The sequence below is a fragment of the Diplotaxodon limnothrissa genome, linkage group LG22 (genome assembly GCF_057381915.1).
Source record: "Diplotaxodon limnothrissa isolate DT_005_m linkage group LG22, D_limnothrissa_male_GT1.1, whole genome shotgun sequence".
NCBI classification, from domain to species: Eukaryota; Metazoa; Chordata; class Actinopteri; order Cichliformes; family Cichlidae; genus Diplotaxodon; species Diplotaxodon limnothrissa.
This window is the reverse complement of record NC_140616.1, coordinates 5,716,563-5,788,651: the sequence shown is the minus strand read 5'-3', so window position 1 is coordinate 5,788,651 and position 72,089 is coordinate 5,716,563. Positions and strand designations below refer to the sequence as shown.

General features: G+C 40.1%; 4 protein-coding genes across 4 annotated transcripts; 3 read left to right on the top strand and 1 right to left on the bottom strand.

The window, feature by feature from the left end:
- Nucleotides 1-13,175: 13,175 nt before the first annotated feature.
- On the top strand, nt 13,176-21,724 carry LOC146609263 (major histocompatibility complex class I-related protein 1-like). Its single transcript, XM_085346982.1, has 5 exons — nt 13,176-13,225; nt 16,362-16,633; nt 17,183-17,461; nt 20,091-20,420; nt 21,624-21,724. The coding sequence occupies exons 1-5, from the start codon at nt 13,182-13,184 to the stop codon at nt 21,722-21,724; spliced, it is 1,026 nt and encodes a 341-aa protein (XP_085203108.1). The 5' UTR covers nt 13,176-13,181.
- Nucleotides 21,725-39,839: 18,115 nt separating this feature from the next.
- LOC146609262 (uncharacterized) lies at nt 39,840-43,234 on the top strand. Its single transcript, XM_085346295.1, has 6 exons — nt 39,840-40,217; nt 40,335-40,435; nt 40,846-40,966; nt 41,662-42,209; nt 42,459-42,642; nt 42,907-43,234. The coding sequence occupies exons 1-6, from the start codon at nt 39,840-39,842 to the stop codon at nt 43,219-43,221; spliced, it is 1,647 nt and encodes a 548-aa protein (XP_085202421.1). The 3' UTR covers nt 43,222-43,234.
- A 151-nt stretch (nt 43,235-43,385) lies between these two features.
- On the bottom strand, nt 43,386-45,967 carry LOC146609261 (uncharacterized). Its single transcript, XM_085346296.1, has 3 exons — nt 45,654-45,967; nt 45,263-45,544; nt 43,386-44,770 (listed from the first exon to the last, which is right to left on the bottom strand). The coding sequence occupies exons 1-3, from the start codon at nt 45,868-45,870 to the stop codon at nt 43,740-43,742; spliced, it is 1,530 nt and encodes a 509-aa protein (XP_085202422.1). The 5' UTR covers nt 45,871-45,967; the 3' UTR covers nt 43,386-43,739.
- Nucleotides 45,968-47,046: 1,079 nt separating this feature from the next.
- On the top strand, nt 47,047-48,781 carry LOC146609260 (uncharacterized). Its single transcript, XM_085346294.1, has 2 exons — nt 47,047-47,388; nt 48,277-48,781. Exons 1-2 carry the CDS (start codon nt 47,129-47,131, stop codon nt 48,545-48,547), a joined length of 531 nt encoding a protein of 176 aa, XP_085202420.1. The 5' UTR covers nt 47,047-47,128; the 3' UTR covers nt 48,548-48,781.
- Nucleotides 48,782-72,089: the final 23,308 nt, after the last annotated feature.

The window sequence follows — 72,089 nt, the reverse complement described above, 5'->3', positions numbered from 1 at the left end:
AGACACAAGTAGGCACCAAAGTTCTTTCTGTTACTCATGCATGAGGGAAATCTGGCTGGAGCCAAGTGTCGTCCCACCACTTGGCCTCTGTCAGATTCTCGCCAGGTTCCCCACAGCACTCCTTTTATTGTGGTTACATGAATATGCATAGGTTCATTAACATATGATGTCTACATACACACAAAGAGTACCTTGCCTGTGTGTGTGTGTGTGTGTATGTGTGTGTGTGTATATGTGTGTATGTGTGTGCATGTGTGTGTAAGGTCAAGATGTGACCCTGTGAAGCCTCCCCAAAGCTGGCGCCAGGAGTCTAACGGGTCCATCTAAACAAAAGGCTCTTACACTCAAACAGATATATGTGTGTTTGCTATACCATATATCAATAAGAAAAGATAAAACCTCTCCTAGGGGGTATGTGATTTATGCCAGGACACTCTGTAGAGGAGTGAACGCACCCCCCCCCCCCCCCCCCCCTCTTCATGCACAGAGTTGTTCCAGACCGCCTGGGATGAGACATTCTTTCAATCTACAAATGATTATATACTTCTAAGCATATATGAGTAAATGTTTCTAAGCATAAATGACAATCAACAATACAAAACCTAACATTCCCCCCTTTTTGACCTTTATGCTAGAAAAGTTCCCAGTTATGAATACCTCATGTCTGACAGTTTCAATGCAAACATTTTTATACTCAGCATATGTCAAATCACCCTAAATTACTGTAAGAGTACACAGTTTGACAAATGTATTAGCAGGTATTCCATTCCTCATTGATCTCATCCAATGGCAAACTGCATCCTACAAGCAAACAAAGAAATTGTTTATTTAATAGTGAAAATAAGAAAGTAACATTTTCAAACACATCTCAGCTTGGTGGTGTTTCCTCCGATCACACGTCTCTCTGCAGAGTGTTTTAAGTTCTGCAGGGCGTCATGAATGTCTCTTCCAGTTGTTTCCATCACTCACTTCAGGCCTTCGTCTGCTGTTATGATCCCAGCAGTCTTCAGAGTGTCATCGTATGCACAGTATAGTGGCACAGCATTAGGTGATGTTCATAGGAAACTGCTGTCATCACCACCTTAGCTTCTGGTTCCTGTGCTTTCACAGAATCATGATGCCATCCTTAGATTCCCTCTGCGCTGTCGATGGAGCTTGGCACGCTCCCCTCATCCCTCGAGTTTTCATGTCCCAACGCTGCTGAAGATTTAAGGCAGAGCACGTCGTACACCTTAGTTGTCTTCCTCAGCGTCAACATTGAATCTTTCATTTTATTTAAAATCTTGCTGTGGGAAGTCTCCTCTTGATCTCCTGGAAGCTCAGTAGCACAGCTCTCTGTGTGATGTCTGCTGTGCTGAAGATGATCTCTGATCCTCCTGAAGCCTCTCTCCTGGCCTCAGCTCCCATCTTGTGGACGATCCTCTCAGGCACTCCTTCTCGTCATGGATAGTCCTGATTTTGGGCCTGCTGGATCTGTCTCTCTTAGGTGAGAGTTGTCATGTGTCCATCTCCTCTGCCTTCCTCCTGGTTCAGCTGTTTCCGGCACCAGCTGGGGTCCTATAAGGATGAGCGTCGTAGTCAAGGTAACCAAGAGGGTCCTGGTCGCACACAGGTCCGTCACGCCTCGCACTTGGTTGCCCTAGAGTTGATCAGAGGCTGGAGGTTGAAGTGCGAGCTTACCCTACGGGGGCTCAATCAGCACTCCCCCCTCACCACTGAAACAACCAAGTGTGAGATTTCTCTATTGTGCTGTCTTGAGGGTGCCGGGGTTTCCTGGGACCTCGACCTCTTTGCAGTGGCTATTTTGCAGGCAGTTGAAATGGTCCTTGCTGTGGCTCCAAGGTCTGATTTCATGATGGGCCCCAACCAGCTTGACCTTTGACCTCAACCACTGCCTGGGCTGTCAGCTATGCGCTTCTCACTGGGCCTCTGAAGATTTCTCAGGAGATTACTGCTGCACCTGTGTTTCCTTGCTAGGAAGACAAACTTCTATTTGGAGAGCATGTCAACAATCATCAAACCACATTCTTTAGTTCAGTGAACTTCACTTATAGGCCATCAAAGCCTCATCTGAACATGGATGCACCACTTGCATAGGTTTAATACCCGTAAATAAACGGTTAAATTGCTGCAACAATAATAATAGAAAACATTGTTTAATGTTAATCCTTGGACCCCACCTCTTGACGCATGGACACTCCCACGCGTCAACTCATCAAACCTACATTCCTGTCTTAAAGAAACAGGACAGCTAGAACATATCCCAGGCAACATCAGGGCATCTCCTCCCCTGGAGCAGCACCACCCTGGACCTATAATCCTGCAATAAAAATGTTTGTGAGCTTTGCATATTAAATTTGCTTAAAAACTGGCTCCACCAGGAGCCTGCATACACACCATCATGGCCTGGAAAACAAAATCTGGAAGTGAAATCAAACTTCACACTTATAAACAATATATCATAAGAGTAATAAGCATTCAACATCAGCAAGACAAGTGTCATGTGCAGGTTTTCTCAAATCAGTAACTACAACTATTACCCCTATTTGCCTCAGACATCGATCATCCCATGTGCTTATTTGTTTTTCTCATGTCACTTGTCCGCTTCTGCCGAATCCTCTACATCCAGTCATAGAAAAACAAACGTTAGCAATACACATTGACCGTGGTCAGACGGTGGTCAGACGCAGGTCAGACACAGGTCAACAGGTTCCAGAGGTGCCATAAAAACACCATAAAGTCAACCATCCATAGTCGTGGACAGAATGTTATTCACATCATCAAAGTAACCTTCACATTTTCCCAAAAACACAGTGTAACAGCATCACCACTCATGACCTATAAACACAGTTTCTTCACACACAAACCCAGAAATCCTGTAGTAGGAAAAACATCAACCAGTTGTCCTGGTATAAATCATGTGATCAAACCACATGAAGAACTGTAATGCTGTAGAAAAGAAAATGCAAATGTTAGCGCTGCGCAGACATATACACTCACAGTTTCCTCTGTGAGCAACACAAGGTAGTGAAAAACACCCCTGGTAGATGCACAGACACAGAAAATGGCATTTAAAAGGTTAAATCACCACGCAACCTCGAATGTTGCTGTCATCTTTCTGCTCCTGTAAAAGGAAACACACACAGACTCATCTGCACCCCCGCCAGGCGGGGGTCAACTTCACTTCACACACCAACAAAGCATAACTAAGTAAACTGTGTGTCGGTGTGACGTAGTGCAGAAATATATACAGGGATTTAGCTGGCAAAGAATTCAGACCTGAGCATATGTGTTCATGTGGCGGGTCTCCATTTCCAGAAATGTAAAATAATTTTTTGAGCTTGACCACTCTGAGTCCAGTCTTTCTCTGTCGCCAAAAGAATTCAAAATAACGGGATTTAATACAATATTAAAACATGCTGGAGTCAAAATGTATTATCAGAAAGTACAACGAGACATGGTAACACTTTATAATGTGGCCTGTTACTGGGGATTAAATCCCCTCTAATTAAATGTGATTCTAGTGTATTTTATTTTAAATTAAATGTAATTAACTTACAAATGCCTGAAGGTAAATACACTAGAATATGGGGTAAAAATCAGATTTTTACAGAAAACAAATAAATAATATACCATAAAATATACTAAAAGTACATTTTAATCATGTGTAAGTAATTTTAAATAATGAAGTGGTTTAGATTTAACAGTAAATGAGACACAAATTATACCGTAAATCAGGGGTGTCGAACTCCAGGCCTTGAGGGCCAGAGTCCAGCACATTTTAGAGAACAACCTGGGTCAACACACCTGAATCAAATGATTAGTTCATTACCAGGCCTCTGAAGAACTGCAAGACACGTTGAGGAGGTAATAGACTATGTGCGCCTTAGCATATGTTACTTCTGGTGGGGAAACTCCTGCAGTTTGTGCTTCGTTTCCAGTGTGATATTCGTGCCTTATTTATGGCCGGGTTTTTCAAAACAAATCAACCAAATGGACGAATCAAGTGGCAATTTACATTTCTCACGATGTCTTGGGCATTTACCAAATATATCTGTAGATGATTACCTACCGTCAATAACTCATTTATTTTTTTATATCCTGTTGCTTTTTTTCACGGTTTGTTGACATGCTGTATATGTGTGTAGTTGACTAGCTGATATTGACATAACAGGGGAAACCTTTGGCTATTGTTCACCTGTAGTTTGAATGCTGAACATTTGTTTGTTTGAATCATAAGAACTGTATACAGAGATGTGCTTCTGAATGTGGACGATGTGTCTTCTGATTTTGTAATGAGGTTCTGCTTGTGTTGAGTGATGTAAACAACAAATCAATCCACACTCTTCAAACGTTAAAATTGATCATTTGATTTTTTTATGACACAGCAATGGTGAGTGTTCCCACCCTCTGCTCTTTGTAACTTAATGCGATCTTTCCATTTTTGTATTTTGGACATGATTTTGGAGTCCATCTTTGCAGTAATAATTGACCACAAATTAAAGCTACTGGAAATGTACAACCCTACATCCACTCCTAAAACAGGAAGTTAGCATTTCAGCCATTTAAATCAGCTGTGTTGGATCAAGGACAGATCTATAACCTGCAGGACACCGGCCCACGAGGCCTGGAGTTCGACACCTCTGATGTAAATAATTTTATGTACAATATAAGTCATTTTAACTAGTGCATCATGATAATACTGGGGAAATGCAACAAATATTTCCACATATAATGCCATAAGTACTCTGTTGTTAGTTTACTTAGTTTATTAGACTGTTCTTTTAGCGTTACCACACAGAGAAATTAAACATGATTTTGATGTTTGAGTCTCTGTTGAAGAAAAACAGCAGATTGGCATTGTTACTGCTCATTCCCACCACTTCACTCTCCAGTGTGAGGTGGAGGCCATCACCCGATGAAGCCAGCAGAACCACATTATCCAACATATTGAGCGAGAGAGAGAGCGAGAGAGAGAGAGAGAGAGAGAGAGAGAGATAGCCTTTATTTGTCAGTTGCAGGTCTTTTGCCCACAACCGAGATGACAGACCTTGCCGACCGTACATACAATACAAACATCATATTGGGGAGACAGGTCAGGCCAGGTAGCGAGGAAAAGAACATCGAAATGTGCAACACAAAAGGATAATACAGGAATGCACAGGTATCAACACACCATAACACAATAAACACAGACAAGCAACATGGGAAAGTGTTCCAGTATGTACATCTGATCTGGGACCGCTGCAATCTTCGACTGCGCCTCCAGCTGACCCGATGTCCACATCATGGGGGAGGAAAGCGTTGGAGGTGGCGTTGGATAGGGAGGGTGATGCGTCAGTGAGTGCTTATCAGTATCAGTATATGTATGTGTGTGCGTGTCCATAGTTCAGCTGAGACAGTGTCCTGCTAGCTCCTTTGACCTCTTGTATCTTGTATCTGCTGGCAGGCAGACAAATCCCAGGGTCAGACCACAGACGTTAGGCACAGTAAACATCATAAGAGTAATGCTTAAAAGACATTGAATGGTAGTATTTATTACTCAAGAGCAGAAACCAGCGGATCTTCCAGAAAGCACCAGTGGACGGACCTGCCACACCAGTGACTGTCTACCATGTTGTCTAGATCAAGGACAACCTGGTCTCTGAGGCCCATCTCTCTTTATAGATGGGTCCACACCAATGAAAAGGGCAAGCCCCTTATGCTCAGCCCTCGCACCAACAAAGGGAGGGCCTTATTCCTTCAGGAGCATCAGATTCTGGTGATATATGGTCTGCTGCCTCCCAAGGTGGAGACTCAGGAAATTCAGGCCATTCAGGCCAGAAAAATCTCAAAAAGTTACATGATCCTCTGGAGAAGTAGATCTACCTGATGGGCATCCAGGAAAGGAATGAGAAGCTCTTTTATAGGGTGTTGATGGAAGACATAAACGTGCTGATGCTGATTGTTTAAACATAGACTGCTTTTCACAAAAAAGGTTTTTCAAAATTCGCACCTGTATTTATCTCCATCCCACTTATGTTTAGTGTTGACAGCCTGTGGCCTTGGAGTAATCCATGTTAGAGTCTTCAGATCCAAATATATGAAGTCTTCATCATAACCATACTGTTGATAACCAATAATATCCTCTGACTCATCATCCCATTCACAAACAACCATCTGTTGAACTACGTGGACACCTGAGAGAACAGCAGAGTAAAGCAGTAAAGCACAATGAGTTCCCAGAGCCCCCATCCATTAAAGATTAAAATTAAAGATTAGAAACTATTCATCAATGGTGCCACAGTAATATGTGAGCAGACTGTTACTTTGTGCTTCGGTAAAAACCTGTCTGGCTACATCTGTCTGACAGCAAGCCAGGAAAAACGTTTTTTCTGTGGCCTACCTCAGGTGTAGTTAAAGCACACTGAACTTGTTATTTTCAGATTTAAAGATCACTGCTGTCCCAGTGATTGCCCAATAGTGAACTCATCAAGTCTTGTTTCAGTTCAGTTTTCTTGATGCTGCTGTCATAAGCCATATCTCATTTTTAAGCAAAGCAACAGCTACAAAAACCAGGAACTTCTCTCGAAGAGATAAAGACCTTCAGAGAGTTTTTCTCTGTTTAAGACAAGAAAATAACACCATCTGTATCTTTTTTTTTTTACGGTTTGACCTGCAGTGTGTTCAGGGGTTTTTTCCCCATTTGTTTAATTTTCATTTTGTACAACCTGAATCCCAGAAAAGTTGGGACATTCTTTAAATTTGAACAAAATGGAAACTAAAAGACTTTCAAATGTGATGAGCCAATATTTATTAACAACAAAATATAAATAATATAACAAATGTTTAACTTGATACGCTTTTTAATGTCATGCACAAAATGGAAGTATTCCTGGGCACAATTAGTAATGTCAGGATCCAATCATGCCATGACCACAGGTATCTAATAAAGGTGTAAGGCTTTGTCCTTTACACAGAGACATCTCCAGTTTCTCTGAATCTTTTGATGATGTTATTGTCATGATCCTGGGCCATGTTGGCCCAGTATTCTTAGTTTTCATGTATTTTTGTCTTTTGTTCCTTATTTAGGCCATGCTTCCTGGGTTGCCCTGTTACGTTGTTCCTTATGTGTTTTCCCCTTGTGACTCTTACCCCCTGTGTGTCCCTCTATGTATCTGTGAGCCCTCGTCTCCCCTCGTGTTTTATTCCATGTTTTCCCCAGCCTGTTATGTCTGTGTTCTCCCCGTGCTCTCTCTCCTCCTGTCTGAACCTCTGTACTTCCTGTTTTACTTTGCCCGTCTCCCGTCAGTGTTGCGTTCACTCCTGCCGTGTCTTGTTATGATTATCGTGTCACCTGTGTTCCCCGTGTGCTCCCACTTCCCTCGTTAACCCTCTGTGTATTTATGTCTGCGTCTCCCTCAGTTCTGTGTCGCGTTCTCCCTCATGACTGTGTGCCCCTCCGTGTGTTTCCTCGTGAGTCAGTTTCTTAGTACTTCCCAGTTTAGTTTCATGTTATTTTGTATCGCCTTTATCCTCTGTCAGCAATAAAGCTGTATTTTGAGTTCAGTTCTGTTTTCCCGTGAGTTTGCGTTTGGGTCCTCTCCTGCCTGCACACAGCCAGCCCATGACAGTTATGCACTGTAGATGATAAGAGTTGTAGAGCCTTTGCAATATTGAGGAATATTGAGTATTCCACAATATTTTTGCGCACTCACTGAAAAGCCTCTGCCCATCTTTACTTCTGAGTGACTTTACCTCTCTAAAACATTCCTTTGATAGCTAATCATGTTACAGACCTGATATCAATTGACTTAATTATTTGCTAGAAGTTCTCCCAGCTAAATGTATGTTTAATTTTTTGTTTTTCAGCCATTTGTTACCCACTGCCAACTTTTTTTGGGAGCTGTAGCAAGCATCAAATTTGAAACAAGCTCATGTTTGTATAAAATCTTAAAATTTGTCAGTTTAAACATTTGTTATGTTATTTAGGTTCTGTTGTGAATAAAATATTGGCTCATGTGATTTGAAAGTCTTCCAATTTTATTTTGTTCAAATTTAAAGAACGTCACAACTTTCCTGGAATTCAGGAATTATCAGTGTATTTATTTCTGGTGCCTTCTCCTGTGAACAATATATGGCCAGCACACCTATATCCAATAAATTACATATCATACCACAGATTATTTGAGTGTTCCTGGCATTAAAACTCACTTACACAAAAGCACAGAGTGGACATTACATAAAAAGGTCTAAAATGAGACCTCATCTGAATGCAAAACAACAACAACAAAAAAACAGGAGTTACAGAAATATCTTCATTCTGATTGGAAAAAGAGTGGAGTTGAAGAGAAGAGTGTCGAATATTAGGCTGCTTCTTGGTTTTATGAAAAATGGTACTTAATTTTATTGGATGGTAGAAACAAAATCACCTTTTTATTGTAATGTGTACATTTATAAATACCAGGAACTTATTACCTTAACTTTCTCCCCAATGTCTGTCGATTGGGGAGAAAGTTAAGGTAATAAGTTCCTGGTATTTACGGGAAGATGCATTTTTTTTTCTTTTTCTGCCCATTCTGTTGGTTTTTGTTTTTTGCCCTTCTCCCCTGTCCCTCTTCTCAGCTCTTTCTCTTTCTTTCTCCCCTTCTTTCCCCCAGTCAAGTCTGTCCCGTATTCAGCAAGTGAAAATAAAATAAACAATAAAAGGTGAATCAAATGGACCATTACGGCAAGGCTGGGATGGTCAATTTGGTAAAGTAAATCCGTTGGGCATCTTTCTTTGCCTTTAGACAATAATTCTGATGGCAAAAGAGCCAAACGGGACAGGCAAAAAACCCCCCAAAAAAACCCAACTTTCTCCCCAATGTCACCTGCTGCTTGGTGCTTGCCTGGTTTCGTATAACCAGCTCCCATGAGCGCCGCCTCCGCTGCAGGTTTTGGAAAAATGCCAGTCTTGCTTACCAAGCAGGATAACTGGTAAAGTCCCTTTGTGCATATTTGAAGCAGATATTTATTTGCCTTTGTTTTTCTTAGCACTAAATGTGTTCAGGTTTACTTTTATTTCCTGTTCATGATGCTTACGTGTGAGGTTAAAAAAGATTCCTAGTCACTTGTCTCACTGCCTTCCTGGGTACGGTATTTGGCTTTATTGTCTGTTCTTCCTTCTGCTTCTCCATGCTATCAAACTCTGTCATCGTTACTGTAGTCCAATCATTCCTTTCAGACTCTCACACACGTGGGTGAGTAATTTTGTTATAACTTTGAGTTTCACTATGAGGTGTTGAGATTGTATTTACCTATTCTCGAGGTTGGAGGAAATGTAAGCAGCCCCAGAAAAGTCAGGTTATTGATTTAATTAGGTAATTTGAATAATTAATGACAAAAACATTCCTTAATGACATCACAAGAAAGTATGTTAGAAATACAATGTTCCTAATTTAAAGTCAAATTAATTTTGCAATTTTACAGTAAAACACTCATTGAAGTATTTCTCCTCTGAAACCTCTGCAGCCTAGAGCATCCCATCCCTGAGTTTGTGGCTGTTGCATTTGTTGATGAAGTTCAAATATGAAACTGCAATAGCAACAGAAGGGGGCCAGATCTTAAAACTGAGTGGATTGAAAAACTGATCCAAGGCACCTGCAGTGGTACACATTTCAGTTTTTGACGGGAATAGTCATCATTGATTACAAGGTCGCATTGATAGACGCAACATTTAAACCAAACTGAAGGCATGTATTTGTTCTAATTTGTTACTGCTTAAATGTTAAAAAGTGTGAACCTTCCATGTTGCTCATAAGTTGATAGATCACAGAGCAGACATTGACAGGGCAGGATTCGGTGGTTGAATCATCCGTCCCCACCAATGCCAAAACCAAATCTACACCCTTGACCTGCTTCATCTCTGGTGCCAATGGCATCTTGACTCCAGCAAGTTCATAACATTGTTAAACTCCACTCTGCTAGTGGAGGATAGATTAGTAAAAATCTGCATTTCAATAAATCATGTTCATTTCCTTCAAATTATCTCTTTATACACATTGAAAAAAGTCTAACATGCAGTCATTCATTCAATCTAATAAGTGCCATTCAAAACAGAATAAAATCATTGATTTGATTGTGAAACCCTTTCTTTTTGCATTTTAAAATACCACTTTTGATTTGGATGAAACTAAATATCTGTACAAAGGACACAACGCAAAGTTTTTGATTTCTCTCAAAACATATATTTCTTTTCATGTTGAACAGATAATATCTTTAATTCGAGTCAAAGTGATTTGCACTTAAGCACGCCCACCAGAAATAGACCGGGACCCATTTTTATTCTGCATGGCTGCTGGAAACATCGTGTCACATCTTTGATCAATTTCATCTGAAAATAAACGTAAGTAAAGCCAAGTGTGTTACAAAAGCTTTTATAACTTGTATTGCCAAAATTGCAGAAAATAACCCCATTTAAGCTGGGTCGACAGCCACCCCTAATTTTTGCATGATTGCAGCTGCTAGCTACAAGCTAGCTAGCTATCCGGCGCGACGTTAGAACTGGTTACCAGAAACCGACCATCACAGTCGGGAATGCAAGTTTGGCAAAAACCCGTTTTTTACCAGTATACTAACTAACTAGTTAGCGTTACCACGATGCATCGGTGGTGGATACAGCTAGCTAGCATAAGTTCATAGTTCATAACATTCATAGTATAACTCCGTGCTCCGCTTCATTTGAATTTTTCTGGTGAGCTCGCGGTTTCTAGACACAAGCTTGTGTTTGTGCGCGCACGTTTGTCTCTCTTCATATAAATATCTGTGTGTTATGTGTGTGTACACCGAGCGCAAAAGATAAATTATTAATGTGCATGATTTAGAGACAGAAATAACATGCCAGCATATAAGATCAATGACATAAGACTAATTCCTTCAATTGACTTTCAGGCGCGGCTCGGAAAAATGTGCATTTTCTGAAGAAATTTTAATTTTATTAACAGCAAAAAATTGACCCTATGCCAAACTTAGTCGCTAATGGCTGGTCTGTAGACTGTTTGGTAAACCTAAATCAAATTATAGTACTAGCTTTTTATAAGGATGTGTATGTCATGTTACGTATTTCTTGGTTTTTCTATGTTATGTGTTTTATAGAGAAGTAACATTATTCTTTTTTTTCCTGTATGCTTTCAGAACCACAGATCTCTCCAAACATTCCATGGCTGAAGCATACATTTTCATTTAATCTGAACAGGTATCATTTTGCATTTACACTGCACATCCTTTTTAAACATTTCATAATAATCTAGACCCTCCCTCATTATCCTCTCATTCACCTTGCTGATGTGTTGAGGACTTGATAAAAGAATACATGGTATGTCCATATCTGTTCTGTCTCTACATGAGATGCAGTCTCTTGATGTAAATTTGACAACTCTGCTATTAAATGCAGTGATTAATGTAGGACAGCAACGATTAATCAACTCATCAAGTTAATATCTTAGGGTTCTGTATTGTTTTCTTTTTTTTCTTGGGCTTTGTGGAACATTTATGAAAATGTTCCACCATTGATTTAATTTAATGATTATGCAATTCACAATCTGATTAGTCAAATAATTGTTCTAATAGTCTGTGACCAAACAACTATCAAAATAGTAGTTTATTATGGTCAAAGATTTATCAGGTGTGCCAGACTTCAGTTCTTCACTTGTACATTTTGTTCCATATTTTACCTCAAGATATCCCAGAAAGATGAAGCTGAGGAAGAGCTGCAGAGTACCAACATGGCACTCTTCGTCTTCAGGGACAACTCAAGCCTCCTACATCAGCCTCGAGACATCGGGATAATCATTGATGGTGTGGAAGTCCTGAATGAGTTGCCTTCTGTGGCAGCTGGAGTGGCAATGGTCTTTGGACTCTGTTATGCTCTTAATATGGAATATCCACGAGGATTCAGGTTCACCTTTGAGGCTCTTCAAAAGATTATGATGGAGCTTGACTTTAACAAGATGACCTCTAAGATTCGCAAACTTAATTGTGAACTTAACACTGCACAGTAGTGTGTTTGCATGCATGTGTGCATGTGTATGTGCACATGCATGTGTGCTTGGTTATTTTGCTTGGTTGGCCTGCAGTGGTATTCTACATTCAAAAATTATAAGAACACCCATTTGAAAGGGAAATTTAAGTTGATTTCATTGATACATGTGTAGATTTTTTTTTTTACATTGTACAAGCACAGTGCACATATAAACATTTTTGAGTACTTGTAAATTGGTTTAAAAAGAGTTTTATAATGGTTTTATGCCAGTTTTAGACAGGTTGCAGGTTTTATACTGGTTTTCAAAAGATTGCAGGTTTTATAAAACAAACATTTCTCTAATCATTTCTGCCGTAGCACTAAATCTGTATATTACTAATCCTCTCTATTGATTATAGTTAAAATGGTTTGGAACAATAAATAATTTTGAAATAATTGGCTGGCCAACTGTCTTGTTTTTTATAGGAAATGCAGAGCATTTTTGAACTGAAATAAAATGAAATGTAAAAAATATAGTTTGAATATATGTAAATCAATTACCTGGCTTCAACACAAAGATATTAGTTCATGTTAATTTGGTTCGATGTGAATACATTAGGTTGGTTAAATTTCAATATATTAGCTTGGTTCAATAATTAAAATATGGTTCTATGTTAAAAAAAAAAATCAATTTGGATCAATGCAAAATTTAAAGTTTCAGTCAAGTCTAATATTGTTTATATCAACATAAAAGTATCAGGTCATATCAAGTGACTCAATTTGGATTCTATGAAGCCAAATATTTTGGATGTGACAATTGGACATCATTTTTTTGTAATTTGAATAGGGTTATTCTTTTTACAGTGCAGAGGAGGTGTTCACTCTGCCGCAGGACATATAAAATGAACAAATCCCTTTTCCCCACCCATTTTACACAAATGCAGGCACACACAGGCAGGAACAGGTAACAGACATTTTACAAAAACAAGTTTTATGCCTCTGTAATAAAACAAAAGACTGAAGTCAAATTTAAATAGTATATGTAAGAGTTAGTTGTGTTTGGTTTCAGCTAAAGTTGAACATACCTGAAAACGCAACCTGAACCAGGAAATACCTTCAAACTGAACAAGCCTGTAAAACCAAATGACTCTTGTTCGTTCTTCAGTTTAACTCCAACACACTGAACATGGTGGCGAAGCTAATGATCCTGTTCCTCCTTTGTCACGCTGCATCTGCAGGTAAGATTGGGATCCACAATCAAAATATATAATAATTTACTTGGCAATGCTATTCTTAGGAAAATGCAACTAAAATGTGTCAGCAGACAGGTGAATCTAACTGTACAAGTTAAAAAGATTAAAAACGTATTTACAACAGATGTGACAAATAAATGCACTGCTCTGATAGTTGTGTGTATTAGATTTAGTGAAAGAAAGCAGTAAGAGACACTTCAATAACTACTTAAGCTAAACACACAGAACCTTTAAAACAGATATGTACATGTTAGAGCATTTATAATTACACAATATAATTATAATTAAAAGATTAAAGATACCCAAAACTGGTGAAGTTTTCACTTGTCAACCATCAAAAGAATGTGAACCGGTTGCTGGTTCAATTTCAGCTGGAGAATTACTTGAACATCTGGCATAAAACTCTGCCAACTCAGATACTGCTAGCTGCTGTGGTGATTTTTCAATAATAAATAATAATGCGCAATTGTAGACAAAGGAGATTATAGCCCTTCTCAAGGATTTACAAGAATCACAGTTTCCATGGGAGATTCAAGTACGGTCTCCTAATGATTTATAATTACTGAATTAATGTTTTTGACACTACTGTTTCTATTTAGTGCATGTGTAAAAAAAAACCAAAATAAAACAAAAACCCTTTCTCATTTTTTTTTTGCTGTTTGTGAAGCCTAATATAGACCATCCAATCACTTAAACACTGCAGTTCAAGGTGTAATCAAATCAATGTTATCCTATTGGAATGACTACTGGGATATAGTGGATCTCCATTCACTCATATCAGGAGAGAGAGATGCACACTGCGCTGTAAATTCATTAAAATATCTCAATAAAAACCGACTCTGCTCAAGGAGGAAATAAAACAGTACTTTTGTTTGGGGGAAGAGAGGTTGGAGAATATCCTGGTCTACACTTGTGTTTATCTCTGTATTCAGAGTTGATAATAATAGTCCAACAGGAAAGCAGCATCCATTGGACATTTAATCCTGGAAATCCACACCTTCTCAAAGTTATAACCCACACTGAAAACAATGGAAATCTTGGGAAGTTGCAATCCACCAGGAAAACAATGGAGTCTAAATCCTTCTGAGTTAATAATCCAATATGGCAAAGAATGAGCAGAGTAAAAGTGAAAAATAAATAATACTAAAAACAACTTGCAAGTGCACAGTTTGAGCAGTGGTTCAGGGAACTTAGTTCTCTGCTGGAATTTCCAACTGAGAGCCAATTATCTGAGCTGCTCATCTTACAGAACACAAAGGGAAGAACAAAGAATGTTCCTGGGTGCCCTCTTTTTCTATGCTGCCAAGTGGACATTTGCCTCCCCCTCTCTCTCCCCCTGTCTAGCATTTACATAAAGTCATCTGACTTTTACACATGCATTATTTAAAGTTTAACTTTAAAATCACTTCATCACATTTTCTTCTTTTCTGTGTTACTCTCAACATAGAAAAATCCATTACATATGAACATTCAGTCACATATGAATATACTTCACATAATGGTTCATTCATTACATGTAGAATACCAGTCAAAATTTTGGACACATCTTCTCATGTTTTTTCTTTATTTTCATGACTATTTACTTTGTTGATTCTCACTGAAGACATCAAAACTATGAATGAATACATATGGAATTATGTAGTAAAAAAAGTGTGAAATAACTCAAAATACATTTTATAGTTTAGACACTTCAAAATAGCCACCCTTTGCTTTGATTACTGCTTTGCATACTCATAGCATTCTCTCGAGCTTCATGAGGTTGTCACCTGAAACGGTTTTCCAGCAGTCTTGAAAGAGTTCCCAGAGATGCTGAACACTTGTTGGTTCTTTTGCCTTCACTCTATGGTCCATCTCATCCCAAATCATCTCAACTGGGTTTATTTGCTTTGTTGGTTATTATTATTATTATTATTATTATTATTATTATTATTAATAATAATCTATGTTTCTGTTTTTTCGTGTTTAGGGATTAGTTCTTAGGGTTTGTGTCTCATGTTTAGTGTAGGTTCAGTTCTGGTTCTAGTCTGCGTCTTTGTGTGGTGGTTTCTTGTTTCCTGTTTTATTGTGAAAGTCCGCGTCTTATGTGAGTGTATTCAGTTTTGCCTCCCTTGTCTCGTCTCGTCAATTACTTCCAGCTGTGTCCCCCACCTGTGTGTAATCTCCCTGTGTTCTTCTGTGTGTATTTAAGTCATGTCTTCTTATATTGTAATCTATGTGAATCTACTGCGCATCGTCCATGGGTTCTCCCGTCATGTGCCTCTGAGCACCCTCCTTGTTTGCGTTTAGTAGTTTAGTTTTCCCAGTTCAGGTTATCTTTAGTTCTGTTTGCCATTTTCAACTTCTGTTTTGTCTTACTATAAACCTCCTTCACACTTCCACGAGTGCCTGCAACTGGATCCTCCTTTATTTTTCTCCACACGTGACAATGAGAAGGAGTGTCCAAACTTTTGCCTGGCAGTGTAATTCTAGATCAGTAAGATTTGTCTTTAGCACATTCTCACAGACAAGGTCTAGACCTTTTCACTACTTAACTACATTTGTCAATTAACATATTGCTGAAATTCATATTTTGATTTGCCTGTGATTAAAAATAAAGATGATCTGATATCAGCAAAAGCATACAAACTCTGTTGTAGCACTCTATAAAAGACTGGATGTTGTTGTTGATGTACACTCTCTCTAATGTACTGAAAGGTAAGCCGGGGGGAGTTAAATCTCTGTCTATCCCCACCCTTTTCAATAGTTGACATGGTGACACCTTCCCATTGAAATGCATTATGTAAAAATTAGTTCTCACTGATACAATCGTTCCACCTTGGAAAAAGAACAGTTCAAAGAAATAATTTAGAGCTCAAAACAACCATGCTATTGATGCAATTATTATAGGCTCAAATAATCTTGTTCAAAAGCTTTTATGACTGTTTTACATTGTTGGCCCCACACATTTTTACCAAAATAAGATCAAGATGGTCTGTTGTCAAGTTTTATTGTTCATTAGACTTCATCAGCCTGCTGCAGACGCTTCTGTTGCCTTTACTGTATCCCAATGAATCAGTCATATTTCTAAACATCTTTCTTCATGTTTTATTTGGTTATTTGCTAACATCTTAAACATCTGTCTGTCCTACAGTGAGCCATATGCTGAAGTATTTTGGCACTGGAACCTCTGGAAACCCAGACATCGCAGAATTTATGTTTGTTTTAGAAGTTGATGACACAGAGGTGCTTTATTGTGACGCCAGCAAGAAGATAGTAGAACCAAGACAGGACGGTGTGAAAAAAATGCTTGATGACAACCCTGGCGCACTGGGGGAGTACACTCAACAGTGTTTTGAGCATCAGCCAGGCATTTACCAAAACTCGATTTCTAATTTAAAGCAGCTGTTAAACCAAAGTGGAGGTGCAGTACTTTCTTTGATATATTATGTCATATTATTATGGATGTATCTAAACAAAACTGATTTATGTAAAATTAATTAAAATAACTATAATTTAAAATATTTACAGCCTTAATTTTGTGCTTCTTAATTAAGACCATGAAACCTGATGTAAAACATACATATTTACTTGTTGTAATTACTTAATTGTTCTAAATCTTAGTCTTATATTTAAAATAGCTAGGTTTTGTTATTGTCTTCAAACCTTTTAACTTTTTTTCAGGTTCTTACACTTTGTAGTCTATGTATCTATCAGCTGACTTCTGTGCTGAAACAGTCTTTACCTCTAGTGTTTAATCTTTTCTTTTAATATTGAATAATCACATCCGAGCTGGTTTTAAATCATCCACAATTCGAGTCTCCACAGTAGGCTCCATTAGCGAAATCAATAAAGGTAGTCAGAATCTGACTTGAATCATGATGAAAATGCAGACCTTTGAGGATGGAAATGTGTCACATGATCTACAATTAACACACATAATTGTAATATTTGTTTCTTCTTCTCTTTTCAGGTGTTCACATTTTACAGTGTATGATTGGCTCTGAAATGAATGAAAACTCTGGAGAGGTAAAAGGCTTTTTACAGTTAGGTTACAATGGAGAAGGCTATTTGGAATTTGATCTAAAGACAATGACATGGATCCCACTGAAACCAGAGTTTAACATTGTCAAACAGACAATGGATGGTGACAGAAATCTAATTAATTACCTTGGAAACCTCTTCGGTACAATTTTTCTAGAGAGATTGAAGATGTTCTTGGATTATGGGAGCAGCTCCTTGAACAAAACAGGTAGAAGATATGTTGAAAGTCAGAGTTTTCCATGTTACAAAAGTGAGTCTCTTTTTACCTGGCCAAATCACTCTGATAACTCTCATGACACCAGAGGTTTACCCACAATGTGCAAATAACCAGAAAAAAGCTGATTTATTTACATGACATTTATATGAATGTTCATGGTTGAAAGAGATTTACATGAACACAATCCATGGTAAAATTATAGCACAATACAGCCTTATGCAGCTGCCGCAAAGCTGGTGACTCTTTGGCTCTAATTCAGAGTTTTCAATTGCATATTGATTTTCTTTAAATTTATTCTTTGATTTATTTCAAACTTTTCCAGCCACACATGTAGCCGCTAAGACTGGTGGACCTAAATCTTCACCACCACCACGTCTGGTATACATACAAGCGAAAAAGGGGAGTGGGCGAGTCAGCGCTCAGGGCACAGAAACTTAGCTGGCTTCAAACACCATTTATTTCCATAATAAAAAAAACACAGCCAGAGTCACAAATACAAGACAAAATTCCCCGTATACAATAAAAATAGTGTTGCAACCCGCTAAAAACCCTGCCGGCAGGAATGGTTAAACGCTAAAAACACAAAGCTAAAACATGTTTTCCATATACTAAAATTACTCTCCCATAGTCCCATAATCCCACAGTCCAGCCACACATGGGCGAATGGTCCTTATATGAAAGAGACAGGAGAGGAACTTCTCTTCCAGTATGGTAAAACTCGTCAGCAACAGACCAGGGAGGGGGCTCCTATCGCAGACCTGTCTCCTCCTGACAGCGCGTCGCCGCACAGTCCCGCCCCACTCCACACCTGAACACGGCCTCCCTCGTCTCACCGTCAGATGCAGGCAGAGGGGCATCCCTGCCCTGTCGTGCATTGCAGCCATCGCCACCCACTGTTGCCGTTCCTGCCGTTAGGACTAGATCGCCGAACAACTCGCGGCACCCCACAGTCAGGCAGCAGTAGGGATGGGTATTGATAAGATTTTAACGATTCCGATTCCATTTTCGATTCTGTTTAACGATTCGATTCTTTATCGATTCTCTTATCGATTCTTTTTTTTTTTTTTAAAAAGGAGAACACTAAAGTCGATTAGCTTAGAACTGTGTTTTATATCTTCTCTTTGAACAAGATAGAAATTTAGGAGTAACATGGCCTTACAAACCCAACAGTGAGATCTTAAGAGAGCCACAGCCTACGGCTCTTCAATGGGGTGTCACAGGGTCCCCAGGAAAAAAAATGTATATGTAAAATAATAAAATAAATATTCTCCTGTAGCAATAACAAAGTTTAACATAAATTATTCTGTAGCAATTACACAAGAATATCCAGTAATGTCCTGCCTACAATTAAACACATTCACTTACCAAAGTGAAATCGGGGGCATCTGCTGTGGCAAATGGGTGCAAGCCTTTGACCACAAACTTAGACACTGCTCGGTGACATTCGTCTATCCTGGCCTGAAAGGAGACGCTACCGGTAGACTGCAGCGAGAACTGCCAGCATCTGAGCCAGACTCTGTCTCTCTCATCATGGTTATCTAAATGCAACGCACAGTAATAGCAGGTTTTGTAATAAGGTAAATCTCGCTAACATTATATGCAACGCTAATTGATTAGTTACCTGCAGTATTAACGGGAGAGGACGTGGAAACGCTACCGCTGCTGCTGGGTTGAGCTTCGCTAGTCCGGAGCGGATCAAAAACACGACTTTCGTTGAAAGCAATCGCGTGTTTTTTGAGCAAATGCTTTTGCATATTCGTAGTGTTTCCTCCCTTTGACGAAATCTCTACTTTGCAAGTATTGCACGTTGCCCTGTTGTCATCCTTTCTCATAAAGTGTAACCAAACTTTTGAGCGTTTGTGCCGCTCAAGCGCCGTGTTTCCTACTGGGTAAAAGACGCTACTCAACGTGATGACGTCATTCGGGGCGACTGGAATCGATAAGGGAATCGTTTTTAAAAGTGGCAAATGATTCCAAGGAATTGAAACAGTGGGAACCGGTTCTCAACAAGAACCGGTTTTCGATACCCATCCCTAGGCAGCAGTTCGTTCCACACACGTGCGGGGTTGCACGCGTTCCTTTTTCGCCTCCTCACCCTTCGTGCGTCACTCCTCTCTCCTTTGTCTCTGCGCTCGCTATCCCCTTTAACAGGTCAACCTGGCGGCTGATAGGCCACCTTGGGGAACGTCCCCACCTCACAGGTGCCTACAATTGACTGTTTAGTCCACAGTGGGTTAAAGGAACATGGTACAACATTAACACAAATATAAATATGAGGATAAAACCATGCAGTATAAATATCAATAAACAAACATGCAATATAAATATCACTATAAAATCATGCAAATAAAATCAACACTATGTACCAATACACAGATTGATAAAACATAAAACACAAATTTCCGCTGTGTGACACACATATATCCTACTGGTACTGTGCTGTTTTTCATCAAATATGTACACTACACATGCTTTACTCTTGACAATATATATTTTTCTTAATATTGCCAAATTAAATTTCTTCATCTTTCTTCTTTTTTCCTTTCTTTCCCCATTTTTCATCTCATATTTACTTCCATCCATTATCACTCAATCTCTTTCCAATACTCCCTCTCTCCAGTTCTTCCCCCAATGTCTCTCCTCCAGAAGACTCCCTCCTCTCCAGTCAGCTGCCATGCTACAGGTTTCTACCCTGACAGAGCTGCGATTTTCTGGAGGAAAGATGGAGTGGAGATTCATGAAGGTGTGGATCCTGGAGAGATCCTCCCCAACAATGATGAGACCTTCCAGATGAGTGTTGATCTCAATATTTCATCAGTCACACCTGAAGACTGGAGGCGATACGACTGTGTGTTTCAGCTCTCTGGTGTGAGCGAGGACATCATCATCAAACTGAATAAAACAATTATCAAAACGAACTTGGTGAACAACAAAACACATATTGATGCAGGTGAGAGATAAAAAATTTGATTAGTCTTGTTCAATTATACAAATTTGTCTATCTATCTTTCTATCTATTAGGGGTGCAACAATACTCGTATCAATATGTATCGAACAATAAATTTTTTTTTATTTATTTTATCAACTTTTCTTCTGACGATGCTGTCTGTGTTGAGCGCTCAGTGGATCTGCGTTCGACTACTCCGCCTAGGCTGCACTGTCGAGTGCAGATCCACTGAGTGCAGTGCAAGCTAGCAAGACAGAAGCTAAGCTCGTTGCAACATGGCAACTGCCTCAATGCTACCCGGAATTGAACCTCCCCCACCCTCATTCAGATCAGGTGTTTGGAACTATCTTGGTTTTCATGTGAAGCATGACCCTGATGGTAAGCGCGTCATGGACAAAAGTAAAACAATTGGTGGGAACTACTGCGTTAGCGCAGTTAGCTCGTTAACGTGTTGACGCCGTCCAGCCCCACGCATGGGGCGATCCGCGGTAACTTGTAAACGGAGATTTGCCGCATTATGGCGTTAATGTCATTTTAACGAGATTAACGCTGACAGCACTAGTGGGAACACAACAAATATGACTGCACATTTACGCCGACATCATCCTAGTGCAAAGACAAGTGGAAGCAGACAAAAACAACAAGCACGCATGCTACAAACTTTACCCGAGTCATTAGACAGCCGTTAGCACATGATTCTCCTTATGGGGACCTGATATGTTTAATATGCTGCTGAGAATATAGCCCAGAAGAAGCGGATAGTATATCTTTTATTTTGGAAAGAGCCATTTCTCTGTAATAAACTCTCTTTTCCAAAGATGAGTGATTTCTCAATCAGATAGATTTATTTATTATTTTATTATTTTGTTGTTTCAGCAACATTAAATTTAAAAACTGTACTTTTGAGTTAAAATATATATTTATAATTTAAATAAATGACAAATTAAAAAGGCATGAACATTTTTTTGTATCGAAAACATATCAAACCGTGACACCAAAGCATCGAACCGAACCGTGAATTTTGTGTATTGTTGCACCCCTATTATCTATCTATGCATATATGTATATATACACATACACATACACGCACAATATGTTCACAATAAATATGTAATTATTAATACTGTAGAATGAATGTATTTCTATTTTAACTTGCTTCATCTGCCACTTTTATCATGTTTTTTTTTTTTTTTTTAAATTGTGCAGAGTTGCCCATCATTATTGCAGCCTTTGTTCTTGTTTTGATCATCATTGTTGCCATTGGAATTGTTGCTTACAAAAAAAAGAAAGGTAAGAAATTGAAATGAGCAGACTTTCCCAGTCAAATGATAGCAGCAGTGCAATACTCAGTTACATTATTTTTGAGAAATACACAAATAAAGTTTAATTGTCAGATTTTTTAAAAAGTGGCAAAAACTTAAATGATGTTTTTCCCTTTTAATTCAGAAAGCCATCCATCACCTTGTAAGTACAATGTTATTTTTCTCTGATCTGCCATGCATTCTGGGGTTTAAATAAATAATTTTACTAATACTGTTCCTTTTATTATTAAATATTTAAACTGAACAGCTCCTAGCATCATCATAGAATTGAATGGGAGATCTGGTACAGAATCACCGGACTCAGCACAGAGATCTGGTACAGAATCACCGGACTCAGCACAGAGATTGGCTACAGAATCACCAGACTCTGCACAGAAATTGGCTACAGAATCACCGGACTCTGCACAGAGATCTGGTACAGAATCACCGGACTCAGCACAGAGATTGGCTACAGAATCACCAGACTCTGCACAGAAATTGGCTACAGAATCACCGGACTCTGCACAGAGATCTGGTACAGAATCACCGGACTCAGCACAGAAATTGGCTACAGAATCACCGGACTCTGCACAGAGATCTGGTACAGAATCACCGGACTCTGCACAGTCTTAACATCTCCAGTTACACAAGAACAAGATGATTTTTATATTTACTTTAAGATTTGTTATACTTTAAAAAATATTACATACCTTTATTGTTTTACAATTAAAGTGAACATAAAATACCACATTTATAAAGGCTAACTTCCACCGTTGAGCCCTAATCTTAAAAAAGTCTAGATATAGATATAACATTGTCTGAAGCTATATTTAAGAAACAAGTGTTGATATAAGCATTAATTTCAATATTTTAGATTATATTTAATGCCAGAATGTGATATCACTAGGTTGGCTGGTTGCTGCTGATAGACTACCACTTTATACAAGTTGCCCTATTCACTCATTCATTCATATGCTTTTTCAACATAAGTGCTTTACATCTAACATTCACACACATTCACACTTTGAGCCTTGGCTCCTCCAGTCTCCTCCAGCCAAATATCCTTGGGTAAGATACTAAACCAAATTTGCTTTGTGGTGCATCCATCAAGCTACCAACCTTATGATTAGTAGATGACCCAATCCACCTCATGAACTATAACCAGTAAGCAAGGTGTTTTTCCTTGTAAGCCAAATGATGTGAGTTAATAATGAAGACCATGGCTGTGTCCCAATTCAGAGACACAGCCAAGAGACACAGCCAAGAGACACAATGTACACACACTACGCGTACTACGTAGTAGTGTGTACTATAAGTACTATAGTAGTACGTAGTACTACTATACTATAAGTACTACGTACTATAAGTACGAGAAGTGCGGAAGTGAGAGGCGTGTGAAATGGGACGGTCTAGCCTTCGTTGCGCTGTTCAGGTTGCCTAGCAACCATGATACTAACCGCGAGTAATGTTTCATACAGCTTTGTTTGACAGAAATGAAGGAGAAAAAATGTTTTGTTGGTCATTCATTTTTGTCATGACATCACTTTGATTAGTTGAGTATCTGAGGCTGAAACCACAGGACTGTAAAACATGATTGTTGGGCTTCATTTCTGTGCTGAACAGTCATATCAAGATTAGTTAGTAAATAACAATTAGCTCATGTTGGTAGTATTGTCAGATTATTATGATATATAGATATATCTATATAGATATATATATCTATATATATAGATAGATATATATATCTATATATATAGATAGATAGATAGATAGATAGATAGATAGATAGATAGTAGGGGTGCAACGATACACAAAATTCACGGTTCGGTTCGGTTCGATACTTTGGTGTCACGGTTCGATATTTTTTCGATACAAAAAAAATGTTCATGCCTTTTTAATTTGTCATTTATTAAAATTATAAATATATATTTTAACTCAAAAGTACAGTTTTTAAATTTAACCCTAACCCTTGTGCGTGTTTTTTATTTTGACAGCGAATGCGCACCTGCGGACCACTTATGTGCAGCCCTGGTTATTTAGCTCGTCATATTGCAGCCACAGAAATTATTTTGTCCATGAAACCATAAAGCTGCACTTTCTTTTTGCCTTATAGTCTGATTTGTCATAACTTCTCCGTTTTGTGGTAAGCTTTTCTTTGGCTGTCACTTCTTCACCCTGACCTGTCTTATTTGGCTCAGCAGAACTAAAATATATATCTGTCTGTGAAGGTTCTCAGTCATCCAGGTCATCGTAGTGAAATATATATCCTGCTGCTTTTACACACGGACTCACATAAGCTCAGCGATTCTCTGCGCGATCAACCTCTCACATGTTTAAGCTTGCTGCGGAGATTTCACTTGTCATGTTTGCATAGTAAGCTACCAATTAATAAGACGATGTCAGAGGAATTGGTGCACAAATTATCATCACTCACAGATCAGTGCTGTCGCTCTCTATACACAGTTCGCACGATTGCAAAGTGAAAGCAAAAAAACAGCGAAGCGAATGGATGGATGGATGGATGTGCTAACAGCTGTCTAAATGACTCGGCTAAAGTTAGTAGCATGCTTGCTTGTTTTTTTTTCTGCTTCCACTTGTCTTTGCACTAGGATGATGTCGGCGTAAATGTGCAGTCATATTCGTTGTGTTCCCACTAGTGCTTTCAGGTTAATCTCGTTGAAACAACCTTAACGCCACAACACGGCAAATCTCCATTAACGAGCTACCGCCGATCGTCCCGTGCATGGGGCTAGACGGCGCTAGCGCTAACACACTAGTTCCCACCCATGTAATTGAGCATTGCGTGGCACATCCAACATACTGTTTTACTTTAGTCCATGACTCGCTTACCTTCAGGGTCATACGTCACATGAAAACCAAAATAATTCCAAACGCCAGATCTGAATGAGGGTGGGGGAGGTCCATGTTGCAAGGAGAGCTTAACTTCTGTCTCGCTAGCTTGCCCTGCGCTCTTCCTTCTGACGATGCTGTCTGTGTTGAGCGCTCAGTGAATCTGCGTTCGACTACTCCGCCTAGGCTGCACTGACCAGCCTAGGCTGGTCTTGGTCACATAGTGACATAGTGACCAAGACCAGCAAAATCTGTATTTTTAAATGATTTTCCTGCTGTGGGGATGAACAAAAGTATTTTACCAGTACAATATAATCTGCAGTATGATCGTTGCTTTAACAATGTAACAGATAGCTTTAAGATGGCCTTAAGATGTTTATGCATACTGTTATCATATTAACCTTGTATTCCAGAAGCAGTTATAGCTATTTTATACACATTGCATATCTGTGCTTATTTTGAGTTGATGTTCGGTTCATTAAGGGTCTTAAGCTTCACTGGCGTGACTGTCCAGGTGGTACATGCTGAGGGAAACTAGAACATAGAAGGAATTGCAATACATGCTTACAAAACACTTATATCAGGTCATTTCTATTATCTTTTATATGTTCATATTCTTGTATTGAGTTTTAAGTAGTATCAGTTGGTTAAAACATTTATTCAGTTTATATTATATCTTTAGTTTTAGTAAACTGTGACACATTTGACAGTGGCCTCTGTTTGACTGTGAGCGTTAGTAGGTGAGAGGTGACACAGAGTGCCAAGTGAGATCGTGACATATCATGTTTGCTTGTAACTGTGGGCTTGCAGAAGCGCTAGCTCACTGCAAAACATTGTCTGCGGTTTTGGAGAAGCGCTAGTCAAAAAGGTTGACAGGAAACATCTGCCATGAAGACAGAGATAATGTTCTTTTCAAACTGTGTTAAAAGTCATTGTGGTTTTGATCTGACCCATGTATGAAATGTATCTGACGTTGAAGGGGCGTCATTAAATTCAAGCCCTGATGGTATAAAATATCTGCTTATGCTTTGATTAGTCGAAGATCAATTGCTGTCTGCGTACGGAGTGACCTTCCCATGCGTGTATTAAAATCATCGTTTGACTTCACCCGGCCGGATCAGTGTGGTTATTCGTCGATTACCTCTTGTACCCTTCCTCAATATTGAACCCTTAACACTGCTTATTTAACCATAATCATGACAATGTAACCACATGGTGTACTGACAGGTTACTTAATGTGTATAAAACATATAAAATAAAAAAATAAAATGCACACAAAAGCTAATACAATTCTATTTACATTTTTACTGCACTTAAGTACAATTTTCAGGTATCTCTTCTTTACTTTAGTATTTATTTTTCTGACTAAATTTTTACTTTTACTCCCTAACTTTTTAAACAATTATCTGTAGTTTCAACTTTTTACATTTTCAAAACAGGCTACTTTTGCTTTAATGCATTTGTGCCGAGTTATTATTGCATCACTGTGTGCCTCCAAACATCAAACTTATTTGATCCTAAAAAGTAACACATGAGAGGCAGGACAGGATAGGAAGAAGAGAGGTTAGATTTAAGGGTAAGGACTCCTCAGTGGGATTTGGGTTAGACCAGGGGTGTCAAACTCAAATACACAGTGGGCCAAAATTCAAAACTGAAACAAAGTAGCGGGCTAACGTTAATATTTATTGAAATATATTTATTCCTCCAGATATAAGAATGAATCTTTTCTTATGTACTCAAACACGTTTTGCTGAAAAACTGAATATGGAACAAGCAAAGCTTAATACTAAACAATATATATATATTAGCTGTATAATACCAGTAGGCCAGCTTTAATAGTAATTTGGTATGGCTTCGCGGGCCAAATGTAATTAGGCTGCGGGCCAAATTTGGCCCACGGGCCAGAGTTTGACACCTATGGGTTAGACTCTAGTATTTTCCTCCACTGAATGTCAACTGGAGTGCCACCACTGAACATTAGTTCAACATGTAAACACCACGTTTCAAAATCCACTTCTCCTGGGGGTTTTGACACATGGCCTGAGAATGAGCGTAACCATTTGGATTGGCTATGTGTTGCGACAGAGTCATTTCTGATTACATGTTCCACTACTATACGCTGTATCTCTGGTGGGTTAGTTACTTCGTCTGTCACCACTGGAAGTCTGGTTGGAGTAGTCTTTGGTTTTACAACCCTACAAGGCTGAGATTTAGCTGAATGGGTGACTGGCTGGGATGTAAGGGGTCATCTGTGGTCGTAATTTAGCTTTGCTGTCTTTCAAGGGTGTAGTACTGTGGTCAGAATAACTGTCAACGTCATTTCCATCGCTCGAGTCAGTCAAAACAGGGTCTGGCTATGATGATATAGTATGATGCAGTGCTGGCCTTTCAATGCAACTAGTCTGCCATTTTACATTCTTGTTAGTCACATTTTCAATCTCAAGGGGAAATTCGGAGTCCTTATCTATGTAACACACAATACTTTACCACTATAGCATGTAGAGAAAGTTAGGATCTTGAGCTTATGTTCTCTAGGAATCGACTAAGGAGCGAATAACACACAGCTAAAGAACATTTAAGATTTATTTAAACAAAATCATAAACGGTCATTCAACAGTTCACAACAGTTCCAATAGTCCATATTTGTCAGTCCGTGTATTCAGTTTCATAGTCCAAAGTTCAGAGTTCAAAGTTCTTTTCAGTCTTTTCAGTTCAAGTGTGTGAAGTATGTGTGTAGTGTGTTAACCCTTTAAGACCTACCATAGAACCAAGTCCATCAGAGCTTATATTATATTTTTACATGCTGTGGAGCCATTTTTTGGAGCATTTCAAGTTGCTATACATCAATACAACCATTATAGCCCAAATTTTAATAATATGTCTGCATTAAGTGCATAGTAATTACATAAATTGCAAAAAAGTGCAATAAACTACAAAAAAATTTAAAATCGTTTTTGTTTTTTTTAACATATATTTCTAGTTAGAGAAATTTAAGAGGCTTATCCCTCAAAACTGTAAATACAAAAAAGTTGCACAAACTAGTTTCCCACCAAAGGAAATTTATTTTGAGTGTTTTCATAGTTTTATTTTTGAGATACACCAATTTTCATATACTACAGGAAAAACGAAAAAATATATTATAGTGCAAATTTGCAAAATAACAGCATATGCATCAAAATAAACTATTTCCAGCAGTGCAATATGAGTCCTAAGCATCCCAGAAACGACACAGAAAGTCATGAAGTCAAACATAACTTTTAAAAACACAAGTATAAGCTCATGAGGCCACGATGGTAAAAAACTACATTTCCGCAAAATGACGTCACTTCCGGTTTCGGGCAGGTCATGCGGTCATGTGATAGTTTGTGCTAATGGACGTAGGAAGTGTTACAAACAGCTGATCGGATCGGCAAAGCGTGTTTCTGGAATATTATGTTTTTGTTGCTACAAGCGCTTTTTATGCAGTTTTTGCAAAGCTATATGTGGAAGGAAACTGTGACCGAGGACAAGCTGATGGCATAAGAAGTAAGTACAATTCCTCCGGTTTCATATGCAAAAAAAATTATTGCGCTAGCTCACGTGGTTGCAGTGCTACCAGGATTTAAAAATAGTTACGCAAAATGGAGCGTGTCTGCTCCTACCGGTTCTAAAGGGTTAATGTACTACCCAGGTAGTGTATTGTTTTGAGAGCTCATAAGCTTATCTGTCAAGAAGTAAAGCAGTTGTCACTTCTAAGTAGGCTGGAAACCTTCCTGCATTGCAGTTGGGGATCCTGAATCCTGGATTTCAGTTTCAAAAAAAAAAAAAACAACCTGCACGGGGCAGTAAACACATTTCACATGAATAGTATAAAACAAATTAATCACCACTAATGATCAAATACCTCTCACTCTTTGTATATAATGGCTTAATGCAATCAATAATAAAATTAATCAAAGAACCTTAAAACAATTTCCACATCATACAAATTTAACCGTTTAAAACCGGCATGCGTAACTATTTTTAAACCCCTGTAGAACTGCAACCCCGTAAAGTAGCACAATATTTTTTTTGCATATGAAACTGGAGGAGTTGTACTTACATCTTATGCCATCAGCTTGTTCTAGGTCACGGTTTCCTTCAACATATAGCTTTGCATGTAAGAATAAAGTTACATTGAAACCAAGCACATCATTGTTTTTCTTGTGACATTACCAATAAGTTTGATGTGTCACATGGCCCTCTTCCTATTGAAAAAACAAAAGTTGTATCTCTAAGATGGCTGACTTCTAATTGGCCACCATGGTCACCACCCATCTTGAGGAGTTTGCCCCCTCACATATACTAATTTGCCACAAACAGGACTTTAATATCACCAGCCATTCCCATGTTATTGCGGTGTATCCATATAAATGGCCCACCCTGTATATAGGTACATAAAGCCCTAACTGGACAGAGAGCATGTAGGCGCTCCTGTTCAGGGTAGGAGAAAGGAGGAGAGCAAAAAGCTTCAAGCTCCAATGGTGTGCATTGGAGATAAGGATTTTTGGGCACAAAGGCTGGATTTGGCCTGAGTGTGACTCTAAAGTTATCCCGCGTAAATCGGGTGCACTCTTTGTGTATTGACAGCGCATGAATATCACTGATACGCTTTGCAGATGCGAGAGCCAGGAGCAATGCATTCTTCAAAGACATGATTTTTATTTCCACCTGGTTTAGTGGTTCAAATGGTGGCTTTGAAACTGCCATCAGCACCAGGGATAAATCCCACGTGGTAACGAGAGGTTTAGACACCAGGTGAAGCCGTTGTTCCCCTTTCATGAAACGGCAGACTGGGTGATGGCTCACTGGACCATCCACAAAGCCCACATGACAGGCTGAAATGGCTGCTAGATATACTTTAATTGTGGAAAAGCCCTTTCTTTTATCTGGCGAAAGGAGAGAATTGTTGTCACAGAGCACTGAAAGGAGAGAGTGTGAGACTTTCCACACCATTCCTCAAATACCCTCCACTTGTTCTCATACAATGATCTTGTGGAGGGGGCTCTAGCACTCTGAATAGTGGCTATAACACCCCGGGGGAGTCCTGCCGTACTCAGATTCAACCTCTCACGTGTCATGTGTATCTGAACCTGAGATTTTGCAACCACAGGGGCAAATTCTTGGCAGCGGTTTGCAGTCTGCCATATTAAGGAAGCTTGGTGTAGCTAGCTTGGCATGGCTGGACAGCTAACGCTGATCTTTTTTTCTTCTCTCGGGTGGGTAGCTATGGTGAGCTAGTATGACCTAGCTAGTGTGACAGCTAGCGCTTGTGCTACTTGGCTTGGTGACTGTGTGTAGCAAAGACAGTTAGTTTGGTCAGCTAGCTGTTGTGCTAGGTGGCATCTAACACACTCTCCGACCTGGCTCTGTGGTGAAGAGCAGGCGACTCAAAACGTGAACCGTGCTAGCGCCCGGTGACCAAGGTGTTAGCTTGCTCGCGTGGACAGTTAAGCTACCACTCATGTTCAGAGTCAGGGGAGATGAGGTTTCTAAGAAGCGAGAAGAGGAAATTGAAATTGAATCATGGGTGACGCTGCATCACACCCTTTTATAGGGAGGAGGGTGGCCCCTCCCTGACGCAAGCGTCACGACTGCCAGCCAATGCTGGCTGGAGTAATGATATAGAGGCTTCTGAGGATAATGCTGAGAGAGCGTTCCCCATAGTGAGACGCCGAAACGAATGTTTGAAAGAGAACTCTTAGTGATTTGCTTTGACCACCATACGTAGCCTTAGCGTTGTTCTCCTTCTCTATATATATCACCTCTAGTTCACAAGTACTAAACAATCTCATAGTACCACCTAGCTGACATTCTTTGGGAACAGCAGTTAATTTTCACGAGGCAATTTTAGGTGGGTTACACCCAAAATTGTTAAAGCAAATTAAATAAGTTGAGCATTTTAACATCACTCAAGCAAATATTGTGCTATAAAGACTATGCTCTGATTTTGATGTGTTTGTAGTTTTAATAGGAAATGACATTTTATTTTTATTTATTGAAAGAAATAAAAACAGAATATAAATAAATTAAAAACATGTAAATAAATATAAATAAATAAATAAAAAAAAAGAGGGGCTGGACTGAAGAGGGGCTGGACTCTGTCTCAGTCTGGAGTTGCCCCTGGTGAGAGGGGGGTGGGCTGCTGGTATTTTAATATCCCCTCAGCTTGCTACCTGTACGTTGGGGTTCTTCCCAGTATATGAGAGGGTTTGTTCCCTTCGCCTTCAGGTTGGGGAATGGCTCCTGACTGTCATCTGCGCTCATACGCCGAGTGGCAGTTCAGAGTACCCATTCTTTTTACAGTCCCTGGGTGGGATGTTGGGAGGTGCTCCGCCTGGAGACTCTGTTGTCCTACTGGGAGACTTCAATGCTCACGTGGGTAATGACAGTGAGACCTGGAGGGGAGTGATAGGGAGGAATGGTCTCCCTAATCTGAACTCGAGTGGTGTTTTGTTATTGGACTTCTGTGCAAATCACAGTTTGGCCATAACGAGCACCTTTTTCGAACATAAGAGTGTCCATAAGTGCACGCTCTAGGCCGCAGGTTGATGATTGATTTTGTAATTGTATCACCAGACCTGCTACCATATGTTCTCGACACTTGGGTAAAGAGAGGGGCTGAGCTGTCAACTGATCATCACCTAGTGGTGAGTTGGATCAGGTGGCGGGGGAGGACGCTGGACAGACCCGATGCACCTAAACGTATAGTGAGCGTGCGCTGGGAATGCCTAGCAGAGGCCCCAGTCCACGAGATCTTCAACGCATACCTCCGGCACAGCTTCAACAACATTCTGAGGGAGACTGAGGACATTGAGTCCGAATGGACCATGTTCAGCATCTCCATTGCCGAAGCTGCTGCAATGAGCTGCGGCTGCAAGCTGGTTGGTGCCTGTCGTGGTGGTAATCCCCGAACTGAACGCTGGACACCAGAGGTGAAGGGAGCCACCAGGCTGAAGAAGGAGTCCTATCGGGCTTGGTTAGCCTGTGGGACTTCGGAGGCAGCTGACGGGTACCAACAGGCCAAGCAGGATGCGGCTCGGACAGTGGCTGAAGGAAAAACTCGAGTGTGGGTGGAGTTTCCTTGAAGAGATTCTGGCAAACTCAGGAGGGGAAAGCGGTGCTCTTCCTGTACTGTGTATAGTGCTGGCAGAGCGCTGTTGACGTTGACTGAGAGAATTGTTGGGCAGTGGAAGGAATACTTCGAGGACCTCCTTAATCCCACTGACATGTCTTCCGAGGAGGAAGTAGAGTTTGGGGATGAAGGGGATGATCCGCCAATTTCTGGGGGTGAGGTCACTGAGGTAGTTAAACAACTCCTTGATGGCAGAGCCCCTAGTGTGGATGAGGTCCGCCCCAAGTTCCTGAAGGCTCTGGATGTTGTAGGGCTGTCCTGGCTGACATGCCTCTGCAATGTTGCGTGGAGATCAGGGGCGGAACCCCTTGACTGGCAGTCCCCGTTTTTAAGAAAGGGGAACGGAGGGTGTGTACCAACTACAGGGGGATTACACTCCTCAGCCTCCCTGGGAAAGTCTATGCCAGGGTGCTGGAAAGGAGAGTTTGTCCGTTAGTCAAACCTTAGATACAGGAGGAACAATGCGGTTTTCGTCCTGGTCACGGAACACTGGAGCAGCTCTTTATCCTCTCAAGGATAGTTGAGGGCGCATGGGAGTTTGCCTAACCAGTCTACATGTGTTTTGTTGACTTGGAGAAGGTATTCGACCGTGTCCCTCGGGGTGTCCTGTGGGAGGTGCTACAGGAGAATGGGGTGTCTGGCCCATTGCTACGGGCCATTCGATCTCTATACAACTGTTGCAAGAGCTTGGTTCCTATAGCCGGTAATAAGTCAGACTCGTTCTTGGGGATAGATACCGGTATCCGGTGCCATTATGGCACCAGTTCTGACATAAACGGTAGTAACCAGACAGAAAAGCAGCGCACATTTTGGTGCTTTATTTCGGTGCTTTTTTTTCCTGAGATGTCAAACACTTTGGATTCTAGCCAGTCATTTTACGTTTCGGAGGATAGTGGGTGGGCCCAGGTATGTATGTTGTTTTAGAGCAGAGCTACAGATTAAAAATGCCCAAGGCAAAGCGGTCAAAAGTCTGCCTGTACTTCACAGCAAAAGCTGCAAACTCAGCAGCCTGCAACAAGTGCTTTAGGGTGATACTGTGCAAAGGAGGTAACGCCTCGAATCTGATGAAACACCTCGCGAGGCACAACGTTTTAAAGCCAAGAAATGCATGGTATTTGATAGCTTGCTGCAAGACCGAGCACCGAGTGTGGGTGTGGTGCCTGTTATTGGACCTGGAGCGGGTTCTTGGACATCCCCCAAGAACCCGAAGAGTAGAGTCCTGGCCCCTAGCCCTGCCAGTGTAGAAATGCAGAAATGCCCTGCAGTGCAGAAATGATGACAGATGATGATGGCAGCACCAGCCGTTCTTCTCTGCTTGAGTAGCTTAATGTTGTTCGTGTGTAATTTACGTTGAGTGGGCTAACCACGTTATTAAATTAACGCATGTAAAGTGAACTAGCAAACACCGTTGTAGTTACATGCGGCTGTCTTCTTGTTTGATGGCAGATACTCCCTTCACCCTGGCAAAAAAGGCTAAAATGACCAAAGAAAAAGTGGAAAACAGCTAAACATGAGAGGTTTTTTTTCCCCATTGTTTAGGCACTGCTTCCAACCAAGAGTGATGCCATAAATCCCCTATAGCTACAGAAAAGGCTAACATTGTTATCTTTTTACAAAAACAAACAAACCAAAAAAAAAAAACACAAAACAGCTGAACATGAATGGAGAACACAATTTTGTGTTCTCCATTCTTTAAGCACCGGTTCGAGCACCGTTTAAGCACCGGCACCGTTTCAAAAGTATCGGTTTGGTACTGGTATCGGATAAAACCTAAACAATACCCATCCCTAGAAATGACGAAAGGAGAAAACTGAGATTTGAATCACACAGATGCTGATTAGCTCACTAGCGAGAAAATAATTGGATTACAGTAACGATGACAGAGTTTCATAGCATGGAGAAGTAGAAGGAAGAACCTACAATACACCCAAATGCCCAGGAATGCAGTCAGACAAGTGACTACCAATCTTCTTTTTTAATTTCACACGAAAGCCTCACGAACAGGAAACAAAAATAAAACTGAACACATCTACTGCTAAGAAAAACAAAGGCAAATAAATACCTGCCTTAAATATGCACAAAGGGACTTTACCAGTTATCCTGTTTGGTAAGCAAGAGTGGCATATTTCCAAAACTTGCAGATGAGGTGGAGCTCATGGGAGTTGGTTATGTGATACCATGCAAGCCGAAAGCAGCAGGTGACATTCAAACCTAAAGCAATAAGTTCCTGGTATTTATAAATGTGCACATAAAAAGGTGTATTAGTTTCTACCACCAATAACATTACATACCATTTTTCATATAACCAAGAAGCACTCCAACATTTGACGCTCTTCTCTTCAACTCCAGTCTCCAGTCAAAATATAGATATTTCTGTAACTTGTTTTGTTTTTTTTTACGTTCAGATAAAGTCACATTTTAGACCTTTTCTTGTAATGTGCACTCTGTGTTTGTACGCAAGTGAGTTTTAATGTCAGGAACACCAAAATCTGAACTATAATATGTAGTTTACTGGATATAGCTGTGCTGGTCACTTAGTGCTCAGAGGAGAAATATGGTATTTAACCAGATTCTTACTCTGGATGGCATTACCTTGGCCTCCAGTAACGCGGTGAGGAACCTTGGAGTCATTTTTGACCAGGACATGTCCTTCAACGCACATATTAAACAAATATGTAAGACTGCTTTCTTCCATTTGCGTAACATCTCTAAAATTAGAAATATCCTGTCTCAGAGTGATGCTGAAAAACTAGTTCATGCATTTATTACTTCTAGGCTGGGCTACTGTAATTCATTATTATCAGGATGTCCTAAAAACTCACTGAAAAGCCTTCAGCTAATCCAAAATGCTGATGCAAGAGTCCTGACAGGGACTAGAAAGAGAGAGCATATTTCTCCTGTATTGGTTTTCCTTCATTGACTCCCTGGTAAATACAGAATTGAATTCAAAATCCTGCTCCTCACATACAAGGTCTTAAATAATCAGGCCCCATCTTATCTTAATGACCTTGTAGTACCTTATCACCCTATAAGAGCACTCCACTCTTACACTGCAGGCTTACTTGTTGTTCCTAGAGTATTTAAAAGTAGAATGGGAGGCAGAGCCTTCAGTTTTCAGGCCCCTCTTCTGTGGAACCAGCTTCCAGTTTGGATTCAGGAGACAGACACTATCTCTACTTTTAAGATTAGGCTTAAAACTTTCCGTTTTGCCAAAGCAAAGGAGTTTTTAGTTCCCACTGTAAAGCGCTATACAAATGCAGGCCATTTACCATTTTACCATTTAAGTAGATCAATGCTTATATTGTATTTTTTAGACTTAAAAAATACTTCAAAAATATGCCCCACTTAAAAACGAAGTGCTGACTGGAGTGAGGGGGGGGGCATAAATCATGTCATTAAACATGATTTATTGCAGAAAACTACTGAAGTAAAAATGAACACAGGGAAGCGCTTATCTTCAGAGTCTTCAGGCCAAAACAACAAACAAAACACCCCCTTTAACTAAAAATCAAACCAAGAACTCTCTAGCCAAAAACAAAACACAGTGGCTGAGCTCCTTGTCGAGCCAAAAACAGGAGAAAATGATCGAAACAAAAAATGGCAGAGAACCCCTACCTACTTCCACTGTGATGAACTAATTACCACTGTAAAGGCACACCTTTGCTCACAATAAAATAAAGAAAACCAAAGTTACACAAAGTTTAAATTCACACACACTAAAGTTTGCTGCCCAAACGACTGTAGCTCACAGCTCTGGCAAAATGGGGGAAGTGGCAGGGGCGTGGCAGTTTAGGATGGCAGACTATATGCCGTGGCTGACAAGCTGCAACACACCTCAGCTGTGGCTCATGAGGCAGACCTGTAACACAGGAAAGGAGAAAAAAAACTCTCTCACAGAGGGAGAGCCACTAAAGGTCAGGGACCGTAACAACATAACAGAAATGCCTTTTTAATTAAGAAAAAAAAAATAATTTAATAATAATTGTTCAAGTATGCTGAAGTTAAACACACCTCATATACCGGGAATGTAAACTAGACTTGCACCAGGAAACAAACCTTAACAAAGGGATTTAGCCCAACTTTGCTGTCACATTGCTTCTGCAGGTAAGATCATGATCCACAATCACTTTACTGGAGCAAATTATGTTTTAGTAAAGTATGCTAACTTTGACATGTATATAGGGATTTGATTCTGACTTTTAGAGCTCTTCATGGACACGCACCAGCTTACGTCACTGAACTTCTACAGCACTATGTCCCTAGCAGGTCCTCGAGGTCATGTGATCAAGGCCTACTTGTCATACAGCATACAAGGCTGGGAACTAAGGGACACAGATCTTTTGCCACTGTGGCTCCCAGACTGTGGAACTCTCTCCCACTGAGGTTAAGATCTGTGGGCTCAGTAGTCTCTTTCAAGAAACAACTAAAAACACATCTTTTTAGAATTGCATTTCGTTTTGTCTTTTTTTGTTTTATACCTTGTTATCTCTTTTTGAAGCACTTTGTGATCTTTTGTCTAGAAAGATGTATATAAAAAATATGTTACTTACTTTACTTACTTATGTTATCCCCACGATACACTGGCAGTCTTAAATGGCATAAGCTGTAAGGAACTTGATAGATGTATTAATATTATTAGGAGAAAATCTTGGATCATTTTCTGATGGATGCATGCATCAGAAGATGCATCTTTATTTTGCAGGAAACGGGCAGGAACAGGTAACATATAGATAAATGCTTATATTGTTTTTTGGGACACAAAAGAAATGCCTTTTCAATAATAATAATAATAATAATAATAATAATAATATCAATTAAACCCTTGTTCAAGTATGCTGAGTGTCAGCTGAGGTTAAGCACACCTCATATACTGATAGTGTGAACTAAACTTGCACCGGGAAACAAACCTTAACAAACCTGTAAAACCACACAACTCTTCTCTCAGGTCTTCACTTCAACTCCATCTTTCTAAATATGACGATGAAGCTAATGCTGCTGCTCCTTAGCTGTCACATTGCTTCTGCAGGTAAACATCCCAGCTACAATACATACATGCTGGGACTCACTCTGAACTTGTTACATTTGAGTTTGTGTGTCAGGTTCTTTGTGTTACAGTCAAAGAATTTGGCACATTGTATTGGACATAGGCAGGTATTGGCAAGCAGGCAAGTGAAGCACTTCATGCTTCAGTGGGTGAAAGCAGGAACAGATGCAACAATAGATAAGTGTTTAAACTAAGTACTGCCAACCCTATTTTTTCACATGTTAGAACAACAATAGTTAACATTAAAGATAAAGAAAAGATTACCTTATTTTTATTGCTTCTTTTCTGCCATGGTTTAAGTGCAAGTAAGAAATGCCTTAAAACTTTCAAGCTCTAACAGAAATATAATCTGACCTCGAGCAGTGGTTTTACTTTTGCTTTATTTTATTGGGAGAGCCAAAACATTTTAGCTCTGATTTTCTGAAATAATTAGGATTAAAAAATTGGATAACACAAATGCATGTTTTATCAGCCAGTGATTAACAATTGAATTTGATTTGCCCTACAACTCTTCTGCACTGTCCATAAGTGATGTAGTAGAAAAGGGTTGGTATATAGTATAAAAAACATATATTTTAAACATGGTTTATTTACACTGCTAGACTCCTACACTCCCACAAGATTTAGGCAGAATGCTTTTAATACACGTGAAATAGATTCCTGATACATATTTCTGTTAAACAGATGATTCAGGAGAATCGGGCGGTCACCAGGGGTGGCTCTTTAAGTAAGGAAAAAGGAAACAAAGATGAACCTGGAATTTCCCCTTAACAGCCCTGGCATCTGGTTATCATGTCCATCAGCATTAAAGGGAAAAGCAAGAAAAAATACAAAGTAACTCTTGGCTATGATAATTCCTCATCTCTGCAGCTGCCACAGAACACCAAAGTACAAATATGCACACAAATATGTAATTCATGCTAACAGGAGGATGAAAAAATATTATCATGCTGTTACATTATTAATTTTTATAAAATTGATATTAAAAGAAAAGAAATAAAGAAAAGAAATAAAGAAAAAGAAATATGCAAACTCATTGCCTCTAAAAAAACTCATTATGAGTATATAAATTTGGAACTATAGGAACTAAGGAACTACTTTTAGTAGAACTTTATTTTTAGTAGAATATTTATTCTACGTTTGTCATGTTCCTGGGTATGTTGACCCAGCGTTTTAGGTTTAGTTTACAGTATTTGGATGCTGTTTATGTTTAAGTTCATTAGATTAGCGAAGTTCATTTGCTTATTAGACTCCTTGTGTTTTCTTCCCCTGTATTTAAGTTTCCCTTCCCCTTTGTGTTTTATGCTGCATGTCTTATGTTATCAAGTTTGTTTTGTCATGTCTGCGTCTCATGTTTCCTGTTTTATTTTGAAGGAGTCGTGTGTTCTTTGCTCATTGTATTTAGTTTCACTTCCCCTGTCCTGTCATTACTCTCATGTCAGTCAGCTGTTCCCCCATGTGTTCCCACGTCCTCTAATCACCTCCTGTGTATTTAAGTCCTCTGTTTTCAGTAGTGATGGCCAAATGACGCTTTCTGAAGCACTGAAGCTTGCATTGAAAAACGGTTCATTACTCGAAGCTTTTCAACACAGTCCTCTCTGGTGACATCTGGTGGCCAAAAATATGAAGAGCAGCTTGAATCCACAAAATAAAACCAACCGCTTCATTATGACTGCCCACTCTACAGAGTGTAATTCTGTCTGATATTGGGCCTCCGTTGTGTTGCTTTGAACATGTATTTTGGGGGGCGGTTAAAAAAAAATTGGTTTATTTGTTTAATAAATAATCTTGACCGGTAAACTCTCCTTGTTCAAACATGCACCATGGTGTGGTCTTTTTTTGCTTGTGACTTCTTGATGTTGGTAAATACAATAATTGAAAAATACCACATTACATATAATATACATTTAATAATGTACAACACGTTATGGAGTATGCTTCTGCTGTGAGGTCCTGCCTCCATGCACTTGTGCAAGTGCTAGACGGGTATATTTATAAATAATATTATATTAGGGAAATTTTCCTAGACATATTTTTGAGCTGGGGGTAGAATTGATTGTGAAATGGAAAGGGAAAATGCTTATGAACTTGCAAATTAAAATCATGATGCATTTAAAGTAGCCCTTTTTCATTTTTATTTAAGAAGAGAATTTGTTCTAGTGTGCGATGGCCAAACCTGTTCCTTTTCGTGGAGATCATTTCTCCTGCATTAAGGAAAATCCCTTCACATGGCACAGAAGAGGCTGGAGTGCAGAGAAACTGGTAGAGATGCAGTTATACAGTCTACCTGGGCCCCACAAACTAAAGAGAATAAATAGATTAAATTGCTGCACATTTGGCAGACTAACATTTTCAGATTAATTAAACAATGAAATATATATTTTTATAACATTACATGTAAAGAGTCAAGTGGAAGTTTTTCCAAAGTTATTTAATGATATTTATATTATGGAAGCAGATTTTTTGACATTTTAAGTTTTTTCCCATTATAAGATAAAATAAACACGCACAAAACAAAAGCAAACGGCCAGAACACAAAGCTGGAAAACCCACCCGACTGACCAAAATCAACTGTTACGGATTCAAATATTGGGGATGGATACAAGAGGGAAAACCACAATAACAACACTGGTCCGGCCGGGTTGAGTCAAACGATGATTTTAATGATCACACGCGTGGGAGATGGACACCGTACGCAGACAGCATCAGATCTCAAAATGGTGGAGCATTGATCAAACTCTTATAGCCTCTAGTGGCCCCCACCTTATCATAAAAGCCTAAACATTCACATGCTTTCTCTCACACGGCGCCTAAGCTACGACCTTGGCTCCCTGTTTATCTGCTCCTGCTGAGATGGGGCAGAAAACTCCAGTATGTTCTGTTCTCTTCTAATCAGACAAATAAGGCGATGACTTTCTGCGAACAGTATTTCTTATAACTCAGCAGTATAATGCATCATAAAACAATATCATTCATTCACAATAAATCAGCAGTCTAATATAATGCAAATCAGTTTAACAAATGCAATAGTTACCACCTTCTTCTAATAGTTGGGTTGCGGTCACGTGGTTCTGATGACGTGCGGAGGCAGCGCGATTTTTGAGTGGAGGGCGGAAGTAAACATGGAGGACACTGTGGAGAGTCAGGAGAGCAGCTATTGTGCAACTTTAGACCCCGTTTCTCGGGAGAGATATAAACAGATAGTTAAAAAATATATCGGACGTGATCCGTATTCTTTGAAAATGTCCGAATACACCACAGAAGTAAAGGATTTGCCTACTATCGAGGCTGTGGATATCACCAACTACTTGGTCCTCCAGACTTCTTACTACACTAGGCAGCAAATGAAAGCTTTCAAGAGTCTGGAGGCGTACAATTTTTTTGTCAGCGGGTGGGTCCACAACCTTGGAACAAAACGTCTCCGTGATGGATACAGTTTGGTGTTTGCAAGGGTGAGTGTTTGTTCTTATATTGCTTTATCTTAAACACGCTAACAGTTAGCGGTAGCGGCTTTAACGTCAACAAACATGCCACATCCTTAGGACTTCGTTAGAGTTGTTTGTTTCAAGGTAAACCATTCTCAGCGGTCTAACGAGACACCTCTGAAGACTTGGGTAATTGCAAAGGAGGATGGAGAAGTGATTGCAGCTCATTGCAATTGTATGGCAGGGTTAGTAGCCTAATTAAGTAGGATGTTATTGCAATGAGAACACACACATACACACACACACACACACACATATACGCATAGGGCACTGCTAGCATTTTGCAGGTGTACTTCAGTAGTAGTGGGGAGAGAGTGTTTTCTTTTAGCTAAGAATTCATCAGCTAAGAATTTGTGTGATTGCCTTAGATCCCTCATGACACTCAGATGCATTTTTCAGATAGAGGGTAGAACTATTCAGTCATGTCATCACCTAGATAATGATTTCTCTATAGGCTGTTGAGAAAGAGTTAATGAATAAACATGTTACTTCAAATAAAGTGCCATTGCACATTAGTATTAGTAAGCTATGCATCATCAAAATGTACTGTAAATATTGCATTTCATGTTAAAAAGATTATGTGCTCTATTTCCAGACTATCAGAATCATGCTCGCACGTTGGAGCTGTTCTTTTTGCAGTTGAAGCTGGGGTGAAAATGAGAGCGACATGCACATCAGAGCAGTGCAAGTGGCTGATGCCATCTCATGTTAAAAAGGTAAGCCAAAAAGCAAAATGTAGGATAAAGAATGTTATATTGGGACTTCATGTGACAGTAGGATAAAATATCTTCCCCTATACTGCTACCTTGTCGTGGTGGGGAAGCTTGAGTGCCTCAATGACCCTGTAGGCTATACCGTCGGGGGCTTCAAGCTCCTGGTAGATCTAATCAAGCCGGGCAGGTTGCAGGTGAGGGGTCAGACAAAAGGCAGTACTTTAATAAATGAAGAGTTCTATTCCAAAACGCTATAACAGCATTTAAAAGCCATTTCCTTTTTCATGACTAACATAACCATGACTGCAGAACCGTATACTGTATATCACACCCTTCTCATGCATGCCTCAACACCCTAGCACTTGTTTTCTGCGCACACACACACCTGACTGCAGCACTTTATATATTCACATTTCTCATGCATTCCTCAATACTCACAACTCCTCACACCACATTTTCATCAACATGGAACTGCTTACTTTCCACTCCTTTTATACCCAGCACATGGCACCTCCATCCCCACCCAACATACACACACACACTTCACTGCCAACCAACCACTATACCCAGCCTAAAACACACATACTCACTCCACTGCCATCACTGTTCAATTTCGAATATTTTTGGAAACGAATATATAGCGTTTTGGAAAAGAGCTTTTTAAATTTTAATGATCTTCTTTGGCTTAATTTTTCCAGATTCCTGCTTGCCCAGTAACTCTGATTGACTTCTCTTCAGCAAAGTCAAAAAAACGAAAGCTTGAGTGTTCCATTGATGGCTGCACAAGTACACAAAAGGTTGGGAAATCACTTCCATGCCCAAGAGTGCAGAGAGATTCAGAGACATACTGTAGGTTTTTTGAGAGTTTAAGCAAAAACTGTCCAAGGAGTGCAGCACTGATGTCTAGGGAACCTTACCACAAAGAATTTGTCCCCCAGTCTAGCATGCTTCCTAAAACTGTGCCTGAGTACAGAACACCAGAGACACTGCAGCTCCCCCCCAAAGACCTTGAAGAGCTATGCCTGGACTTCCAGCTTGAAGAGCTCACCCTGTCCCAAGTCCAGGCTGTAGAGAGGGCGACTCGAAGTCAGAGTGCAAGCAGTATTTGGTTTAGGCAAAGAGCTGGACGCGTAACTGCCTCTAAGCTGAAACAAGTTCTTAAGACCAACCCCCAGCAACCATCAAAGAGCTTGATCAAGGCCATATGCTATCCAGAGGCATATAGGTTCACCACAGCTGCTACAAGGTATTTAGGGTTTGATGTAGGGTAAGGCAGAGTTAAGATTTGGGGTATGAAACTGTCCATAACTGTAACTAAAAAAGTGTTATGAAGATGGAGGTTAGTTATAGGCTTATACGGCTAGGGTTATACAGGGTAAGAACTAAGTATAGTTTAGGGTAATGGCATATTGTATAATACATCACTTTACTGTTTTACACATCCAATACTAAGTAATAATTTCCTTTTCATGTTTGGCATGTGTACTGTTTATAGTTATGGATGCAAACATGAAGCACAAGCCAGAGGAGCATATGAGAAGCTTATGAGCCAGGAGCATGCAGGCTTCTCATGTATGGACAGCGGTCTCTGGCTGAACCCCAAGTGGCCATACATGGGGTCCTCCCCTGATGGGATAGTCACTTGTGACTGTCATGGAACTGGCATCTGCGAGATTAAGGTATTGACTCTGTTGTAGTCAAGGCCATAGGTGTGACATCTTTCCATAAGAATCAGTGAACTGAGTAAAAATGCAGGAAATACCTTTTCTAATTTCTAATCTATTGTTCAATTAAGATAAGATGAGGCTTTATTGTCTGTGTCAAATAGACATTTGTTTTGGGCAATGAGAGATTATGATAACACAGACCACACCCATCATCTTTGCTTCTTCACTGTTTCATCAGATAAATCTTGATTGTTGTTCTCATCACTGTGATTTTAGTGCCCACACTCTCAGAAAGATGCGGTCAACCTGCGCATGCGTGCTGGGGAGAAGGGCTTCTGCCTCATCAGTGACGGGGATAATGTCACACTGGACCCAACTCATGACTACTATTACCAAATTCAGGCACAGCTTCACATTGCAAATGCAGAGTACTGTGACTTTGTTGTGTGGAACCGCAATGACATATTTGTTGAAAGGATTTTGCCTGACCTTGAGTTTTGGGATGATGCGATTCCTAAAGTTGAGTGTTTTTTTAGAAACAGTATACTCCCAGAAATACTGGGACAGCAAGTTACAAACATACATGTGTAATGTGATAAAAGGACGACAACATAATGACATTTTGAATATTGTTATGACCTGATGGTAGTCATTATGAGTTCTGGCTATTGTATTTGCTCTGACGTAGCATTAGAGCACAAATTGTCATTTAATTTTATTGTACATTTAATTGTGTCATTTAAGTGTTGTGTAACACTACACAATGATTAAATGCTATTGAGGCAGCATAATAATACATTGGTGGTTTATTTACAAGATTAGACTTTTAAACAAATAAACAAAATAGATTGCAATCCATCTCACAGTATAATACTGTACAAACTGCCAGCACAATATGACAGTTGGAGAAAAATATTTCATTTGAAAACATTTACAGACTAATCAGGAGTCAGGACTTAGGTACTACTATTACTCTACCCTGTTCTACTTATCACCAGAGCCAAGCAGCAGATACTGGACACTACTCTTCCTCTCCACCCCCTTCTGTGAGCCGTGACAGTGACAAGACATTTAATTTTTTTTAACTGATTGATTACCACCCACCCCCCTTACTCCAGTGGGACAACAGACTCGGAGAGATTTGATAAGGCACAACAAATTACCCCAATCTTGTCGATCAATGCATGTGTCTCACCTGGCTTTGTGGACATGTTCTCTATTGGCATAGCCCTGCTCTGCAGAATTTGATATTTCCTCCTGACTAAACCTATGACTCGCTCAACATGGATACGCAAATTGGCTATTTTCCTTGTCTCTGCCACTTCATAGGCTGACAGCTGTTTTCTCCCTTTAGTGAATGCCGGTGTCTGTAGTGAAGCACAGTAAAACCCCACATTATCGCCAATATTGAACCCACGATCTGCAAGGACAATATCTCCAGGTAACAAGTTCTTTAGGAGGCCACTCTCTATTGTGATCTGCTTATCGCTAACTCTCCCTCCCCAGGCAGAAGATATGTAAGTGACGTAGCCTTGGGGGGCAACACCAATCAAAAATTTTACAGTGTGATGGTGCTTGTAGTTGGACCAAGTTTGAGCTTGTGCAAGAAGATTAGATGGTCTCTCAATAAAGACTTCAAAGCAATCAACAATCACAGCCACTTTACATCCAAATGCCTGTCTGAAACTCAGTGGCATCGTAGCTTGAAGAACATGTCGCTCTGGCCACTCAATTAGGAACTCTAACCTTTTATGAAGTATGTCAATTACTTTATGCCAAACTCTAGAAGCAGTGGACAGAGAAATATTGAACCTGAAAGCTAAATCTTTCAGGGGCAGATTTAGTCTCAGCCTCAGCAAAACTAGTATGAATTGTTCAAATTTGGACAACAAAGACATAGGTCCCGAGGTGATATAGGGCTCGCACAGTTCAAAAATCTGAATTAAAACTAAGAAGTTGGGGAGCCCTGTGTAGAACTTTGTCTTGTCTTCATTTTTTTCAAAAGCCTCCTGGCTGAACTGTGTGTCCAGAGCCTTGCTCCGAAGATCAACCAGCTCTGCTGTGTTCTGTCTCAAAACATCCTCCATCTTCTCGATGTCATCCATCGTCAGCTCTGTCTGGCATCCAGCATCCGCACAGCCTGCAATATAACAGTGGGGGAGCATAATCAGCATAATAGAGGCAACCTCAATTTTTACTCATTTTCACTGTAGGAGTTTTTTAGTGGGCTATTAGAATCTGGTGTAATGTGTTTAATTCACTATGTTAATTTAATGTAATTATTTTTTTTAATCAACAAAAAAACATGTTGCGTCTAAACAAAAAATATATTTATATGTTTCTCACCACAGAAACCTTACATTACGGATATCTTTACTTATCTGTGAAAGGAGACTGTCTGGAATCTGGCAATATAAGAACCATAGCAGTGTACAAAAACCTGTGGTGTGTGCCTGACGGTAATAAGTGCCACTTTTTCTTTTTTTCTGAATAAAATGGTATGGATTTACTCTGTGATTAAAAAATCACAAACATGTAATATGTAACTTGGACCATAATCATTACAGATAATGGCATCTTTTTCTCTTTGACATGATTCTTGTTTGTTTTACATCTCAGCACAATATCTTACCTGGATAAGTGAATGTCTCATTCACACTGAAGTCTTCTGGTTGTGGATTCTCAGCTGGAAGCTGCAGTTCGGGGTTCTCCACTGTCACTAGGCTCAAATCCGGGCTCTCAGCCGTCTGTTGCATATCCAAAATCGCCTCTGCACATCGATGCTGTTCTGCCTTAAGCTTCATTCTTTTCTCTCGTTTGAGAACTGATTCCGATCTGGGTTTTCGTTCGTAGCCGAGATTGACCGTCGGAGCCCAGTCCTCCGACTCTTCGTCATCCAAAGCACTTGGGCAGCCTATAGTCCCAATCAAGTCAATATTAGACTACTAACTTAAAAGCACTAAGTAAACGAGAATTTAACGACAACCTAATGCTAATAAGTTCGTTTGCAAACATAACATTACCTCTGACGAAGTGGTCGCTGCAGACACGGGCATTGGCAGACTCTGCTCCTCCCGACTGTAAACGTAAATTTAAAATCCATTTTTTCCTACGTTTTTCGGTTAGAATTTTCCATTTTTCTCCTCTTCGTTGGGCTATTTTTGGTACCCTAAAATACCGTTTATCAGTTTCTCTGGTCGACCTACTGGAGCATCCGTAAACACAACAGGACATAGGCATTTTGCGTACTGTCTGTCTGTGATTTTGCGCTTATCTTTTTCACTTCCGACCGCCAGTCAAATTTCGCGCTTTACGTCGACGTCACGTCTACGTCAAATGAAACCTAGCTATTCAGGAGAATAATGCAAACTAAAACTACATAATAATTCACAATCTTTAATTAGGGGTATAACATGGCATAAAATAATATTATAATCTCACACTCCCCCTGATGAGCTCTTTAGAATAAAGAGCTCACCTACACCCTGTAATCCAGTGTGGCCGGGTTCATTTCTTCTCACTCCTGAGGCCCTTTGTCCCCCTGTTGGGCGAACCATATGTGAGATGACCTCTGTGTTTGCGCAGTTCAGATGCAAGAAAAACTATTATTACAACAGTAGCCGGTACAGATGACACCTCCATCACTCCCCAGTTCTTCCACAGCTTTATTTTGGTGCTACCTTATACCCTTCAGACGTACTCAGACTAGAACCTCTGTCCGAGAAGCTTTTAGCCTTTATTTTATTGCTGCAGCTACCAGTGTCTTCCAGTTGGGTGATCCTCTGCTCTTCTTTCTTCAACCTCAGGGTTTAGACAACCCTTTAGTCGTTGCACAGATCAGGGGATTATTCTGCCCCGATTTCTAACAACGATCTGTGTATCCTCGGGTCCTGTGTGTCCTGTGTATCCCCCAGAAAAAGGAACAGGAACGTGTCCCCCTTTTGCCTAAGAGCCTCTTGAACCTCGTTGGTCTGGTGTTCCTGGATTTCCGCCAACCCCTTCATGGTTATTGCTGTGTTTATGGGATCCATCCTTTGAGGTGACTAATCGGAGCCCAAACGCCATGACACTTGAACCCAGTTGGTGTCTTGGCAGTCACTGTGTCTGTCTCTGCTGCGAGGGATCCCCGTATATCTGTGACCTCGTCTGGTGTCTGTTCCTTTCTCTTTAAGAGACAGAAAACCAAAACACCTCTCTGCCTAGCTCCAGTCCATAGATCAGCCAAACATCGCGTTGACTGTAGCTTTTAACCCTTACGGTGTGTTCACACCGAACGCGATGGACGCGAATAAAACGCCCCAAACGCCCCTAATTTGACGCGTGTACATTCGCGTCTCAACGCGTGTCCAAGAAAAATCCATCGCGCGTCAAAATATGATATTTTGACGTGCGTGAACCGGAAATGTGGGAGGAATGTGGGAGGGAGTTGTGCCAGACCGGTATCTTTGCAAGATGGCAGCTATCGAGCTAGCGCTTGAAGAGAGAGTCTCCCTTCTCTATGTACTGTGGAGAGCAGAGCAGCAGCGTAAAAGACGTCCTCGCCGTACCTGGGTCCATCAGGTCCTCCAGAGGCATGAGCAGTTTGGTGAGTTTCACCACTTGCTCCAGGAGCTGCGCCTGGATGACGGCCGATTCCAGCGCTATCACCGTCGGCCAGTTTGAGGACCTGCTTTCCCTCGTCGGTCCCAGCATTGCCCGCCTAGACACCAACTACAGACGCTCAATCCCACCTGCAGAGCGCCTGTCCGTCTGCCTGAGGTTAGTAAAACTATTTAATACGGTAGTCCTTTATTGATATCTGTGCTAATATGCTAATCCATCCAGTTATACACTGCTAACATGGATGTGCTATGCTAACAGTGAATGCTGTCGGTGTTTACTGAAAGCAAACTGTGGTACAGAGACGACTCTTTATAATATTTCTAGTGATACTCAGAAGCTCTCATCAAGCCCCGATTTAATTCGATTTATGCTGTTATCAGTGTTTGAATGATAGCATGGCTGTGGTGTCACATCAATGTATGCGCTCGGTGTTTGCTGATATCAAACTGTAGCATTAGGACCACTGAGTTAACCTTTGTAGTGATACTCACTCCTTTTTATTTAGACCTGGTTTAATTCTGGGATAGTTGAATATTTGTATATAATCCCTGCAGCTGTCAGACTCTATAGCAGGGGTCACAGCCTTTATTAAAACAGAGTTAGATAAAACTGTGAACAGTTTGGTTCATCTCTAGTTACATGGTTCTATCTTGATAAGCTGTCTTATCACAGATTAATTTTTCAAAAATATTAATGATTTAAGCAAGGAAAGGGCTACATGTCAACATACAACTCTTTATTTCTATTAATGTCTTACTTCATTCCTACCTGATTGACATGTTTAGGAATTATGCGTGATTGGCACACTGTAGTTGTGAAAGTTGCTACCAATCAAATTATGATATGTTAAAGTTAAAACAAAACACAACTGTTTTAGATATTATCTAATATACATTTTGTAATTATCCTTATAATTACAAAAGGTTTTATGTAAGATTCATGTTTTGTGATTTAAATCTGACATCACAAAAGTATTTTGGAATTTGAATGATGTATTTTGTAACTGCAGTACACATAATACTGATTTTGAACAATTTTGTCCAGGTTCCTTGTCACCGGGGACTCCTTCAGGACCATCGCGTTCAGTTTCAGAGTCGGTGTGTCCACGGTGAGCCAGATCACCCCCCAGGCAGCGACGTCCATCTGGGACTGTCTAGTGGACGACTTCATGGCTGTGCCTTCACCTGGAGACTGGCGCTCCATCACAGAGGGATTCCAGGAGCGCTGGAACTTTCCTCTGTGCTGTGCAGCTCTGGATGGGAAGCACATCCAGACAAAGGCACCCCATATATCATATAGGAGACACACACATTGATATACACTAAATATTCATTTCATTTCTTTTTTGTGGTGCCCAAATTGATGCACCTGCTTGATTTTGTTTAAACAATTATTGCACACTTTCTGTAAATCCAGTAAACTTCTTTTCACTTCTCAAATATCACTGTGTGTGTCTCCTGTATGATATTTAACTGACATTTTTTATTGTAACAACCAACAATTTATACAGGAAAATAATGTCTATTAACAAGGTTGCCCAAACTTCTGCATCCCACTGTATCAGTATATTTTGTCATTAGTATAATATGAAATAAATTCTACATGTGTCAAGTCGTGTGCCAACATTTGCTGTGTAGTAGAACTGAGACATTAGTCATTATAAACATTTATTTGAAATAATATTAAAAGTCTCAAACAGAAAAACATTAAACATAAATATATAAAATATAAGAATTTACAGAGAGACAGGAATAAAAAGGACCAGCTGCTCTCCAGAGCAGGAACAAGGCTGAGGAGGAAATGCTCCATTGGAGACTGGTGTGGCCTCTTCAGGGACTCCAGGATGGCCAGCTCCACCGCCGATGGACCGTCCTGGGACCCGTCCCTCATCTGCCTCGGAGCCGTCCTCCTCTGTGGGCCTGTAAAACAGCACAAAACACAAAGAAATGAGAAGGCTGCTACTAGATTTTAATTTCAACATTGAAAAAAGAAAAAAACAATAACAGGATATAATCAGATTGGTTGTAGATATTTAGTAAAGGTGATCACAAGGGAATCCCACCGACTAAAAAGGTATCAGTGCTTGCTGTACATATCTGTGGGTGCAGCAGCAGGAGCTCAGGGACTGGGGATGCTCTGCTGCAGAATCAGTTGGTTCTATCAATACAGTATTAAATGTTAACAGGTTGGATATAATAATCGTAGAGTAGACAGTGGTCCCTCATTTATTGCAGGGGTTCTCAGAATAACTAGCCCCTGGTCACAGTTCTCACAATTGATTCTCAAAGTGCAAACCTTTGTAGATTGCAAAACGTAAAAGTATTATTATGCCGCGGTTTGTCTTCATCTGCCCGCCACTTTCGTGCGCCTTTTTCCCTCACGGTGCAGGTGTCTATTTCCGAATGAGGCTCATAGTTATGGGTGTTTTTGTGCTGTTTTTTCTATTGGACGCGATGGTTATCAAAACCAAACGTGATAAATTTGGCAAGCGCAGGAGATTTGTCAATCAGGCTGCAGAATGCAATGCTGTACTGTGCAATAAAAAATCAGCGAAAAAGCAAAGCAGTGACGGATGAACAGCGGGACCACTGTGTGCTGTTTATTAATAAACAATAAAATATATTCCTAAATGATAACATGCATAAAAGCAGAACGGTATTTGTACGTCAGTGGGAAAATAGCGGTGGCTTGCTAGCTTTTGTGCGGCTTCCCCGGGTCAGTGAAAACTTTCAAAAGAGAAATGAATGAACTTACCAGGTTGCCCGATCTCTTCACATATCTTCCTCCAAGCTCGGTCCTTTTTATTCCTGTCTCGGTACTGAAAGCAGCTGGTGTTGTACAGCTCTGAGTTGTTTGCTACCGCATTGATTAGCCTTCCCCTCCATTGAAGTATGAAAGGCTTTGGCTGGATCTGCCCCTTTGACCTAGGTAACAGCCACGTCACCAGGCTCCTGATTGGTTGTCGCGGCGCGATTTGACGCTGGAGTTCAGATTTTTCCAACTGAGCGGTAGACGCGAAACGCGCGTATGCACAAAATGCAACACAAAAACTCACGCGCGTGGTTTTATTCGCGAGTCAAACGCGCCAGACGCGCTACACTGACGCGCGTTTCACGCGTTTTGGCGTTTTCGCGACGCAAATCTGCTTCCGAATTTTCGCGGGACCCGCAATCGCGCGTCATCGCGCCTTTCCATTGACTTTACATGTAAACCTGACGCTCTATTCGCGTCCATCGCGTTCGGTGTGAACACACCGTTATTAACTTGAGCACAACTCTATAATGAGCAACAAACTGCAATATGTATAAAAATGATCATGGTTACACCTGCAATGAAAGATCATATGACCATTCTGACACCTGTAAATAGAAGATTAACCTGAGGTTATAACAATCACCGTAATACAAATGTTAATGTAATGTCAAAAGCTTCAATAAATGATCAATGCAATGCTTGTTATATGATTCTGATGCAATAATAATGCTGATGCTAAAATAACAGTAAAACACCCCCTTTTTATCCCGTTTATAAACTTGACACATAAACGTTTATAAATGCCTCTTTTACTTTTATTTCCCCCTGTTTTCCCCTCACTGACCACAGCAGGGGAATCTATGTTTTGATTCAGCCATGAATCCAGCTCACCTGATTCATCACTGAGCCCCACCGTCACTGGTGTCTGACAGGGTGGCGCTGCATATTCTTCCTTTAATGTCTCTATTTTCAATCTGTTAATTAGAGTGCTTAAACATGAAGTAGACTACGTCCACAACAAGTCAATACAGCTGTAAATGTGGCCAATTATCAATCTATTATCAATCAATAACAAAAAATAGATTTTATTTTATGCATGCTTTTAGTCAACCACTCACCCAGAGGATCTCCAATCCCAGAAAATTCCTTCTCCTCATTTAATGAGTCCGTCCTCCTTCCATGCCCTGGTAACTGGTCCATCCAGAGCAGGGCTCTCAAAATTTCAAAATCCCTGGTAGCCCTTCGGGCAGGGACTCTTCAGTTTTTGGTAGCCCAAAATAAATGTAAGTAGCCCGAATAAAAAAGAGAGCAATTTTTTTGATTGATGTTTTGTTTCCTGTTTTGTTTCCTTTACAATATTATACTTTAATGTATAATATTGTAAAGGAAACAAAACATTAATCAAAAAATTGTTGAAAAACAAATTACAACATTGTATAAAAATTACAATCATCAACTCAAATACTTGGTTCTAATTGAACAGAAATTTCTATGAACTTGTAAGAACTAGGGATGGGTATCGGTGTCGACATAAACGGTAGTAACCAGACCGAAAAGCAGCGCACATTTCGGTGCTTTATTTCGGTGCTTTTTTTTCCTGAGCTGTGATACACTTCTAGCCAATCATTTTACGTTTCCGAGGATAGTAGGCGGGGCCAGGTACGTACGTTCTGTTAGAGCAGAGCTACAGATTAAAAATGTCCAAGGCGAAGCGGTCAAAAGTCTGGCTGTACTTCGCAGCAAAATATGCAAACTCAGCAGCCTGCAACAAGTGCTTTAAGCTGATACTGTGATACTGTCAAAGGAGGTAACACCAAGAATCCGATGAAACACCTGGCGACGCATAGCGTTTTTTTTAAAAGCCGAGAAATGCGCCGTATTTGATAGCTTGCTGCGAGACCTCACACCGTGCACGTCGGGTGGGTTGCCAGTTATCGGACCCGGAGCAACATCCCCCAAAAACCCGAAGAATAGAGTCCTGGCCCCTAGCCCTGCCAGTGTAGCAGAAATGATGACGGATGATGATGCAGCAGCAGCCGTTCTTCTCTGCGTGAGTAGCTTAATGTTATTAGTGTGTAATTTACGTTGAGTAGGCTAAACACGTTATTACATTAATGCAGGTAAGGTGAACTAGCAAACATCATCATAGCTACATGCGGCTGTCTTCTTGTTTGATGGCAGATACTCCCTTCACCCTGGCCAAAAAGGCTAAAATGACCAAAGAAAAAGTGGTAAACAGCTAAACATGAGAGGTTTTTGGACAAAGTTTGTGTTTATTCCATTGTTTAAGCACTGCTTCCAGCCAAGAGTGATACCATATATGCCACATAGCTGCAGAAAAGGCTAACATTGTTATCTTTTTACATAAAAAACCAGCTGAACATGAGAGGTTTTTGGACAAAGTTTGTGTTCTCCATTCTTTAAGCACCGGTTCGAGCACCGTTTAAGCACCGGCACCGTTTCAAAAGTACCGATTTGGCACCGGTATCGGATAAAACCTAAACGATACCCATCCCTAGTAAGAACTGTGTAGGACATGAATCAGTCTGTGTCAGATCCTGAATTTGAAATTTCCGCTGAAGTGACGGGTAAGAGACAAGTGGAACCAAGATCTAGGCCATTTGCTTTTTGAAGTTTGCAAAGACTGCTAAATTTTGCCAGTGGTAGTTCACTCTTTGCAACATAGTACGCTGTTCTAAACAGATTTTTCAGGTTTATTTTTAGTATGTTATTTGCAATTGGTGTTTGTTCTGGGAAAGATATTGCAGACTGAGCAATAATGCATTTCTTGCATTTCTCATGGGTTCTAATGGGGGCCTTTCTTAAAATGACTGGTCCCAGTAACAAAGGCGCTTGTCGACTCAGAAATCGAGAGAAAACCAACAACACACCCGGCAGAACATTATGTTATTTACAAGGGTGCACATAAGTGGTCCGCATGTGCGCATTCGCTGTCAAAATAAAAGACGCACACCAGATAAGAAGTCAAGGTCAAGGTCAAGGTCAACCTGATCCAGCTCCGTCAGCCATGTCTCGGAAAAAGCCATTACACAGCTGTCCCTGAAGTCTTTCTGGAACCTGACGTTTCCCTGGAGTTCATCCAGCTTGTTCCTAAGAGACTGAACATTTCCAAGGATAACAGACGGCAGGGGAAACCGACTGACCTGTTGTCTCCTCATGCGCAATTTAACACCTCCACGTCTCCCTCTTTTCCTCTTCCTCTTCTCACTCGTTCTGTTAAAATCTTTATGTATAAAATCCGGCATACATGAGGTGAGGTCCTACCGTCATACGGTAAGTTAAGTTGTAACAGTTCGTCGCGGGAATAAACAATCCTCAGCTGACTCACGGCCTCGCCCACCTCATTGGAAACAAGCCAGCACAGTAGAAATCCAACCACAATGAAGAAGAAAGAATCCATGACGTTCTCACTATTGTGGAGCGTGTGTCAGTTTGTAAGAAACTGTCACTTCTTTCAACCAAAACACATGCCAGCAATAGAACCGAAAAGAAATGATAAAAACTTAAAAACTTAGGATGCCAAGCTCTCACTCACTGCCGGTCGCTGCGTGCGCATGCGCCCTCTTGCGGTGTTCTGACATTTGTTTGGAGGTGGAGGAACACCAAAGTAATTGCTTAAAGGAGCTTCTTCGACATTTTTAAGAGTTTTAAACAAATGTCTGTCCTCCTCCAGAAAATCTTATGTATGCAAACATAAGATTGTTGCAACTTCATATCTTGTGCGCGGTTTTTTTTTTTTTTTTTTGACAGCGAATGCGCACCTGCGGACCACTTATGTGCAGCCCCGGTTATATAGCTCGTCATATTGCAGCCACAGAAATTCTTTTGTCCAAGAAACCATAAAGCTGCACTTTCTTTTTGCCTTATAGTCTGATTTGTCATAACTTTTCCGTTTTGTGGTAAGCTTTTCTTTGGCTGTCACTTCTTCACCCTGACCTGTCTTATTTGGCTCAGCAGAACTAAAATATATATCCTGCTGCTTTTACACACATAACGGTCAGCGATTCTCTGTGCGATCAACCTCTCATATGTTTAAGCTTGCTGCGGGAGATTTCACTTGTCATGTTTGCATAGTAAGCTAACGATTGATAAGACGATGTCAGAGGAATTGGGGCGCAAATTATCATCACTCACCAATCAGTACTGTCGCTCTCTATACACAGTTCGCATGATTGCAAAGTGAAAGCAAAAAACAAGCGCAAATTCAAACGCGATTTCAATATGTCACATATTGACAGTGGCTCACCGATGCCAATGACATAATTACCCAGCTACATTTCCGAAAGAATGCAAAAGCATTGACATATATTTTTCCTTCCTACAATAGCCCGACGGGCAGGGCAGAGATAGATTTTGGTAGCCCGACTGGAAAAATCGCTAGCCCCGGGACGTCGGGCTACCGATTTTGCAAGCCCTGTATCTGATTGAGGAATCACTCAACTTTAGAAAAGAGAGTTTATTACAGAGAAATGGCTCTTTCCAAAATAAAAGCTATACTATACGCTTCTTCTGGGCTATATTCTCAGCAGCATATTGTAGCGGGTCAGGGCTGTTCGGGGTTCTGTTTGTACAGTTATGTTTTGTTTATGTTGCCATAGTGACGGGTGACGCCCTCTCGCCGCGACGGTGTGTCCTTCCGGGGTCAGAGGGCGCCCTGTGTGTTGTTGTTGTTGTTGCTGTGCGGTTGCCGCGGTGAGCAGTTAGCTAGCGGCAGTGTTCTTCTGCAGATGTCAATAAACGGCTGTGCTCCCTGGCTAGCTCACGGGAAGCAAGACCAAACGACACCTCCGTCTCCTCGTTGTCTGAGCTCGCCACATTGGTGTCAGAAGTGGGATGATGGTGGCACCCCATGTTCTGACCCGAGTGACTTTTCCCCTGCCGGTCGTGACCGGCCGGTGCGCCAAAAGAAGGCACCTGGACATTTGCAAAGTGAAAGCAAAAAACAAGCGCAAATTCAAACGCGATTTCAATATGTCACATATTGACAGTGGCTCACAATGACATAATTACCCAGCTACATTTCCGAAAGAATGCAAAAGCATTGACATATATTTTTCCTTCCTACAATAGCCCGACGGGCAGGGCAGAGATAGATTTTGGTAGCCCGACTGGAAAAATCGCTAGCCCCGGGACGTCGGGCTAGCGATTTTGCAAGCCCTGCAGAGCCAGATCATCTCGAAATATACATACAACAAGCCAAACCACACCTTGGTCACACCAACCCTTTTCCGCCCTGAAGATGTCCAACGCCATCTTAGTCTGGACCAGGGTTTTAACAGTTTTGCAATTTTCATTAGTTTTTTATTTTTATTTAGTTTCGACTTCAGATTTTCAATTTTCTGTCAGTTGTAATTAGTTTTTACCAATTGTTTGCTAGTTTAGTTTAGATTTTATTTTTTTTTGAAAATCCTTAGTTTCAGTTTAGTTTTGATTAGTTTCAGTTATAGGTTTAGTTGTGTTTGCAAATATTAAGTGTAACAAAATCCCAGTTTCATCATATCAGTCATGCTCTTCTGCTTATCCTTGGGTGTTGAGACTATTAACTATTAACTCTTTCAGCACCGGGTGTTCGTAATTTTGGTTCAAGTTAATTGGTAAACTTTTTGAAGGCAACTGACTCACACAGTTATGTAGATGTCCCTGTCCTGTTGTCTCCGGATGCATCACGCTGCCTTGTCTGGGGTTAGCTTCTGTTTTCTGGGGGTGAGGGTTGAGTGTGCTCCCGTACCTTCTCAAGGTAAGCTAGGTTAGCCTTCTGGTGTGAACTTTTCAAGTGCACTTTTGTGGGATTTTTTCCCTTTAGAAATGTCCCTCATTTGCCCCTCAATTTGTCTCTTTCCACTACAAGACACTTGCTTTAAGCAAAGCACAGTCATATTCAAAGTAATCCCAAATTGGACTCTGGCGCTTTCTCCCGACTTTTCCTGACATGATTCTGCGCGTGGACGGAGCAGCAACACAGACGACTCGACTAACGTACTGGCCACCTGCTGACATAATGAGACAGCAAGCAAAAATCTGGAAACTAAACTTAATTTTCACCCTTGACTATCCGGTTGTTCAGTGATGACGCGACGAATCCTACTTCCGGGTCTAAAGTGGTCTGCGTTTAATATGGCTTTTGTGTTGTTAACATGTTTAATGTTATGTGTTTTCTTCTATTTGATCTCAAGAAGCTCCTAAAAACAATCAGTGATCCCTGTTGACCTCCCTCGGCTTTTATTACCACTAATCATTTATTTAAGCTCAGTTTTTAAAACCTTAGGATGTAACTACAGCCCAGCACATGCAGCAGTATATGAATGACTAACCTCGTATTGTGGATGGATTATCTCAGTTGTTCTCCTGGCTGAAGTTTGGTCCTTTTACAGCATCCTGCCATGCGATTACATTTGTTTCTGACCACCGAGAACCCTCACGTTAACTTTTATCGAGTGGAAAAAAAAGTTAGCTTGTTTATATTATGCTAACATGCTGTGTCGCTAGCGGTCACGTAGCACATCATTATATACCAGCTAGCCCAACTTCAGTAACCCTACAAACGTCACTGCTGTTTAGTTTTCTGTCTTCATTTATGCTGGAAGTGATAGCAGAGCTGTACGTTTTAATTTGTTTCCAAAACCCCGCAGTCAGGACATGCTATATTGTATTTAGATAGAAGCTAGCGAGCTAACTCCCTGCTAACTTCTAACTCCGTTAAATGTCATAAATTCCGTTTTCATGGATGCCTGGATGTTAAACTCAATTGTTACACCTGGTAGAGCAGAACGCTGATCATTTTATTAAAGATGAAAGACTTTAGACAGTTTTTCAACTCTCAGTAATGCCATAGTGATAGTTTGATATATGGACCTGCAGCGGAGTGTAGACCCAGACACGGCTAGTGACATCAGACTGAACAACCGGATTGCACTTTTTTCCCGCTTCACTCAGCATGCGAGCATTGTGCTTTACGCTGGGCAGAGGGGGAAGGGGCGGTAGCAGTAGCACAGGAACAGAGCGGGAAGAAGAGAGAGAGAGAGAAAGAGAGCCAGGGACAACAACCTTACATTAGAAAGGTATAGTAATCATCCACAACTATTTTCAGTTGCAGATGATAAAGGATTCAGAAAGTTTATTCATGCAGGTCCATATGACAGAGAATATGCATCTTCTTTTTGTTTTCATATTTTAATTTATATTTAATTGTGTTGTGGTTTGCAGTGTTTTGTGTTGTTTCACTTTAAATTTGTAAAAGGAAAAAGCTTAAAATTTAAATAGTTAAAAGTTGAAATGTGAATAGTTGATTTTTGTATTATATGATTTATTTATTACATTTTATGTGGAGTGAATAAATAAAAGTATATTTACGTTGGCCCCTACAGACAAAGCACATACAAACTTGAAATCACGTACGAACCCTGAAGCACGTACAAACTCCAAAACACGTACAAACTCCAAAGCATGTAAAAACTCAAAAAACGTACAAAAGACAACAGAAGTGCTCCAGGATGCTAGGGGCAGTGTTGAACTTTTGTTACCTAGTGGCTACACAAGCCTGCAAGCACCGGATTTGGTGTGTGGTAATAACAGGTAAATGAACATTTTTTTTTAAATAATTTGACTATATATGAATGCTTGTGTATAAATACACAAACAATACACATATGCGTTCATGCTTTCAATTGTGTAATTTAAGTGATCTAGGTAGCTCTGTTTTGGAAGTTCAGTTCATGCTAGAAATATGTTTTGGAGTTTGTATGTGCTTTTTGGAGTTTGTACGTATTTTGTCTCTAGGGGCCACTGCATATATTTATATATAAACATATATAAATAAAACCACTTTTTTTTTTACATTAGTAATTCCTTTTGTGCATAATTTTATATTATTGTCAATAATAAATTAATTAAAGCAACAAAACAACCTGAAGAGCCGGTTCGGAGCTGAAAGAGCCGGCTCTTTTTAGTGAGCCGAACCAAAAGAGCCGGAAATCCCATCACTATGGGATATCCAAGATGGAGTGGTCAAACCACTGTTAACCAAAAAAAACACGGTGGCAGCAATCACTGACGGAGAGACAGTGGCAAAAATTACTTTGTTTGAGGAATTCTCATCCAAAGTCAAAGAGGGCATGTCTTATATGATGAGGGGACATGAGCTGAGGGGCCAAGCTCCCCCTTATCTAATCAACATTACGGCGAGGACACAGGTTTTTAAAGCTCCTGCCCTTCCAGTCACAGAGGCCCTCATCACAAAGGCGGAGGAGCTTCTTGATCCACCTTCCCCAGCAACACCACTGAAGATGAGCCCAATGTTTGGAGGGCTTACAGTGGAAGGGTAGGTTGTGGAGGTAAATATTTGTTGTTCCATCAGAATTGATATTGCTTTAGGTTTTCAAAGAAACCATTACTTTTTTGTCTTTAAAAGTAAAAATAATAATTTTATTGTTTTTGTCAAGCAAACACAAAATTGTGAGAACAAGATCAACTGCTATTATTTTGTAAATGGTTGTAGATTTATCATTAACAACAATAATAAAATAATAGATGTAGTAAGTCAAGAAAGAAGCACATAGATGTACACACACAGATTTATGCAATCACTATAACTGACATTATATTTTAATTGAATTTTTAGTGTTCGGCAGTGAGGAAAGTTGTCGTAGGCAAACAACAGGTGCCTATACAAACGCTCCAGCTAAAGCAGGTAATGGTGCAACTAAAGTGTAATATTGAAAATGGTGAAAATAGGCATATTTGAGATTTGTATTAGTTAATAAATAAATATTTCATTCTGTCATTTTTGTGATTTCAGGATGGGCATACCATGACTGTCTCCTTGTGGAGGGAGGCATCAAATCTCGATGTTCATGTGGGAGATCAGATAAAGGTCTCCCACGTCAAAGTGCACCGCTCTGCCTATGGTGTACAGCTCCAGACGACCTCCTATATAAAGACTGAGGTATGAAGAAGCCATATGTTTGTACCAACATGTAATAGCAATGTCATTTACCAAAATGTTTAGAATTATAGGTGGTCCAAAAGATTGTTCATCTGGACGTAGCATTTTCAAGTGGGAGAAACGTTTCGTCACTCATCCAAGTGACTTCTTCAGTCTCAGCGGACTGCAGGTTTCTGTGGTCTTTGATCAGTGCCCATGACAATTTGTATATTATTGATCAATGAACTGACCTCCCAGCCTATTGTTCCTTCAGTGGGCTAGTTTCAGTCATTATGCAATGTACTGTTTAAAAGATTGGTTAAATGAGACTGAAGAAGTCACCTGGATGAGTGACGAAACATTTCTCCCACTTGAAAATGCTACGTCCAGATGAACAGAATCAACCTTTTGGGATTTACTTACATGGATCATTGAGCATGCATCAAGACGTGATTACCATATTAAATATATGCTTTTTGTGTATCGACAGACAAAGGAAGATGAAAGGACAGAAGTAACTATAGTTGGTGTGGCCACTGCAGAGCAGTCCACCCAACTACAAGTTCTCCTTCAAACTGGAGAAACCCTCTTCATCGAAGGGGAAATGTGTAAGCCCTACGAGGAGGAGTTTGAGAAGGCCACGATCACCGTTACTGTAAAAAACAAAGGAAAACAAATAGTAGACATAAAAAAACCCAGAATAAATATATATATAGTTCATTTGTTTTGTTTGTATTTTTTAAAATGTTCAAGTTTGAAAAATGATATATTGTTTTTATTTATATTTTATTTATATATGTTTATAATTTTTTATTACATGTTGCTATGTTCATTCATTTAAACAATATTTAAAAGTTATAGTTTCAATTGCAGTCTTGTGCCAAGTGTTTTGTAATCTGATCAAATCTAGTAAATAGCTGAAAATGCATAAAGCAGTCTCATGTTTATTAAATGAAACAGAAGACATGGTTTATAAAACACTCTCTAATGTACAGTTACATTGCATGCTCTGTACAGAGCTTAACAGACTTTTTAAGCACTTAAAACCTTCGATAAAGAACACTGCTCCTGTAGGCCAACAACTGCCTATCTGTATGTTCAACATCAAATAATAATGTTTTTATGTGTGTGTTTTTTCGAAGGCTGAAATATTATATATGTTTTTCTTAAACAGTTTGAAAACATTAATAACACACCTAGAAACAAAGATCAAAGCTCAATATTGTATTTTCTGTGTGTATTAAAGGGGGCAAGTCCATAAACAATATTTCATTTGGTAGCTTTGCAGAAGCCAACAAATTAAATTCATTATTTATTTTAACATTCCTGCTGTTTTCATGCTTGAATTGCTGTTTTATTCAAATAATTATGGAAGGACAAATGATCAAGTCAAGACTTCTGGGTGGATATGATATCAATTAAACAAGGTATTCACATTTTATTAATAAGGCCAGGAGTTTATCTAACAATACTCAATGTATTAAAGCAGGGGTGGGGAACTCCAAGCTTCAAGGGCCAGCATCCTGCATGTTTGTGATGTATCCTTGATCCAACACAGCTGATCCTCACCTGCTAAATCATACTATTTCTGCTAAATCATAATATTTCTACTAAATCATAACATTTTCACTAAATATAGTATTGCTAAATCAAAGTGTTTCGGGTGTCCAAATTCATATGCTGCATCCTCCTGAGGACCCGGCCTTTACTTGGGATTGGTCCTCCGAAGGGTGGGTAGGCCGGAAGTGAGTGGCTGTGAAATTGGACAGTCTAGCCTTCAGATTTGTGTCACCAGCTGTCTTGGCGGGGTTTAATAAACTCAGCCATCTCCTCCTTGCTATCTAAAATATAACAGGTCACTGATGTAAATTCTCAATCATGTCACACTTCTGTTTAATCAGCTTTCTGTTTGACGTTTATTCAGCTGTAATCTCAGCCAAACCAATTTACTCACGAACAAATAAAACACTGAAAAAAGCCAAATAATAAAACGTTATTGATCTAAATAATATATATACATTTCAACCACTATATTTTAACTAAATATAGTTGAAATATAGTGGCATTTCTTTGCGGGGCCACACCACACCCCTCCATGTGCTTGTCAGAGGTAGCCTGACTCCCATTTGTGGCTTGAGTGAGTCAGGAGTTCCTGCCATACAATGGCATTGATGCTATGGACTCATCCCCCCATTCCCCAGACCTGAATCCAATTGATCACATCTGGCACATCATGTCTTGCTCCATCCACCAACGCCATGTTGAACCACAGATTGTCCAGGAGTTGGCGGATGCTTTAGTACAGGTCTGTGAGGAGATCCCTCAGGATCCCCCAGGTATTGTAGGGAGGTCATAAAGGCACCTGGAGACCCCACACACTACTGAGTCTCATTTTGATGTGTTTTAAGGACATGACATCAAAGTTGGATCAGCCTGTAGTGTTTTTTGTGACACCAAATCCAGACCTACATGGGTTGCTAAATTTGATTTCCATTGATAATTTGTGTGATTTTGCTGTCAGCACATTCAACTATGTAAAGAATAAAGTGTTTAATAAGAATAGTTCATTCATTCAGATCTGGCATGTCTTATTTTTGTTCTTTTTATTTTTTTGAGCAGTGTATATCACATAGGGCTGCACGGTTAATCGTTAGAAAATCGCGATCTCGATTCATACTTATGTGCGATCTCATTTCCAAATGACAACGATTTAAAAAAAGAAAAAAAAAAGATGACGACATAGTACCGCATTTTGATCCCGGACGTAATCTGCATGAAAACAAGCGCTCACTCTTCCTGCTCAACAAATGACAAGGGCGGAGCCTTATACCACGTGATACAGAAGCTGTACCGTGTGATGCTAAAATTAGCAGGGAAAAAACAACGGAGAGCACGTCACGAGAAAGGATGACGAGAAAGTGACAGGAGAAAATCCGTCCCGGTCAACCACCCAAACATCAATAACGGGAACCTTATACAGCGCTTCCCTATACCCGTCGAACTCCCGCAGGCACAAAGAAATTACGGAGGCTATCACTTATCACCTGACCAAAGATATGGCTCCCATCAACACTGTGCAAAACGAGGGATTTAGGAAAATGATCAACACCCTAGACAAACGCTACACAGTGTCGTCCCGCAACTATTTTTCTATTGTTGCACTACCTGCTCTATACACGCAGTGTCGAGCAACGGTGGAGACGGAATTTCAAGCAGTACAACATTTTGCGGCAACAACAAAACGTGAGACATTTGTTTTTTTTTTATGTTTATTTATTGTTTTTATGTTCAGTCTCAACTGTTACGAAGTTGATGTGCAGTTAATAAATGCAATAAATATTTATACTGGAAATATTTATACTGGAATTTATACTGTATACTGGAATTATTATACTGGAATTTATACTGTATACAATAAATATTTATACTGGAAAAGAAAATCGTGAGAGAATCGCAATCTCAATTCTAAGCCAAAAAATCGTGATTCTTATGCAAAATCGTGCAGCCCTAATATCACATAACTTCCTCCTAATGTGCTCTGCGCAGTGTATGTACTCTCCATCTATGCAGTTGTTATGTGTTTTAGGTCTGGTGAACTCGATCATCAGCTCACTGTGTTCAGGTGGAGACACTTCCAATTACTCCAGTCATTTTCAACTTCCCTAAGTGTTGTGCTGTATTAGCTTCTGTCCTGGCTGACGCCTATCAGGGCAAGTCCATTTAGCTCAGAATTCATATGATTACTACCAATGTTTATTAGAATAAAAGAAATAAATGTGAGAAGAACATGTGAGTAGTTGCTGTTAAAAAGCCTCATGGCAATGGGGATAAAGACCCTCCTGAACCTCTGAGTCCTGATGATTGTTCTCCATTTTAGATTACAACTTCTTCCTCATCTGCTCTGCACAATGTCTGACTGACTCGACATCTTTGCAGACTGTCCTGCATTGTTTTGTTTTGTTTTTTTAGGCCTGGTGAATAGTGATGGGATTTCCGGCTCTTTTTAGAGATCCGGCTCTTTCGGTTCGACTCACTAAAAAGAGCCGGCTCTTTCGGCTCCGAACCGGCTCTTCAGGTTGTTTTGTTGCTTTAATTAATTAATTAATAACAATAATATAAAATTATGCACAAAAGGAATTACTAACGTAAAAAAAAGTGGTTTTATTTATATATGTTTATATATAAATATATGCGGTGGGCCCTAGAGACAAAACACGTACAAATTCCAAAGCACATTTCTAGCATGAACTGAACCTCCTAGTGATGGGTCGTTCGCGACTCTTCGCGGCTCTTTGACGTGAACGACGCGAGCCGGCTCCTTATCGCGAGCCGTCACGTGGGGTTTTTTTTTTTTTTTTCCTTTCAGCCTCTCTCTCGCACTTTTTTTCCGCTTCACTCTGCACGCGAGCCTTGTGCTTTATGCTGGGCAGAGGGGGGGAGGGGCGGTAGTTACACTCAGTAGCACACGAACAGAGCCAGAGAGAGAGAAAGAGTGGCAGGGACAACAACATTAGAAAGATATAGTAATCATCCACAACTATTTTCGGTTGCAGATGATAAAGGATTCAGAAAGTTTATTCATGCAGGTCCATATGACAGAGAATGTGCATCTTCTGTTTGTTTTCATATTTTAATTTATATTTAATTGTGTTGTGGTTTGCAGTGTTTTGTGTTCTTTTCACTTTAAATTTGTAAAAGGAAAAAGCTGAAAATTTAAATAGTTAAAAGTTGAAATGTGAATAGTTGATTTTTGTATTATATGATTTATTTATTACATTTTATGTGGAGTGAATAAATAAAAGTATATTTACGGTGGCCCCTAGAGACAAAGCACATACAAACTTCAAATCACGTACGAACCCTGAAGCATGTACAAACTCCAAAACACGTAAAAACACGTACAAACTCCAAAACACGTAAAAACTCCAAAGCACGTAAAAACACGTACAAACTCCGAAGCACGTAAAAACTCAGAAGCATATAAAAACTCAGAAGCACATAAAAACTCAAAACACGTACAAAAGACAACAGAAGTGCTCCAGGATGCTGGGCACAGTGTTGAGCCTTTGTTATCTTGTGGCTACACAAGCCAGCAAGTACCAACGACTGGATTTGGTGTGTGGTAGTAACAGGTAAATGAACTTTTTTTTTAAATTATTTGAATATATATGAGTGCCTGTGTATAAATACACAAACAATACACACATGCTTTCAATTGTGTAATTTAAGTGATCTAGTAGCTCTGCTTTGGAAGTTCAGTTCATGCTAGAAATGTGTTTTGGAGTTTGTACGTGTTTTGTCTCTAGGGGCCACCGCATATATCTATATATAAACATATATAAATAAAACCACTTTTTTTTACGTTAGTAATTCCTTTTGTGCATAATTTTATATTATTGTTAATAATAAATTAATTAAAGCAACAAAACAACCTGAAGAGCTGGTTCGGAGCCGAAAGAGCCGGCTCTTTTTAGTGAGCTGAACCGAAAGAGCCGGATCTCTAAAAAGAGCCGGAAATCCCATCACTAGAACCTCCAAAGCAGAGCTACTAGATCACTTAAATTGCACAATTGAAAGCATGTGTGTATTGTTTGTGTATTTATACACAGGCACTCATATATATTCAAATAATTTTTAAAAAAAGTTCATTTACCTGTTACTACCACACACCAAATCCGGTCGTTGGTACTTGCTGGCTTGTGTAGCCACAAGATAACAAAAGCTCAACACTGCGCCCAGCATCCTGGAGCACTTCTGTTGTCTTTTGTACGTGTTTTGAGTTTTTATGTGCTCCTGAGTTTTTACGTGCTTCGGAGTTTGTACGTGTTTTTACGTGTTTTGGAGTTTGTACGTGCTTCAGGGTTCGTACGTGATTTGAAGTTTGTATGTGCTTTGTCTCTAGGGGCCACCGTAAATATACTTTTATTTATTCACTCCACATAAAATGTAATAAATAAATAAATCATATAATACAAAAATCAACTATTCACATTTCAAGTTTTAACTATTTAAATTTTCAGCTTTTTCCTTTTACAAATTTAAAGTGAAAACACAAAACACTGCAAACCACAACACAATTAAATATAAATTATAATATGAAAACAAAAAGAACATGCATATTCTCTGTCATATGGACCTGCGTGAATAAACTTTCTGAATCCTTTATCATCTGCAACTGAAAATAGTTGTGGATGATTACTATACCTTTCTAATGTGACGTTGTTGTCCCTGGCTCTCTTTCTCTCTCTCCCCTTCTGGCTCTGTTCGTGTGCTACTGAGTGTAACTACCGCCCCTCCCCCCTCTGCCCAGCGTAAAGCACAAGGCTTGCGTGCAGAGTGAAGCGGGAAAAAAAGTGTGAGAGAGGGTGAGAGAAAGAAAAAAAAAAACCCCACGTGCCGGCTCGCGATAAGGTGCCGGCTCGCGATAAGGAGCCGGCTCGCGTCGTTCACGTCAAAGAGTCGGCTCTAAGAGCCATTTCGTTCGTGAACGACCCATCACTACTGGTGAACTCTTTACCACCTACTTGGTGTTGGTGTTCAGGAAATGACTGTTGTCATTGCTTCAGTCAGTTAAACAAATCTATATTAAGACATCACATTTTAACACAATGACCTTATATTGATTTATGACTTTTAATCATTAATTCAAATTTAAATAATCATGTTTGAAATATTTATTCAACTTTAAAAATTTAATTTCTGCTAGTTTTTTTCTGTGGCAAAAAATACTGTAAAATTATTATTAAATTGACATACATTTTTTACATTCTCAAGGTCCATTTTGTGTAATTTCCCACTACCAGTGAACGCCTCTTTTTTCTTACGTTTCTGGCTCACTTCTGAACTTCCGCCCACTTCCCCCCCGGATCGCTGCGGTAAGCTGCTTCTCTTCTCTGAAATGTCTATCATCTGTTTGAGTGATTCACCGAGTTGTTGTTAGTGACTTTTCGAGAAGCTAGCCCTGACAACCCAATGCTAACGCCTAGCGCTTTTATAGACCCAGTTTGAAATGACAATGGGTCATTTGACTGTATGCTACACTTTATTGTGGTGTTTCATTAGCTTCATTCGGCGTGTTAGTATTTCTGAGTCTGTTACGAAAGGTGCAGTTAGTTCTCACAAATCAGTCGGTTAAAACAGCCTCATTATTTAGGCTGTAAGGGTATGTAATGTGCCGCCATCTTAGAACCATTGCGGTACATTACATAATTGAAGCGGCAGGTTCTGCAACTTTGAAGGAGCCATTTTACCGCCTCTGACCCAACAGCGGGAGAAAAATCCAAATTCATGGGCTGCATCCTCCTGAGGACCTGGCCTTCGCGGTCTCCGTGGGCCGGGTGAGGCGACATAGGTTAAAAGAAAATAAAAAATCTGCAGAGCCATAGTAGTATCTGCAGTAAAGATCTTTTCATACATTGTATACATTATACCATAGGCCAAGGTGTCTCAATTTTTCTAATTTTTTAATAATATTTTGTACATTTCAAGGACTTCTATTTTTGGAGTGTATTTTTATGTATGTATTATATTATGCATACACATTAAAAGTGAATCTCTGTCCAAATGCACTCAGTTTAGAGCAGGGCGATATGGCCAAAAATATTTATCACGATATGTTACAGGAAAAATGATTCTATGTTTCTTTACCTTCTTTTAAATGTACAAAGATGCCCTTTGTCTATGGTTAGATTAGTTTAGAATTATCCTTTTAGACTTTCCCAGCAAAGACATATTGTTTTGGGACATATTGTTTTAGATTGTTTTATCTCTCACAGCTCTCTCCCAGCTCTCTGCTGACGAGACTAGTACCACATATGGAGTTGTTTATTTTATCTGTTTATTATTTTCTTATCCTGTTCTCACTGTCTCTGTGCTCTGTGCCTATAAAAAATGCCAAGCCACTGTGCATGGTGTGAGTTGTTTTCTGGCAGCTCACCCGTGTACACGTTTAGCAAAGAAAGTAACTTTGTCTCATTGTATCTTTATTTCTCCTGGGTTTTTTTGCAGAGTTTTCTCCTAACATTTCTTGGTCCTTCGGAGCCGGAGCACCTCCATCGTGTCCCATCTCCGTGACCAGTCCACGTTGAATGACTGTCGACAGCTCACACACTAGGTGTGTGATAAAAGTCCAGGAGCGTTACATTGGGGTCCTGGCCAACGTCTTAGAAAGCGACCCACGGTGGTGGGGCCCGATCGAGGTGGACCAGATCCGGTGACACTGACCAGGTAGATACAGACACACTGACACAATCTTGCGTAAAAACGTATTTTAAATTCAGGGAATTTAAAATAGCGGAAGTAGCTCGTCGACTGGTAGTTTTGGAAGCTCGTCGACTGGTAGCGTAGCTCGTCGACTGGTAGCTTTGGAAGCTCGTCGACTGGTAGCTTGGGAGCTCTGGGTAGCTCCCCCAGCTGGGTCTAGACTGGGTCTAGGGAGTAAGTAGCTCTGGGAGCTCCCCTTATCATAAAGGTTCTGGTCGCGCGCGCGTCGAAGCTGTGAATGTGTGTGTGTATTGTTTTAATTAACGGAGCAAGCTGAATTTTCACGGTCCAATAAGAGACTGAGCTGCTCCTGTGTTTTTCTTTTACTGCTGTTCACTGACGTGCTGGTGAGTTGAGAGAACGGTCGAGTTCCGTCTCGTAAAGTTCGCACCGCTTTCGGAACTAGTCCGAAAGTCGAAGGGCGTGTGAGCAACCACTCTCGTCTCTAATACCAGCGAAGGTGATAGCAGCTGTATCGTGTATACATTACTTAAACAAAAATAAGTAAATACATAAATAAGATGGGTAATAAAGAAAGTGAAATTAAAACTCACTCCTGCTGACGAGCAGTGGTGAGAAAAGAAAAGTCCAGGGGCCGGACAATGTCTGTAAATTGAGAAATTTAAGAAATCAAAATATAAACAGTCAGAAGAACAGAACTCAACTGCCAGTTTAGTAAAACCAGAAGACGAGACACTGTGCAGTGCCCACAATCCTTTTAGTAAACCAACACTCATCCCTGCAGCCGCATCTGCAGCAACACCCATATCAGGAAGAACATAATAATCCCTTAAGTGAAAACTAGAGATCACAGTAGTTTGAGGTAGTTTAAAAGGGTTGAAAACAGACCCCACTGAGTAGATATAAATATAAAAAGTACGAAATAAAGATAAAAAGGGAAAATTACAGTAGAAATTATCTTTAGAGTATTTGAAATTAATAATAGACAGGATAACAACCTGTAAAGTGATATCAATGAAACACAGTTGGCATGATGACCATGCCCACAATGTATAAATGGATATAAAGCAAATAATTCACACAAAAATATTTTAATAACATAAATAAAATATATTAAGACTGTGTCACTGTTCAGCCAAGGACAGTGTGTGAAAAGGTAACTGTCTCCACCTTGGGAAAAGGATGATACTGCAGGTCATCTGAAGCCCTTGATGGATACAAAATAAAATATAAATAATATATTATAATAGAACTGCCTGGTCCGCCATGCAACAGAGAGAACAAATGTGACCGCAGATTGGATGAATTCTAAATTATCTGTTTGCTGAATAAGATGATCCTAACTAACAAATTGGCTCAGTAGTAGTATAATGGTACACACTAATAAAATATTATAATATGCTATTGCTGTTATCTAAGACAAAGAGGATAATATTAACAATGACATAATATTAACATGAAGAGGCACCTTAGTCGGTTATGATGTAAGGTGGATAATTGTTAAACAGTAGTCTGCATCAAGCTTAAGGTTTGCTGAAACTCAGTGTAATGACATGTGAGATGAAGACAATACAGAGAATAACTAAACTAATGAAGTGCATAGAGGCACTTGACTAGCTTGAAACCTATCCTAGAATGACACATTGCTGAGATATAGAGCACACCTATAATAACAACCAATAAGCAAAACCCTGTAGACAACAGCTAAAACTACAGGATTGAGAAGCTGAATTAAATATGTAGACACTGCTAAGCTGATGAGCATGTTCCACATGTTCTTTTTCTTTTTTGTTTCTTTTAGAGCAGAAGCTGCTGTAACACACCCAAAGAAAGACTCTAGGTCTGACCAACCGTCTCAGTCGTGGGCAAAAAGATGACAGTCAATAAAATTCTAAAAGATAATTTATTGACGAAAAATATATCAAGAGGTAAAAGATAAAACAGTCCAGTGTCCCACTTGTGAATTGTATAAAAACACACAGTCCCAAGGCCAGAGCCAGCTATGCCACACGGCCAAGTTGCACTCCACATGTTGCCTTTAACAGGGTTAGAAGTTGTCCTTGGAGACCCACCACCCTGCAAGCATATAGTCAGTGGTCACTCAAGCCTCTGCAACTCTGCTGCCTTTAGGCTGTGGCATATAATAGGCCCTGGACTGCACAGAGAGACAAAACGACACACTTAATATAAAATTCATAGCGCAAAACCCATCCATCCCAAACATATCTGATTTCATCACATTACATACCTGCACAGAGAGACAAAACGACACAGCAGTGTTTGTAGTGTGGGCTATAAGTAGACCAGTGTATCAGTGCAATCAAGTACACCTGCCTCTAATTAGTCCAACCCCATTCCAGCCATTGGCTCACCAAAAAATGTGACACACACAAAACCACTCCCAACCCAGTGCAACTTCACACAATAATATGGAGCTGAATTAACACAGGCGCATTAGTCTACCATGTTACAAGCTGCATGCTATTAAAAGCCAACATATGCAGACTTCTGCCTTGTTCGGGTGGCAGCATTTTTCTTTTGTGTCCTGACACGTTTATGTTTTTGTTTTCGTTTGATTATTTTGTTGGTTTTGGAAACAAATTTAAACGAACTTGTGACAATACTTGACACATGGTGATTAGGCATATGATTGAAAAATGCCTAGGTTTAGAGCTGTGAGCTATGAGCTGTGAGCAATGCAAAGTTAAATATATATATGTATAAATGGGAAACAACCCTAACTTCAAAGTTTGAAATGTGTGAGATCCATGATTTGTTTGAAAAACTAGAAATTATTTAAAACTGCCTTAAGTGAAAATGTAGTGTTGCATCTATTCTCCCAAACCAAGACAAAAAAAGAAGCAGCATTCTGTACCTTAAAAATAAGGCTGACGTGTTGACAATAGACTAAAACACTAATCCGCAGGTGGCTATCAGGAACAGAGAGGCGAGCAAAGTCACAAACACCAAGGCTGCAGACAGCCACGCAGAAACAGCAGATAACATAGAGACAACGCCTGCTAGAACTGTGGAGAGGAAGGTCACTTCACACGAGATTGTAGGAGTAGGCCACAGAGAAATAATGCAAAACAGTTTTGAGGCAGCCACTTAAGAACTTATTTGACCTTACAGCACAGGCCGAAATTGTCTAGGTTACGCAGTAACCACAGTTAGTAAAATAATAGAAGCAAAACCACTTTCTTCTTCATATTCTGCACAGAGCGCTGAGCTGATAGCTGTGATTCGCGCATGTGAAATACACAAAGATAAACAAATAAACATATATACAGACAGCCAGTATGTTTTCTCTGCTGTGCATCATTTCGCAAAACAATGGCAAAACAGGGGAATGATTACATCAACCGGAAAGCCGGTTCAGCATGCCAGCCTGCTACAGCGCCTACTGACTGTAATAAATTTACCACAACAACTCGCATTGTGTAAATGTGCAGCTCACAAAACTGATGGCTCTTTCATTACTACAGGCAACAATTTTGCTGACAGAGCAGCAAAACAGGCGGCGCAAAAGACAAACTTCACATTGATGGCAGTAGACACACATCAGATTCCGCTGGATGTGTTGCAAACTGAACAAAAAGCGGCAAGCACAGCAGAGCAGGCAAAATGGCTAAAACACGGTGCAGTTCTGACAAACGACTTAATGATGTGTTATGGCAAGCCAGTGTTGCCAAAATCTCTCCACAAGATGGCGGCATTAGTGACTCATGGCTGTACGCATTTGTCATCGGGGGGAATGACCTGTATTGTCAACTCTCATTTCTACACTGTAAATTTTCTACACTGTAAATTTTGAAACTTCAGCAAAACAATTTGTCAGAACGTGCATGACGTGTCAAAAATATAATGCTCAGGGAAATCTGAAACCAAAACGAGGCCGTTTTCCCACTCCACCTCACCCTTTTCACACAATTCATATGGATTTTATTGAGCTAAGCGAATGTCAAGGGTCGAAATATGCCCTAGTGGTTATAGATGTGTTCTCAAAGTGGCCAGAAATCTATCCAGTGAAAAAGGCAGATGCAATTTCAGTAGCAAAGTGCCTGTGCAATCACTTCATACCCACATATGGCATCCCAGCTTTGATACGATCAGACAACGGCACTCATTTTGTAAATGATGTCATCACTAAGGTCTCTGAAGCACTCGGTTTCAGCATAAAGCACCATTGTGCATATCACCCTCAGAGCGCAGGCCTTGTAGAGAGAACTAACGGCACTATAAAACAAAGGCTCAGGAAATGCATGGCAGAAACAGGAAGGCCGTGGCCTGAATGTTTGGGTTTAGTGAAAATGTGGATGCGCTTAACACAAGGCTCCCATAAACTAACTCCATTTGAAATCATTCATGGTAGGCCGTTCCCACTGCCCATCACCAGTCAACCAATAGACAAATCAATCAGAGAAAACACATTAGCAGAATGGATGTCTAAGCTGTTAGAAAACAAAGAGATCATTGTACATAATCAACAACCTGATGATGTTTCTCCAGTGTCTTGCAGATTACAGCCCGGTGACTGGGTTCTGATCAAGGTGCTCCAAAGGAAAAACTGGAGCGCACCCAGGTGGGAGGGACCACATCAGGTTCTCCTCACCACGCCCACCGCTTGCAAAATAGTGGAATGACCATCTTGGATCCATCAGAGCCATTGCAGACGAGTAAGTGAAGCCATCTAAACTCAGCCGACACAGGCTCGCCCAATTGTTGTGATCTCGCCCGGTGGAGGGAACAGCCTTTCTGGCCGGGGGGTCTACTCACGACAGGAGGGTGTGTCCTGTTGTCATGAGGTGGTGGCTCCTAATAACTGCAGCGGCCCTGACCCTGGCCGGGCTCCTCATCTTTGCTTCCGTGAGGGACAACAAGTCACGCAATATGGAGAAAAGACAGACACTGTATGACGAAAGTACACCAAGTTTCCCCA

What these genes read in the sequence shown, in the direction of transcription:
- LOC146609263 (XM_085346982.1), top strand. Translation starts at nt 13,182, where the DNA reads ATGATCCTGTTCCTCCTTTGTCACGCTGCATCTGCAGGTAAGAT. An exon ending in GCTGCATCTGCAGGTAAGAT is followed by an intron (nt 13,226 to 16,361) that starts TGGGATCCACAA and finishes TGTCTGTCCTAC; the next exon opens with AGTGAGCCATATGCTGAAGT. An exon ending in CAGCTCCTTGAACAAAACAG is followed by an intron (nt 17,462 to 20,090) that starts GTAGAAGATATG and finishes CCCTCTCTCCAG; the next exon opens with TTCTTCCCCCAATGTCTCTC.
- LOC146609261 (XM_085346296.1), bottom strand. Translation starts at nt 45,870, where the DNA reads ATGCCTATGTCCTGTTGTGTTTACGGATGCTCCAGTAGGTCGACCAGA. An exon ending in CAGCGACCACTTCGTCAGAG is followed by an intron (nt 45,545 to 45,653) that starts GTAATGTTATGT and finishes TTGGGACTATAG; the next exon opens with GCTGCCCAAGTGCTTTGGAT. An exon ending in TGAGACATTCACTTATCCAG is followed by an intron (nt 44,771 to 45,262) that starts GTAAGATATTGT and finishes GTTATATTGCAG; the next exon opens with GCTGTGCGGATGCTGGATGC.
- LOC146609260 (XM_085346294.1), top strand. Translation starts at nt 47,129, where the DNA reads ATGTACTGTGGAGAGCAGAGCAGCAGCGTAAAAGACGTCCTCGCCGTA. An exon ending in CGCCTGTCCGTCTGCCTGAG is followed by an intron (nt 47,389 to 48,276) that starts GTTAGTAAAACT and finishes AATTTTGTCCAG; the next exon opens with GTTCCTTGTCACCGGGGACT.
- LOC146609262 (XM_085346295.1), top strand. Translation starts at nt 39,840, where the DNA reads ATGACGTGCGGAGGCAGCGCGATTTTTGAGTGGAGGGCGGAAGTAAAC. An exon ending in CATTGCAATTGTATGGCAGG is followed by an intron (nt 40,436 to 40,845) that starts GTTAGTAGCCTA and finishes CTCTATTTCCAG; the next exon opens with ACTATCAGAATCATGCTCGC. An exon ending in CTGGCATCTGCGAGATTAAG is followed by an intron (nt 42,643 to 42,906) that starts GTATTGACTCTG and finishes CTGTGATTTTAG; the next exon opens with TGCCCACACTCTCAGAAAGA.